This window comes from Schistosoma mansoni (assembly GCF_000237925.1).
Source record: "Schistosoma mansoni, WGS project CABG00000000 data, supercontig 0184, strain Puerto Rico, whole genome shotgun sequence".
NCBI classification, from domain to species: Eukaryota; Metazoa; Platyhelminthes; class Trematoda; order Strigeidida; family Schistosomatidae; genus Schistosoma; species Schistosoma mansoni.
Genome location: NW_017386068.1, coordinates 323,070 through 394,226, shown reverse-complemented (window position 1 = coordinate 394,226; position 71,157 = coordinate 323,070). Strand labels below are relative to the sequence as shown.

At 37.4% G+C, this 71,157-nt stretch overlaps 2 protein-coding genes and 1 non-coding gene across 3 annotated transcripts; 2 read left to right on the top strand and 1 right to left on the bottom strand.

Moving 5' to 3' along the window:
• Positions 1–8,111: 8,111 nt before the first annotated feature.
• Smp_097560 (protein phosphatase inhibitor, putative) lies at positions 8,112–12,194 on the bottom strand (the record flags this gene model as incomplete). Its single annotated transcript, XM_018794610.1, has 2 exons — positions 11,921–12,194; positions 8,112–8,510 (listed from the first exon to the last, which is right to left on the bottom strand). Exons 1-2 carry the CDS (start codon positions 11,993–11,995, stop codon positions 8,112–8,114), a joined length of 474 nt encoding a protein of 157 aa, XP_018647050.1. The 5' UTR covers positions 11,996–12,194.
• A 19,219-nt stretch (positions 12,195–31,413) lies between these two features.
• Smp_175780 (sex-determining protein fem-1, putative) lies at positions 31,414–67,862 on the top strand. Its single transcript, XM_018794599.1, has 13 exons — positions 31,414–31,462; positions 33,958–34,162; positions 34,204–34,259; positions 36,990–37,169; positions 38,070–38,223; positions 44,864–45,003; positions 46,245–47,538; positions 52,344–52,444; positions 54,222–54,457; positions 57,484–57,729; positions 60,098–60,488; positions 63,822–64,019; positions 66,983–67,862. Exons 2-13 carry the CDS (start codon positions 33,991–33,993, stop codon positions 67,229–67,231), a joined length of 3,417 nt encoding a protein of 1,138 aa, XP_018647049.1. The 5' UTR covers positions 31,414–31,462; positions 33,958–33,990; the 3' UTR covers positions 67,232–67,862.
• Positions 56,057–56,123, top strand: Smp_tRNA_01493_Gln_TTG.1.1. Its single transcript has one exon. It is a non-coding gene (tRNA).
• Positions 67,863–71,157: the final 3,295 nt, after the last annotated feature.

The window sequence follows — 71,157 nt, the reverse complement described above, 5'->3', positions numbered from 1 at the left end:
CGATGTAAGCTCCACGACCAAACCATCCAACTCAGAGAACAAAACTCCATCAAAATCATCCATCTGAGCTACAAAGCTTCTCCACTATACTGATTTACATTTGTCAAACATAATATTCAAAATTGTCCTGGTAACTTAATTCAGATATAAGTGATATCCCCTGGTAACATCATGAAAGTATCATCTATAAGTATACAGAAATTAATTTTTTTAAAAAATTATAGACCTAGTAATGAATCAAAGTTATTATTATATTATTATTATTATATGATAAAATGACAATATTCTCTCAGTTAATTATTAACTTAATTACTTACTTACTTACGCCGGTTACCCCTCGACCAGGAGCATAGGCGGCTCACAAACACTCTTCATCCAACTCTGTTCTGGACAATCCTTTCCAGTTGTTTACAGTTGTTATTCATCCTTTTCATATCTGCTTCTAGTTCCCGACGTAATGTCTTCTTTGACCTTCCTCGTTTCCGTTTCGTTTCACGATTCCAAGTTAGGGCTTGTCTCGTGATGTTCAATGCGTGTTCTATCCATCTTCAACGTCTTTTCCTAATTTCCTCCTCAGTTGGAAGATGGTTTGTCCTCTCTCACAGTAGTCTGTTGCCGATGTTATTCGATCAACGGATATTGAGTATCTTGCATAGACATCTGTTTAAAAAATACTTGTACCTTTTTGATGATTGTAGTAGTTCTTGAATTTTCAGCTCCATACAGTAGAACTGTGTTGACGTTCATATCGAAGATTGTGACTTTAATATTTGTTGAAAGACAGTTATGGTAAGTTCTATTTCTTCTTCAATTACAGGAATATAGCCCTTACTTTCTCAATCCTCGCCTTTACGTCTGCATCTGATCTTCCTTGTTCGTCAATGATACATCCCAGATACATGAAAGATTTCACATCTTCTAGAGTTTCTCCATCAAGTGTGATTCGGTTGGTGTTTTCCGTGTTGTATTTGAGAATCCTGCTTTTTCCTCTCCCACAGAAGGCTGTTGCCGGTAGTTTCCGATCAACGGATATTGAGTATCTTGTATAGACAATTGTACCTTCTTGATGATGGTTGTAGTAGTTCTTGAATTTTCAGCTCCATATAGTAGAACTATCTTTACATTCGTATTGAAGATTGTCACTTCCATATTGGTTGAAAAACAGTTGTTTAGAGTTCTATATATTCTTCAATTATAGGAATATAGCCCTTACTTTCTCAATCCTCGCCTTTACGTCTACGTCGGAACTTCCGTGTTCATCGATGCTACTTCCCAGGTACTTAACGAACAAATTTAGTTACCATGTTTACAATACATGATTCTATCTTCTGTTTATTCTAAAATCTAGGTGTTTTCATCAATGAATTGATTCAGTTAACTATCATATTTAATTGTATAATGATTATATGAAATGTATCATAATATTATTCTATTACATAAGTTTCTAAATTCTATATAAAGTTAACTTCTGTGCATTTTTGATGTTGACAGGAAAGAAAAAGTGAAAGGGTGAAATAAACTTGACAATCAGAAAACAAAAAACAAAAAAATTTTTTTCTTTTTAAATTTGATCACATGTACTTTGATCAATGGTAAAAAATTATTCTTATAATTGTGATTAATTTTTCCATTCTGTTGTTGCTATGGCAACTAATTACTTTATTTATATGACAAATGATTAATTAGTTAACTAGACAATTTGTTTTTTTTTTGTTTTTTGAAAACAATCAGGTTTCCTGATGGAATTAAACTAAATTAAAAAACTTGCTTATTTATAGAAATTTTCTAAAAGGAGATATTCAGTTTATGGTTGAATACATGAATCAATTTAAGCTAGACCATCATGGAAAAGTTGGATGCACTGGATGACCGTTTCGTCCTATTATGGGACTCCTTAGCAGTGCGCATCCATGGTCCCGACTCATGACATATCAGTTTCGTGAGCGAGCGCTTAACCTCTATACCACTGAGGCGGTATCCAACTGTGTTAATGTCTAACTTCAACTAATTCACGAAATTTAGCGATACATCCACCAATGTCTTCAGTGTGTTACTATCTCACAACAGACCTGGTTGAACTCGACTGGTCATTGCTTCTTACTAGAACTCCAGGAAATACCCCATTAGTGAACATATGATCATTATTAGAAGGGGGTTTTGTGGAGATTTCAGTAATTTTATATGGTTGAAATCATGAGTCAATTAAAGCTAGACCATTATGGAAAACTTGGATGCACTGGATGGCCGTTTTGTCCTATTGTGAGACTCCTTAGTAATATGCATCCACGATCCGGCCTCATGAGATTCGATCACATGACATATCAGTTTCGTGCGCGAGCACTTAACCTCTAGACCACTGAGCCGATATCCAATGGTGTTAATGTCTAACTTCAACTAATCCACGAAATTGTGTGACACATCCACCATTGTTTTCAGTGAGTTACTATCTCTGTTGTTAGACTGAAACGGCCATCCAATGCTTCCAGGTTTTCCATGGTAGTCCACCTTCAATTGACTAATGAATTCAACTGTGAAATTACTAAAATCTCCACAACCCCCCCCCTCTGAAGATATTCATTTTGTCAATATTAGTGATACTAGATGTTTTTACAAGCTGAAATCAGTGGCTAGTTTTGTTTTGTTCTTTTTATTTTTTGATAACACTTGGATATTGACTGATAAAGAATTGTAGAGTGAGATGAAACATTTTTTTCCATTTTTCTCTCTATGTTAATAGATCTCTATTAGGTTTAGGCTTATGATCGACATGATACTCTCTTAAGGAGGAAGTCAATTAGTCAAAGGGTTATGAATAACTATAATAATAAAGTCAGTGGGAATAGGGATGTTAATCAAAATAGGAATAGTTTAATGATGAGGGATAAAAAATAAGTCATCCTAGAGAAGTAGATAAGCGCTCCTTGTAAATGTCTAAATGAATACTTACTTTATAACTGATGATCTAAACAAGTTACTGTGGGAGACAACAAATCAGATTCCAGCAGAGGAAGAAATCAGGAAGAAACACTGGAAGTGGATTGGGCACAATTTGGGGAAATCACTCAATTGCGTCACAAGACAAGCCCTCACATGGAATCCTGAAGGCCAAAGGAGAAGAGGAAAACCAAAGAACACATTACGCCAAGAAATGGAGACAGACATGAGAAGAATGAACAAAAACTGGATAGAACTAGAAAAAAAGGCCGAGGACAGAGTGGGTTGGAGAATGTTGGTCGTCGGCCTTTGCTCCATTGGCAGTAACAGGCGTAAGTAAAAAAGTAAAGTAAACTGCTGATCTGAGCTACATCATTACGTGTAGACCTCTCGGTTGAAGTCTAAATGAAGGTTATAATTAATGGATAAATCCGGTGATTTTTGTAAAGTCAATCACAACGGTAGGGTTACATTGATTCGTTATCTTTGTCCAAAGCTTAACTTCCGGAAAATTCTGGAACGCTACTGAACATAGTAACAGTATAAGTAATCATCCAATCAAAAACTTGACATGTGACTTTTCACTTTCTAAATGTTTCTGACAAAACTTCTATTGAATGGTGATTGGATAAGATGTCTCTCAGCGTTTACAGAGCCTTTGTTGGTTTTTTTCGAGGAGTTTTCTGAATCTTTCCAACACATAGCACATAGTATAGTATATCTCCCATGCACAGCTTTTCGCTTTAGTTGATAATATCTTAATATCGAATTATGCTTTGTCACGTAATAAGAAAGATAATCTTATTTACTTACTTATGTGTATTTCACCTCTTGGAGCGTAGGCTGCCGACTAGGATTCTGCAATCCACGTTGTTTTAGATTCTCCTTTCAAGTTGGTTCCAAGTATTGTTAGTCTTTCAGATGTCTACTTCCGATTGCTGGAATAGTCTATTCCTTGGTCTGCTTCTTTCGCTTTTGCTTAAGAATTTTAAGTTAGAACTTGGTTTGTGATCCAATTTGATGATTTCTGCAATATGTGTCCTTTATACCTACAGAGTCTTAATTTCCTCTTCATTTGGGAGTTGATTTGTTCTCAATCACAATAGGTTGTTTATGATGGTATATTGCGTAAATTATTGTCTACAAATACCTGTACACCTTTCAGTCTAGTTTTAACAGTTCTTCAAGTCTCAGCTCCATACAATGGGACTGTCTTAACGTTTGTATTGAAAATCCTGACTTTGGTGTTGACTGATGGATAATGTTTTGAATTCCACATGTTCTTCACTTGTAAGAACTCTGCCCTTGCTTTCCCAATCCATGCCTTCACCTCTGCACCTGATTCCTCTTACTTATCAATGATAATGTCCAGGTACGTGAAAGTTTCCACCTCTTCCAAAGTTTCCCCATAAAATGTTATTTGATTGTTACTCACTATGTTGCATTTTAGAACCTTGCTTTTTCCCTTGTATATGTTGAGGCCTACTGCTGCAGTGGCTACTTCTATATTGGTTGTTTCTACCTGCACTTATTGCTGTATAATGGATAGAAGAGCTAGGTAATCTATGTAGTTCAAATCTTCTAGCTACATCCAATATGTTGATTTTTTATGTCAGTGACTGAAAATAACTTTAGAATCATTGAAATCTAGATGACAAGTGGAAACTTACTTCCTTATTGTTGATCAGGGCTTCCCAACACTGGACGCATATTATTGTGAGTTTTACGATGAGCGCAATGCAAATAAACCACTTAGACATAATACAAGTTTTCTTTCTTCATTTAAGATATTCCATGACTGAAGCCCATTGTATATAATATTATATATTGGAATGATTACTAATCAGTAACCCTGAAAGCTATAAACTGTTAGAAACAATACAAATTTCTTTATTATACTTCGATAGAATGTAATTACTCGAAGATCCGCACGAACGTAATTACATTCCACTATATAGTACACTACTTACTAATACAAAGTAGTTTAGAATATACTTTGTCATTTATGCCATTCCCAGAGACATTTTGTCTTTGAACTTACCCCTCATGGTATTTGTATACGTACAATCTTATTTCAGAAGTCTGGTTCATTTCTATCCTTCTTATGTTATTTAATGTTTTTTTCTATATGGGTATATTTGAAACCTCGTCTATATGGGAAATTCAGTGCTTTATCTGTTTCTGTTAACGTATGACATATCTTCACTAAGTCATCTGAGGTAAAGACGGGTATCAGGCAAGGTGGCTTACTCTCACCTTTTCTGTTTCTCCTGGTGATCGACTGGATCATGAAGACATTAACATCTGGAAGGAAGCATGAGATACAATGGACATCTAGGATGCAGCTGGACGATTTAGACTTCGCAGATGATCTGGCTCTTCTCTCACACACGCAACAACAAATACAACAGAAGACGGCCAGTGTAGCAGCAGTAGGTTTCAATATACACAAAGGGAGAAGCAAGATTCTCCGATACAATATAGCATGCACTAATTGAATTACATTTGACGGAGAAGCATTGGAGGATGTGAAACCCTTACATATCTGGGCAGCATCATCGATGAACACGGTGGATCTGATGCAGATGTGAGGGCGAGGATCGGCAGAGCTAGAGCAGCATATTTGCAACCGAAGAACATCTGGAACTCAAAACAACTGTCAAACAACACCAACATTAGAATTCTCAATACAAATGTCAAGACAGTTCTACTTTATGGGGCGGAAACTCGGAGGACTACGAAAGCCATCATCCAGGAGATACAAGTGTTTATTAACATTTGTCCACACAAAATATTTTGAATCCATTCGCCAGACAATATCAACAACAACCTACAGTGGGAGACAACAAATCAGATTCCAGCGGAGGAAATCAGTTAGAAGCGCTGGAAGTGGATAGGACACACATTGAGGAAAGCACCCAACTGTATCACAAGGCAAGCCCTCACATGGAATACTGAAGGTCAAAAGAGAAGAGGAAAACCAAAGAACACATTACGCTGAGAAATAGAGACAAACATGAGAAGAATGAACAAAAGTTGGATAGCACTAGGAAAGAAGGCCCAGGACAGAGTGGGTTGGAGAATGTTGGTCGTCGGCCTATGCTCCATTAGGTTAACAAGCGTAAGTAAGATGACATATCTTGCTTAACTCAGTCGTGTGTTATTCCCCTACATACAGTACATCACAACATCTTTTTAATAGTGTAGCTATAAAAATAACAGAATTTCCTTTCATTCTTGTTTTGATGGCTCAGTTATTGCATGATTTGAACGTTGATTATCAATGCCATATTTTTAGAAAAACCTTGTTAAACGTTTTTGGTCTCTTAACAATTTACTTGGATCTTAATGAGAGCGGAACCACGAAACTAAGCAATTCTTTGTGAACATGAATCTTACTGACGACCTTTAAAATGGCCTTGGGAAGAAAGCTGGTTCCATTCAGTTCGAATGGAGGCATAAAAACCCGAAAAGGTTAGTGTTGGGACTAAATATGTTTAGAATGGAAGGATGATTTCTAACCACATTTGTGAATACTTAACTACATAATTTCCTGGTTTCAAACCATAAGAACTTACAAATTATCTTTAATAATCCATAAATCGTGTAGAAGTATGCCGATACTTTTTCTATTATTTTTCACGACATATTAATCGTTTACTGAAGGCCAAAGGAGAAGAGGAAGACCAAAGAACACATTACGCCAAGAAATGGAGACAGACATGAGAATGAACAAAAATTGGATAGAACTAGAAGGAAAGGCCCAGGACAGAGTGGGTTGGAGAATGCTGGTCGGCGGCCTATGCTCCATTTGGAGTAACAGGCGTAAGTAAGTACGTAAGTCAGTAAGTAATCGTTTACTTAAGAGTTGCTGAAGTTGAACCCTTTTCTTGTCCTGCTCAAAATGAATATACACATCATCCTAGTAACTAGCGCCTTTTAAGTTACATTTATCCCTTACTTAACCCTTAATAATACACAAACTAATGGTTATTGAGTCCTGAATTTCACGCTAAATCTCTCAATTAATAAGAGTCAGACAGCTATAAAGTAGGATCAGGTACATGTACGAATCAGTTCAAGTTGTTAAACCTCATTAGCATAACAAGACAAACACAAAATTCATAGAAGTAGTCACTTCAATGGTAGTAATATACAATATAAAGATTGTGTATACGAAAGATGTAAAGTAATTTGGATCTCACGGTTTAACGTAAGATGAAGAGTGCATACACCTACGTCATTGTGATCGATTCTTAGCCATGTCACAGAGTCTCCGATCATTGGTTATGATAGTCACGCGGACTCTAGCCAAGTAGTTTGCATCTACCAACGTGGCTCAAACTAGAAGTCAGTGACTTCGAGCACTGATGCCACGTTTTGGTTTGGCCGCCCCCAACTTTCTTCCAACCGTCACCAACACTAGTCAGTATTACGCGTTGTGCTAATCGGTGTTCAGACATACGTAACACGTAATCCAACCATCTCAGTCGATGAAGATTTACAACCTCACCGACTGAATTACCATCATTCCCCAATACCCTATGTCTAACCTCACTATTACTTACCCGGTGATCTCAGCAGGTACAACCAATATTTCTAAGGCATCTGTGGTCAAATATTAGTAACATACGAGTATCTTCTACCCTTAATGGCCACGTTTCGCAGACGTAAAGTAGAACAGAAGAACCTGCTGTGCAGTATACTCGTCCCTTAATTGATAAACGGATATCTCGTCTTCGCCATAGGTGATATAAGTTGGCAAAAGCCAAGTGAACTTTTTGAGTCCATGCAGAGATTCCGTCAGACACCAACTCATTAAGGCTGATCAGACTTCCAAGATAAGTGAAGTAGTCGAACGCGTTCGACTACTTCACTCCCTATCCTTAGTTCATGTGTTGACGCAGGCCAGATAATTAATAAGAATCACACAATAGGTCTGTTTTAAGTTTATTTCAACTTTGATGTTTAAAAACAACTGAAATATACATCTGTAGGATAACAACAAATTGGAAATTATTCACATAACAGTAGTAGTAGTAGTAATAGTAATAAGAGGAAGAGATGTAAGAGTAAAATAAAGTATGGACAGATTGAATACAAACCAAACTAACAAGTATTTGAATCAAAGATATTCAACTATTCAGACAATCAGTATTAAAACAAGATTATTTAAATTATGAACATAAACCATTCGGATTGAAGTCAGATGATGATGGAGTTGGCTTTTCAAAGTTCTCAGAATTTGAATCTTTATTGTTTTTCTTCTTTCGAAAGCATCTCTTGGTATGTCCTCTACAATTTTCTGTACAATGTGTATGTTTATTTGTATTTTGTTTGTTTGTATCATCATTATCATCAGGAGAAGGATCAGAATCATCCGATGATGAACTAGATGATTCATTCCATTTTCTTGGTTTTTCATAAATACAACAACAACTTGACTTTTTTTTACCCATAAATTCATTATCTATTGTACCTTCAGCCCAATGGATTGCTGGACCATGACTAGAAGAAGGTAGAGTATTTTCATTATCAACTGTTTGAGCATGGCTAGTTCCCCGTATTAATAGAGGCTGTTAGAATTAAAATTAAATCAAAAAGGGTCAGTCAAGAATTAAATCAGTCACAATATTATTTAATCTTTTCTTAAAGGAACAGTTAACTTTAAAAATTACTGTTACATATGTGACATGTTATCGCCATAAGCTCTAAAGCAATAATTCGACATCGACTGAGTAATGTGACAATCTGCTTCAGTGAAAACAATTCGTTTTGCTGAAATCTGAGTGTTTCTGATCAAAGTTTTTATCTTGATGATGCCACAGTAATTCTTACTTGCCAAGAAAGTCTACTATTTCCATTTATTTTGAGCTTATTATCATACTTAAAAATTGTACGAACAAACGTTTTTATTATATTGCAAAGACTTCAGAGCCCTCAAATGCCCTGGTACGGCCGGAAGGTGGAGAGAGTCTGCCCTCCCCCTCCAAATGCTCTCACATGGCCACGCGCATACAGCCATTGTCAGGGAATTCCTACACACTGCCTTCTCGTGGTGAGTGTTGTTTACGAAATTGTGAGGAAGAAAAGCGAATGTCCCGTGCTTTAACCGAGTTGGTGGGTATAGAGAATCCGCCTAGGGGGGTTGGAAAACCCTCATTCCAAACCAATGGTGCACATGGGCTCCAGTATCCTGAAGGAACAAATGGCGTACTAACCAATCCTTGGTTACCGGCTACCATGGGACTGCGTCTCTTGACGTTTCTCCACTGCCTTGTTGATTAGACCTCTACGTCAAAAGCTCCGGGTGTGGCCTCCCAAGGAAACCATCTGCTTCGGTTTGGGCACCCGGGCAGTATCACAGCTCACACGCAAATCCAGTGACTTGTATGGTGCATATCTATTCAGTGACCCTTTGTGCCAATATTTATGCGTTCAAATAAATAAATAAAACGGACTTCATTACATGTGGAATTGATTTAACATTTATCAACAGAGCACTAGCCCAGTTGTAAGATATGAAAGTTAAATTGATTATCGTTGTTTCCGAAAATGTTAGCATTTATAAGAACTAATAGATTGTAGTTATCTTATCAGTATCAGCTAAGAGATACGCACACTCAACAAGTTTGGTCGGCAACAACCAATTCATACTTAGTGTACATTTTATGAGGCATTCCTTTATATTGGTAGTTATTCGAGATGGTTTAGTCTCGAAAAACCAATTATACGACTATTTATTTCATTATGTTGTTTTCCTAAATTTGAATTTTTCTTTTTTGAGCGCTGACTGTAGGGTTCTAGATTTTAGTCATTGCCAACAATTCTGCTATCCTCTTGATATGTTGATATTCGAACGTAATGACTCCTAATCAGTCAGTTACAACGTGAAACCTGGTACGTGTGTACAAGTTTCTATAACTAATACCACAGCAAGATGAAAATGATAGGCCTAATCAAGAGTAATAGAGGTGGTTACAGTATCACTGGTAATAGAAAAGACTAGGCATTTAAAATACAAACCAAGAAAACATAAGTTAGTGAATTGGGACATTTTTCATTTCAATAACTTTTTTGAGGGATTCATATGTTTAAGATTTTGGAGGAAGACAAAAAAAGTAGATGTACCTGCTCCATAACAAACGATCTTGGGCCATTTCATCCAAAGTTTCTAACCGCTGGTTATGATAATCGCACAGGCCCAAACCATGTAAGTCTACACCTATTAACATAGTTCAGTCCAACTGTCAGTGACTTTCATGGACTGATGCAATGTTTTGGTTTGGCCGCACCTAGCTTTCTTTCAGCCAACTTCAGCACCAGAAAACATCCGTCGAGGTAGGCGGAGGTTAGGGAGGTGTAACACATGTCCCAACCACCCCACTCAACAAAGACTCACTACCTTATCAATTGACTTACTAACTTTATCTAGTACTCTATCCCTAGCCTAAATAATGGTCCCAAAATATACGACCAATGCTTTGAAGACACCTATGATTGGATACTAGTAACCTACGGATATCCTCTGTTCTTGATGGACATGTTTCACATCCACAAAGTATAATGAGGCGTACAGTTGAATAGTGAACTTGTCCTTTGGTTGGCAGACGGATATCTTGCTTAAGCCACAAGTGGCGCAAGTTGATAGAGCCTTCTAAAACCGAACCGAGATTTCGTCAGACACTAGACTATCAGGACTAATGAGACTCTCAGGATAAGTAAAGAGATCAACAAGCTCAACTTCTTCACTCCCTATCATTAATTCAGACAATGATGCAAGCCAATTCTGAAGCAGTATTTTGGATTTAGAGGGAGAGAATCGCATCCCAAACATTCTTGCATTGTTGCCTAAGGTGGTCAAAAGACTATTTTGACAGAGTCCTCATCAAATAGAACAGTATCATGTGTGTGTTATAAGTCAAAATTTAGATCTGCTGGTGAAAGATCAATTGAAAAGTCAAAAGATTAGTGTTATTTCTAAAGGCATACTTATGACAAAGTTGAGAATGAGGAAAGTGGACAACCCTGATGAACACCACTTGAAGTAATCAATTCGGACGGCATTTCGCCACAAGCTCTACCTTGACCAGTAGTATTAGAGCAGAGAGCCTATACGAGGTTAATGTACGTCTTTGGTACGCCTTCCAATGAAAGGCACTAACACAGAACCCCACGATCAACAGAGATAAACAACGCCTTAAGGTCAAGGAATGCAACTATAGTCGGGTGTTGAAAAGTATGTCTATGTTACAGAACCTGCCGAGGAGTGAATATTTAGTCCATACATTCGCATCCAGATCTGAAACCAGCCTGGTTTTCTTGGGTTTACTACTATTATTACTATTCACTAGCTCCAGTTGTGCATCGAAGTATTATTGAGACCAATATTTTAAATATCATATTAGCTAAACTGATATCTCTGTGATTATCACAAGAAGGGGATTTTTTCCTTCTTATAGACTTTGTTGGTCAGAGGACGAGACCAGATCTCATATTCTAACAAAGATCTCTTGGCATTTCAATAGGATCGTATATGCATTTACACACAATGGCCATTCTTCCAGTTCAGTTTTCTTTCGACTGTTCAGTTTATATAGTGATAAAGTTAATGTAACCAGAAAACACTTTAAATGAAAGGATCGACTTGATCAATAACATCCATAGCTAATCAGTTAGACGATAATTAAAGGCAGTATATGCATGTCTGTACAAATTTGTTGAATCATTATTTAAAGATATCAATAAACACCTATTAACCTCGTTGAAATTGCTGATAACATTCGAAAAAGCAAGAAATATTTAGGTCCAACAAATAAATTTGTAGGGGCTTTCTGGTGAGCACAACATAACCCACACAAGTCCTACAGCCCATTTGTCGGATATTTTGGAATAAATATCATGTGAATATAGTTCTGGATTTTTTTTCTCATATTTCGAAATCACCAGGAGACTATTCAATAGAAAATTTGAAGTACTTTTTTACCTGATTGACATCAGCAACTGTAGCTGGTTGTTCCTCTCTTTCTGCTTTTACATTTGTTCTTAATTCCGTGGCCATGAAGCTAATTAAATATTCATCAAGTTGATGTGAAGGTACCAACTGCTTGTGTATGTCTGTAAGATAGAAAAATCAACATAGTTATGGCAGACCAAGAACGAACAAAACTTAATAATTGGAACGACCATTTGTTGAAATAGCACTTTTGGTTGTGGACAAGTGGGAGTGGAGATTTCGAAATCGTTATGTAGAGGAGTGGCATTTTAATTCGAGCCGTGACCTGGTGATGCTTGGCCGAGCGCTATCAACTAGTTATGTCTACTGAGACTGAGATCAACGTAAATAACGAGTTTTAAAAAAAACCAATACTGTAGAGTCATTTGCCACCACATATGCAAATACGACTTTCAAATTTACCAAATCTGAGTTTAACAACCGAGTAATTTTATTAGCTTTTATAATAAAGTATGACTTACGGTGAGTCTTACAAGATTGAACCTAGTTACTCAGTCGCACAGTTGCAATTGAAATCGTACGTGAACTGAATACAACGAACATCGTAGTCACACGAACATAGTGTCAAGCGGAAGAGCTCACAGTGATTCAATGACGTCTGGGATGAATAGTATTTTTACCGTTTAAGCAGCAACAACCTGCGTAGTTCAGCAGCTAAACCTAGCTTATGTACGACATTTTAGTGTGAATATCACTGCCCAAGTAACTAATAACTAATTCCGAAAACTAAACTGCGAATATTTACACAAACACAAGTCCACATGCATTTGGACACACACATCCAAAAGTCACAATTCGCACACTTCTGATAAACCATTTTACAAAACGCATGTGACTGAGGCGAAATCAACTTAAGAAAGTTCTGAACTTTACAATATGGATCTCGGATGACTGAATAAAACTAAGCAGTCACCTTCAGACAGAGTAACGCAACATCCAAAAGAGGTTGTGGAGATATGACCGACAAGCTTATTTTGTAAATAGTTTTTAATATTATTTGTATTTGTTTTGTCAATTTTTCACTGTATGTACATTCATCATTAAATGATTGTACATGTTGTTTTAGTCAATGACCCTGAAGACACTTTCCGTTGTGATCCCAACATAGCGTGACATCTTCTTTCTGGCTAACAAATACATTAATACTCACACATCCCTCGTTCTGTTTTCATTCGAGATTGAGTTAACTTAGTTCTAAAACAAATATTATTTACATTCATAGACTGAGAAAGTGAATACATCACATCTTACTTTGGATTACAATACTGGGGAGATCATCGATACGTTTTGAATTACTGAGCATCTATAATTGTGGATTTATTGTACCAGATCAAAGCCGAACACGCATCATTTTGGATGAACTTAAGTAAAGTCCCATTATTTATTGTATTTGTAACATTTAACTTGTATATATTAATATTACTATTGGTTGTTATTAACTTTGTTGATATCTTTTGCTTTTATATATTGTCTGGTCCACCACATTTATTTGGTGAACCTCGATTATTTTTTTTATAGACATTTACTATATGTATCTTCATAATTTATTATTATTAATGATTGGCACGACACCATTTTTTTGTTTTTTTGACATTATGGACTCCCCTAATAAACTTATCGATATTGATAGCCCATCAACCAACCCCTTTCATTCATCACAGCCAGAAGATAATGTTTTAAACTCAATCAACGCTATTTCTGAACTAAGATTACCGACATACGGTGTTAATAATCCCAGGATCTGGTTTGCACAGGTTGAGGCATTATTTTTGGCGAGGGGTATACGTTCACAGGCGACTAAATATGCCCACATCGTCGGTGCACTACCTATAGATGTAGCAACGGAAGTCGGTGACCTGATAGATAACGTACCAGAAACGGACCCCTATGACAAAATAAAAGCCGCAGTAATCCACCGTACTTCGCAGTCTGATGAAAAACGCTTACAGCAACTACTCACCCCATGCGAGTTAGGGGACAAAAGACCTTCACAGTTGCTTAGACATATGAGACAACTAGCAGGCTCATACAAGTTAGACGAAGCATTACTTAAGCAGATGTGGTTACAAAGGTTACCACATAACGTCAGACAAATCCTCAGCATATCAGGAGCCTCTGTCAGTCTTGATGATTTAGCAGACATGGCCGATAAGATGATAGAAATATATCCCGATAGTCGCGGCGTTAGCGCGATACAATCCTCAAGTAGAGAAAACATGAGCGACGCACCCAACATCCAACAACAAATAACACTGTTAACACAGCAGCTAACATCACTGCAGGCGACTGTTTCCACCATCCATTCTCGACCTCCCAGATCGACGTCCAGAAGGAGATCAGTATCCAGACATCGTCTTAGGTCACCTAAGCGGGCAGCCGGAATTTGTTGGTATCATTCGAATTATGGTGAGAAAGCACGTCGTTGCACAAAACCGTACAACTTTAAGACAAACAACCCAAACTATCAGGGAAACGAAGTGGCCAGACAGTAATGGCGGCAGCTGTTACTGGCCAACATGTTAGCCGCCTATTTCACGTCAGGGATCGCATTTCTGGCCCGGATTTTTTAGTCGATACTGGAGCAGAAATCAGCATCATCCCACTCCATCTCTCCCGCAGACAACAGACAACAAGCACTAAACTGTCCCTAATAGCGGCTAACGAATCAGTTATCAAGACTTACGGAGAGCAATCTCTTATATTAGACCTCGCGCTCCGCAGAAGATTCACATGGGTATTCATAGTTGCCCAAGTCGAACGACCCATCCTCGGGGCCGATTTTCTTAGTGCGTACAACCTGTTGTTAGATATGACCAACAAGAGATTAATCGACGTAAACACACGTTTACATGTAAATGGTACACTCTCCAACGACAACGAAATCCATGGTGTTCGAATAATGAAACCTGTGAACAACATCTTCAACGACATTCTAACAGAATACCAGTGCATTGCGAAATCAGATTACCAAAAGGAAGGTAACCCACAGTTGGTGCAACACCATATCACTACCACCGGACCGCCCATTCGCGCCAGGGCGAGAAGACTCCCTCCAAGCAAGTTGCAGTTCGCTAAGAGAGAATTCGAACACATGGTGCAACTTGGAATAATCAGACAATCTAACAGTCCTTGGGCCTCGCCGCTGCATATGGTTCCCAAGAAAGATCAAGACTGGCGCCCATGTGGAGATTATCGCCGATTGAATAACCAGACTATCCCAGACCGGTATCCGATCCCTCGTCTGCATGATTTTTCTTTAAATCTACATGGAAAACAGATTTTTTCAAAGTTAGATCTCGTCCGAGCATACCATCAAATACCGATGGCACCTGAGGATATCGAAAAAACAGCCGTAATCACACCTTTTGGCTTGTTTGAATTTTTGAAGATGCCTTTCGGACTAAAAAACGCCGCTCAAACCTTTCAGAGATTTATGGACGAAGTAACTAGAGGTTTAGATTTTGTGTTTGTCTATATCGACGATGTTTTGATCGCTAGTTCTTCCACTGAAGAACATGTTCAACACTTACACACGCTTTTTGAACGTTTCAAAAGTTATGGTGTTGTAATCAACCCTTCGAAGTGTATATTTGGCGCCTCATCTCTGGAATTCCTGGGACACCACATTGATTCTCAAGGAATTGGACCGCTTGAAGATAAAGTCAAAGCCATCACCAGCTATCCAGAACCGACCTCAGTAAAATCACTGCGTCGTTTCCATGGAACATGTAATTTTTATCGACGATTTCCACCAAATTGTGCCGATGTACTACAGCCATTGACAGATTTACTGAAAAACGATAAATCAGGTACCAAGAAAGAAAAGAACCAAATATTCAAGTTACCTTCCAATGCCAAAGTAGCATTTGAGAAAGCTAAATCCATGATTACTAGTGCTACCATGCTCCAACACCTGAATACTGACCCCACAACACTGTTGATCCTATGCACGGACGCTTCACAAAAAGCCGTCGGGGCAGTATTACAACAGCGGGTAAACAACACGATTACCCCCATTGCCTTTTTCTCCAAGAGATTATCGCCAGCACAAGAACGTTATAGTACTTTTGGACGCGAACTCTTAGCTATGTATTTAGCAGTAAAACATTTCAACTTTTTGCTACAGGGTCGTGATTTCATCATTATGACAGACCACAAACCCCTTTGCCATTCTTTTAGCACATCGTATGACAAACATTCCCCACGAGAAGCAAGACAACTTGATTATATCTCCCAATTTACCACAGACATCAGGTTTATCAAAGGTCACACGAACATTGTTGCAGATGCACTATCTAGGACGGGTATCAATACGATGGTACTCAATCATGACATCAGCCTTGAAACCTTGGCTAAGTTACAAGCAGACGATGCAGAATTAAAAGCCTGCAAAGAAAAGTCTAGCTTAGATCTCAAACCAGTACCAATTCCTCTTTCAGATGCATTTATCATGTGCGACACTTCAACAAGCAACAATCGTCCGTTTGTCCCACACGCTTGCAGACGAAAAATATTTCAGCACTTGCACGGTCTTTCACATCCAGGCATCAGAGCAACAGTAAAGCTCATTACCGAACGTTTTGTGTGGCCTAAAATCATCTCGGATGTTAAACGTTGGACACGTAACTGTCTCCAGTGCCAACGCAGTAAGACGCAAAAACACACCTACAGTCCAATTGGGAAGTTCCCTATCCCTGACAAACGCTTCCAGCACGTGCATTTAGATTTAGTTGGGCCTCTGCCACCATCAAACTCTTTCACACATATCCTCACCGCAATAGATAGGTTCACAAGATGGGCCATAGCATGCCCCATTAAAGACACATCAGCAGAAACAGTCGCTTCAGTCTTCCTCGATCGCTGGATAACTAACTATGGAGTACCATCAATAATCACAACGGATCGTGGTCCCCAATTTCAATCTGTCCTTTTCCAGGAGTTCATTAAACTTCTAGGGGTCAACCATATTAAAACCACAGCTTACCACCCAGCAGCTAATGGCATGGTTGAAAGATTCCATCGCCAATTGAAAAGCTCACTGATGGCGCAAGCTGACTCATCAAAGTGGAGCGATGCCTTACCGCTTGTACTCCTCGGTATTCGTTCAACCATAAAGGAAGACATTGGATGTACAGCCGCCGAGTTAGTATATGGTACAACTCTAACGTTACCCGACCAACTAATCAACTATGAACCTACAACGCACGGGGATTCTACTCACTTCGCAAGTCACCTATTACAAATGATGCAGAACATTAGAGCAATACCACCTCGAGAATACAACAACCCAGTCCATCTCGATAAACATTTAGAAACCTGCAAATTTGTTTTTGTACGAGTAGACGCGGTGAAAAAGCCACTGACACCACCATATGAAGGTCCTTATAAAGTAATAAAACGCACTCACAAATATTTCATTATCAACAAAAACGGGAACAATGAAACAATTTCCATAGACCGAATAAAACCAGCTTTCTACGAAGCCCCTCAAGCCACAGACGACAATACTGCGAACAAACAATCACTCCCATCAATTGCTAAGAAACAAGAGGAAGAGGAAAAACAGTACTACACCCTCTTGTTTAACACGATCTGGGAGACTTATAAAAAAACCAAAGCGTTATGTACATTTTGCCATATAAAAAAAACAACTAAAACAATCAAAGCAAACAATTATCGAGGACCTACACTATCAATCTCATCTACAAAAATTTTTCCTTTCTACAGTGTACATAATCACATTTGTCTACAATTATTCGTTTTGTCACATTTTTTTTCAAAAAAATTTGTTACAATAATAAACGAGTAAACTCTATTTAATTATTTATTCATTGTACACAAAGATAAACAGTTCAAATTTTTTTTTGTATGTGTGGGTGATTAACAGTTTTACACATTATTATCATTGTTAGCAAACCAAGATTTCAAATGACGGTATTCTCATTACTTTTGTTTTCATGCTATGCCACATCACCGCTATTTTCACGCAATAACACACTGTATATTATTAACATACATGTCATACGCATCTCCACATTGTTAATTGGTTATTACTGTAAATATTATTTCTTTTTGTATAAAATTTTTATTATTGTTATTGTAACCAGTGTTACCTCCGGACACTCTGGGGGGAGCTATGTGGAGATATGACCGACAAGCTTATTTTGTAAATAGTTTTTAATATTATTTGTATTTGTTTTGTCAATTTTTCACTGTATGTACATTCATCATTAAATGATTGTACATGTTGTTTTAGTCAATGACCCTGAAGACACTTTCCGTTGTGATCCCAACATAGCGTGACATCTTCTTTCTGGCTAACAAATACATTAATACTCACACATCCCTCGTTCTGTTTTCATTCGAGATTGAGTTAACTTAGTTCTAAAACAAATATTATTTACATTCATAGACTGAGAAAGTGAATACATCACATCTTACTTTGGATTACAATACTGGGGAGATCATCGATACGTTTTGAATTACTGAGCATCTATAATTGTGGGTTTATTGTACCAGATCAAAGCCGAACACGCATCATTTTGGATGAACTTAAGTAAAGTCCCATTATTTATTGTATTTGTAACATTTAACTTGTATATATTAATATTACTATTGGTTGTTATTAACTTTGTTGATATCTTTTGCTTTTATATATTGTCTGGTCCACCACAAGTGGACAATATGTATATTTAAATGCAAACGACTAGTATAAACAAACTAACATGTCTGTATCACGTACATAATAATAACTGAACTGTTACCAGTTTTCGGCTAAAATTGTGTGTATTTTTCCTTCGTAGTTGTAATAAGTGTATGGGAGCAATATTTAGTTTCTCCAGATGTATTTGGTCTTAAGTTTACGAAGTAATTTAAAATGATGTTTAGTTTCAGTCCAAACTGCCTTCCCACATAATTGCCGTGTAATCAACGTATTCCGAGGACAGATTTTAATTTTACAAGGTCCGTGATGTCAATTCAATTACCTCATAGTGAAATAAAGTACCCTGGTCTTATTTCGATGGTATTCACTGACCGTGAGTAACCTTTGGTGGCCGATTTTCTTATTCATATATTTGACGGTTCTTTACAGTTGATAGGTATACATCGCAAATGTTAACACCTAGATGAGGTAAGATTTCAGACGATTGCATAATAGGTAGATAAAGCCACATTAAAGTACTTACGACTTAATTAAAGTCGTACTTAGGAAGTACCGAAATGTTTTTAATAGGAAACTGACATCTACATTTTATCGTGAAGAGTTATAGATAAACACTGAAATGACCACCACAATTCGATCTGAGTCAGAAGCTAGACAATATTTGTACTTAATGTTAGGGAGTAATTCAAGAGCAACTCAAGAGATGGGTAAAACAACATGAAGAACCTTTGAATAGACCAGATCCACTGAATCCACTGGACATCGAAGTAGCACCTGCAGACCCTCCCACAGATGTCACTCTACCAACTATGGGAAAAATCATGATGGCCACCAGACAAGTCAAGATTGGGAAAGCAGATGGAACTGAAAATATACCAGCTAAAGCGCTGAAGTCAGACATAGAAGTAACTGCAAGCATGCTCCACGTTCTATTCAGGAAGATTTGGGAGGATAAGCAAATGCCGATGGACTGGGAAGGAGGATATCTCGTCACGATGCCAAAGAAAGAAGATCTGAGCAAATGTGAGAACTGCATAGGAATCACGCTACTGTCAGTACCAGAAAAAGTTTTCAGTTGAGGGTTGTGATACTACGGATCATCGTTAAGCAATCAACGGAATGAAACTCTTCATTTTAGATCAACTTCCTTGGCTATGAAAAAGCATTTAAAATGTGAATGAGAGTGAGTAACTAAGATCATATGGAATTCACATGACGGACTACAGTTCAGAGTGGTGTATGAATGGCAGCTGACAGATGCATTCAAAGTAAGGATCAGAGCTAGACTAGGCTTATTACTCTTCTCTCTTGCTCTTTCTTCTTGTGGTTGCCTGGATTATGAAGAACGCCACATCTGAGGAGAGCACGGAACAAAATAGACAGATTGTATGCAATTACATGATTCGGACTACACAGATGACCTATCTCTTTCATCCCTTACATACGAGCAAATGCAGATGAAGACGACTAGTGTAACAAGAGCTTCTGCAGCAGAAGGCCTCAACATACACAGCAACAAAAGCAAGATCCTCAAATACAACTAAGAAAACACCAATTCGTTCCCATTTGATAAATGATCTCTGGAATATATGGAAACTTTCACGTGCCTAGACAGCATCACCGATGAACAAGTAAGATCGAATTCAGATGTAAAGGCAGGGATTGGCAAAGTAAGGGAACCATTCCTACAATTAACGAACATATGGAACTCTAAACGACTGTCTTTCAACCAATATTAAAGTCACAATCTTCAATATGAATGTCAAGACAGTTCTACTATACGGAGCTGAAACTTCAAGAACTAGTACAACCATCATCAAAAAGGGACGAGTATTGTTTAAACAGTTGCTTGTGCAAGATACTCAATATCCGTTGACCGAATACCATCGGCAACAGCCTACTGTGAGAGAGGACAAACCAGCTTCTCGATGAAGAGGAAACTAGGGATAGAAATTGGAAGTCGATAGGACATATATTACAGAAATCACCAAACTGAGTCGAGACAAGCGCTAACTTGGAATCGCAAAAGGAAACGAAAACGATGAGGGCCGAAGAACGCACTGCGTCGAGAATTGTAGGCAGACATTAGAAGGATGAATAGCAACTGTAAACAGCCGGAAAGGATTGTCCAGGACAGAGTTGGATGAAGAATGCTAGTTGGTGGCTTATACTTCTCCACGAGGAGTGACAGTAGACTAAGCTAGATTTTAAATCTCCTTAACAAAATCTTGAGTAATTCTAAATGATTTTTAAAGCTACATGATTGTTGTTTGTGAACTGTGTTTGCCTGTATTGGGTTTTTTGTGCACCTCTAGTCTTTATGAAAGGTGATAAAGATATTGAAGAAAGCATCGGAGACTTTTCTCGCTCAGTTATCCATCGTTTCGACGAAAAACGATTTCAGACACAATAATCTAATTCATGTTAACTGATGGGTTTGTTACTTAACGTAAGTGTTTCCTTATATCCATTATCCAATATCTTTGTCACGAGCTTAAGTTAACCGATATATTTCACTGAGCTCGCTTCTTACAGTTTCGGCATGGTTCCAGGTCCTTAGTAATGTCCAGTGGATAATAGTCTATCCACTCGACCGCACTAATTCTAGTCAGTGTGATAGTTACCTGTGGTTTTGTATATCTTGTAATTTGAGTGAATGCGTTTGTCTTTTGGGAGTAGGGTTTTTGAGTACTAGCAGCTATCACATTAACACACAAGAGGTCGGTCGGTTGCAGTGCAAAAAATAATGTGGTAATTTGAGTGCTAAGAGAAGATAATTGTTATGAGAAATAATTAACAATTATGTAAGTTAGTTAATTAACTAGTAACGTAGCAGGCGTGCGAAGAGAGAAAGAGTAATCGTAAATAGTAAAAAGGAAGGTAATAAGTAGTTAGTGATGATGATAAAGTGGGTAAGTTATGAAACATGCGTAAAGCACAACCAGTGCACGTGAGACTCGTTGATCACAAAGTATTTATCAAGTCTTACTTTGAAGCTATGCACTGAAAGGGCTGTGGTCACTTCACCTGGGAAAGCATTCAAAACGAGGGCGTAGTGAGTCTTCGCCCTTTAATGTGCACTTTTTGAGGGGTTGCCTTGAAGAACGTGATGATGTTGTGATGGTAAGCTGATATCGGAATTATTTGGCTTACTGAATATGTTGTACGTCATCATTATATCACCTGCGATTCTCCTACAGGTAGGCTAGGATAAACTCAAGTATTGGAGTTCGTCTTCTTTTTGAAAGATAACTGAATAATTTTGGTCTGTATGGATTCCTAAATTCTTGGGTCGTCTGCCTAAAGTGGTATCGCCGAGATAATTTTATATATGACGTCGTTAAGAATGATCAGGGATAGGAGTAAACCTAAGTTTGTTTCTTGTGAAATTCCTGATACTGAGACCCTCTAATTCTCATGAACTATATCTACCTTGGTAAGAAACATCGTTCTCAGCTTTTCTAATCGCCAGCTATGTCCTCTGAGATTTCCCGCTCTAGTGGGAAGAAAAAGAGAGGAATATATTAGGTCCAGAATCATTTCCTAGTATTCTACACATCAAAATCAGATCACTTCCTAATCTGTGATAGGACAGAGCAAAAAGGTCTAGCTTTTAAAGCCTCTCTTTGCATGGTAAACCACGGAGCTCTGGAATGGCACGAATAGCTGCCCTATGTATGTTTTCCAGGATATTCGAGTCACCTTTTAACCAGCGTCTTGCAGCCTGAACGCAGTTTCCAAGCTTAGTTCTCACTAAGGTTGTTTATACTGTACTGAACTTGGTAGTATCTTAGTTGGTGAATGTCCGTCTTAGAGCACATTGGGTTTTAAACCTCTTAGTTGCAATCTCCCGGCAATGGGTCGTGGTCTTAAGATCATGACTCACTGTCACCCTAAGATTCTTGTGAGACTAAACCGCGTGTACAGGCACTTCCCCTATGTTGTACCAATCTACTTTTGTATTCCCAGAGTGCATGTAGACACACTTTGCCGCATTGATAGGCATCAGCCACTCTTAAGACCAGTTAATCACAACGTTTAAGTTAGCCAATTGTATTACTCCTTGAGATATGTCCATTCCTCTTCTACTGATGCCTCTGCATCCAATGTCCAGCTTTCTGCCGACGCTGCAGAGTTGATTGCCCCCATGTCTATCTTCCGTATGTTGGGACGGGTCGGCGCAACTATTTGTCAGGACATCTCAGGCATGAATTTGAATAAGATGGCTGTATGATCGCTTCTCCCTAGAGGCGGCAGGAAAGTCATTTGACCGACTTCGTAACCATGTGTGAAGACTAAGTTCAGGAGAGACAAAGAGCTTCGTAGGTCATATCTGGTGGGATCTCTTATGTGTTGGAATGAAGCTAGTGCAATTGAGGTTTCTATCAGTTTGCAATCAAACGACGTTATCGATGACCCTATTTCCAAGTTTCCCCAGTCTATATAAGGTGCATTAAAGTCGCCTACAACAAGGCCTTTACCATTATTTCACCATGAATTAAGTTGGATTGGGAGGAAGTTATCTACTATACATTCTGGACTGTAGTATATTACAACTAATTCAATATCTAGTCGTTTACATTTCAGCCTTCAATGCACCAGTCCACATGTCTCTGAATCATGTGCCACTGTCTCAACAGCTCGTATGGTTAAGGTACTGTTCGTGTACAAGATAACCCTGCCTCCTCTACGGTTTAGTCTATCAACCCTACTGGACATAAAACCAGTCAAATGAATTTCATTATCAAACACTTATGGCGTTAACCATGTTTCTGAAATAGCCATAACATCCTGTTTTTCTATATTTACATCGTCTTGAGATCTGCCATTTTATTAAGTAGGCTGCGAGTATTTATGTAGCACACCTTTAATTCCGTGGAGAACTTCCCCTCGTCACCCAGAGTGGTTTAGGGGTGGTTTGACTCCTAACATTGTGAAAACCCTTAAGGACAAGGTTTCTTTCACCGTTTCGGCGGCGCTCATTTATTCCTACTTCCGCGGTTTGTCTCTTAAAACGGTTGACCAGGCTGAGATCCTCTCGGAAGTTTATTCCGGATCCAACCAGTTTGTGTGGGTTTCCCAGTATCAGGTTTCATTCTTCAACCCTAGCAAAGGTCACCATTAAGAGGTGACTTTTCTGAGTAATGTCAACATCCACCTATTGTCCTATTATATAAAGCTTAGAGATGCTAACTCCTTAAACTGTTTCTGGAAGTCCCTTGCTTATTAAGGACCTAATGTGACTGATACCGTGCTCAAATCTAGCTTTTGGTTTCTTTTCGGAAGATTCTCTTAATTCATGAAAAATGACTGACCTATCAGAAAGGTCCGTTATAACGCGCTGTGGAATTTTAATTCCTGAAATTGTCTCTTCTCTGGAATCCGTTTCAGATTTGGCGTCAACCACAGAGGTAGAATTCTGTTTTCTGGGTGTGACTGTGAGTCACTGATTTGCCTTATTTTGTCTCTTGATCACATCCTCTACACTGCTGACGCTTGGCTCCCCCAAAGTTTGTTTTGCGTTGATATGTAAATCCGGAACTAAAACCGTAGGTTCACATACCTTAGTACTGTCTATAATTAGTTTCTTCTCCGCGCGCTTTTTCTTTTTCCTTGTGACTATGTGTTAGTGGGATATAGATTGGATTAAGCATGTTTTATGCATGATGGTGTTGCTGCGCGCTGATTGGTTAATTTTTAACCGATCAGCCCGGACATATTATTGCAGAAAAATCTATAAGCTTCTTATGCATATACTATAAATATATGAACGATATTTAAACTATTGATTGCTGATTGCTGATTGCGGATTGCTGTTCACATACCATTGTTATTTTGAATACAATTTCATTCCTGTTCAACGTGTTCTGATTTTGGGGTCTTGTCGAGTGTCATTGTATAAGAATACTAAGCAATAGGAATAGCTGGGTCGTTTATGTAGCAACAAAATCACAATTATAACAGTGGCGACGGGGAAAAAGGAAAATTCATTCAAAATGCCTATATCAGATGACCAGCTCAGCCGAATACTACAACAACAGCAAGCACAATTTGACGCACAAATGCGCCTGTTAGAAACTCTGACGCAACAGCTTAACATACACTACTCGAGTTCACATGCTACTACAAGTACTTCTTCTTGTGATGCAGTTGCCAGCAGCATCCCAGAATTCTATTATGACCCCGAATGTGGCAATATATTTCTCACGTGGTTCAAGCGTTGGGAAGACACATTTAGAATAGAGTTCTGTAATCAAGACGACGCATGGAAGACTCGACTGTTGATGCGCAAGTTGGGAAGTCATGACCATGCACGCTATGCTGATCATATATTACCAAAGTTACCTCGAGAGCTCAGTTTCGAGGAGACAGTATCTCAGCTGTCAGAAATATTCGGTGAATCTTCCTCATTGTTTAGTATGCGCTACCAGTGTCTTAATTTGGTGAAACGAGAAGCCGATGAATATGGTGTTCTAGCAGACATCGTCAACAGAGAATGTGAAAAGTTCAAGTTACGCTCGTTGACAGAAGATCAATTTAAATGCCTTATATTCATCAAAGCTCTCCAGTCACCACAAGATGCTGAGATTAGAACCAGACTTTAACTCGTTTGAATCAAGATCCTAACATCACACTCAGAACGTTAACATATGAGTGTAAGCGGCTACAGAACATCAGACACGACAATCAGTTGATTGAACAGGTAAATCCTAATTTAACCTGCAGTAGTGTCAATGCTATTACGAGGTTAAAAGTTCAGAAACCGAAAACAAGTGGTAGCAAACCAACGATTGCATGTTGGTTATGTGGTGATTGGCATTATGTACGATTCTGCCCATTCGAGAAACATAAATGTCAGATGTGTAACAAACGTGGGCATAAAGAAGGTCATTGTCCTCCAAATCGTACGTCCCAGCCTAAGCAGAAGCACAAACGTCCTCGACACATAAAGTCAACCGAATCTAAATCACTTTCTCTGGTAGCAGCCTTTCAAACAGACTATGACATTCGGAGAAAGTATGTTACGATCCAGATTAATGGTATAGCGGTTCGTCTTCGAATTGACACAGCATCCGATATTACTCTAGTGTCTAGAGAGACTTATAACTTGCTGGGAAAACCGCCAATGAAGCCATCCAAGAAAACGGCTAAAAACGCATCTGGAGGTGTACTGAAACTAGTTGGTGAATTACAGTGTGAATTTTCCTTCAATGGAAATAACTGTAAAGGGGTATGTTATCTAACAGAACGACCAAACCTTGATCTACTTGGTCTAGATATGTTAGAAAATCTTGGATTGGTGGATATACCCATCAACAGAGTGTGTAACGTATCGTGTCCATCATCAGACACCACTTCATATGCAAAAAAGACAGGTAAAAAGGTTCCAGAAATACGGAGTGTAGCAGCAGCGGCAATTCGAAACACTCCAGTGTCGTCAGATGAAGTCAGAAAAGACTTTTCAGAATTTTGTCAGCAGAACGCAATCAGGCACATCCGAACACCTCCATTCCATCCGCAATCGAATGGCCAGGTAGAACGTTTTGTTGGTACGTTCAAAAATGCTCTAAAAAAATCAAGAGGGGAGGGGGACACCGAAGAGATCTTAGAGAGATTCTTGTTTATACACCGTTCGACACCGAACCCTCAGACAACAAATGGAGTCTCCCCAGCGAAAGCGTTACTTGGCAGAAAAATACGTACACATTTTGAGAGCATTCGTCCGACTCCAGCTCTTAAGCCGCAACGAAACGTGATGATGGAGAAACAGTACAATAGTCATCATGGGGCACAAAAACGGTTGTTCACGGTGGGTCAAAAGGCACTTGCTATGGACTATCGAGGAAAACATCCTACATGGATAGCTGGTCGGATCGTGCAAAAGAAAGGAAATGTGGTTTACGAGGTGTCCGATGGTTCAGAAATCTGGGTGCGTCATGCTAACCAACTGAAATCAACCTCGATCTCCAACAACGAAACGCAGCATAGATTACCACTTGATGTTTTGCTAGACACCTTTGAGATCAAAACACCTGAAACAGACAGGACAGTCAAGGTGCAAACGAAGGATGATACAACGTCCTTATTACCTAGAAGATGGACTAACCGGAAGCGCAAACCAGTAAAGCGGTTGCAGTTGGACCCTAACACCAGATCCCACGAATCTGCTCAAGGGGGAGGTGTTAGTGGGATACAGATTGGATTAAGCATGTTTTATGCATGATGGTGTTGCTGCGCGCTGATTGGTTAATTTTTAACCGATCAGCCCGGACATATTATTGCAGAAAAATCTATAAGCTTCTTATGCATATACTATAAATATATGAACGATATTTAAACTATTGATTGCTGATTGCTGATTGCGGATTGCTGTTCACATACCATTGTTATTTTGAATACAATTTCATTCCTGTTCAACGTGTTCTGATTTTGGGGTCTTGTCGAGTGTCATTGTATAAGAATACTAAGCAATAGGAATAGCTGGGTCGTTTATGTAGCAACAAAATCACAATTATAACAGTGGCGACGGGGAAAAAGGAAAATTCATTCAAAATGCCTATATCAGATGACCAGCTCAGCCGAATACTACAACAACAGCAAGCACAATTTGACGCACAAATGCGCCTGTTAGAAACTCTGACGCAACAGCTTAACATACACTACTCGAGTTCACATGCTACTACAAGTACTTCTTCTTGTGATGCAGTTGCCAGCAGCATCCCAGAATTCTATTATGACCCCGAATGTGGCAATATATTTCTCACGTGGTTCAAGCGTTGGGAAGACACATTTAGAATAGAGTTCTGTAATCAAGACGACGCATGGAAGACTCGACTGTTGATGCGCAAGTTGGGAAGTCATGACCATGCACGCTATGCTGATCATATATTACCAAAGTTACCTCGAGAGCTCAGTTTCGAGGAGACAGTATCTCAGCTGTCAGAAATATTCGGTGAATCTTCCTCATTGTTTAGTATGCGCTACCAGTGTCTTAATTTGGTGAAACGAGAAGCCGATGAATATGGTGTTCTAGCAGACATCGTCAACAGAGAATGTGAAAAGTTCAAGTTACGCTCGTTGACAGAAGATCAATTTAAATGCCTTATATTCATCAAAGCTCTCCAGTCACCACAAGATGCTGAGATTAGAACCAGACTTTAACTCGTTTGAATCAAGATCCTAACATCACACTCAGAACGTTAACATATGAGTGTAAGCGGCTACAGAACATCAGACACGACAATCAGTTGATTGAACAGGTAAATCCTAATTTAACCTGCAGTAGTGTCAATGCTATTACGAGGTTAAAAGTTCAGAAACCGAAAACAAGTGGTAGCAAACCAACGATTGCATGTTGGTTATGTGGTGATTGGCATTATGTACGATTCTGCCCATTCAAGAAACATAAATGTCAGATGTGTAACAAACGTGGGCATAAAGAAGGTCATTGTCCTCCAAATCGTACGTCCCAGCCTAAGCAGAAGCACAAACGTCCTCGACACATAAAGTCAGCCGAATCTAAATCACTTTCTCTGGTAGCAGCCCTTCAAACAGACTATGACATTCGGAGAAAGTATGTTACGATCCAGATTAATGGTATAGCGGTTCGTCTTCAAATTGACACAGCATCCGATATTACTCTAGTGTCTAGAGAGACTTATAACTTGCTGGGAAAACCGCCAATGAAGCCATCCAAGAAAACGGCTAAAAACGTATCTGGAGGTGTACTGAAGCTAGTTGGTGAATTACAATGTGAATTTTCCTTCAATGGAAATAGCTGTAAAGGAGTATGCTATCTAACAGAACGACCAAACCTTGATCTACTTGGTCTAGATATGTTAGAAAAGCTTGGATTAATGGATATACCCATTAACAGCGTGTGTAACGTGTCGTGTCCATCATTAGACACCACCTCATATGCAAAAAAGACAGGTAAAAAGGTTCCAGAAATACGGAGTGTAGCAGCAGCGACAATTCGAAACACTCCAGTGTCGTCAGATGAAGTCAGAAAAGACTTTTCAGAATTTTGTCAGCAGAACGGAATCAGGCACATCCGAACACCTCCATTCCATCCTCAATCGAATGGTCAGGTAGAACGTTTTGTTGGTACGTTCAAAAGTGCTCTAAAAAAATCAAGAGGGGAGGGCGACACCGAAGAGATCTTAGAGAGGTTCTTGTTTATACACCGTTCGACACCGAACCCTCAGACAACAAATGGAGTCTCCCCAGCGGAAGCGTTACTTGGCAGAAAAAACGTACACATTTTGACAGCATTCGTCCGACTCCAGCTCTTAGGCCGCAACGAAACGTGATGATGGAGAAACAGTACAATAGTCATCTTGGGGCACAAAAACAATTGTTCAGTGTGGGTCAAAAGGTACTTGCTATGGACTATCGAGGAAAACATCCTACATGGATAGCTGGTCGGATCGTGCAAAAGAAAGGAAATGTGGTTTACGAGGTGTCCATTGGTTCAGAAATCTGGGTGCGTCATACTAACCAACTGAAATCAACCTCGATCTCCAACAACGAAACGCAGCATAGATTACCTCTTGATGTTCTGCTAGACACCTTTGAGTTCAAAACACCTGAAACAGACAGGACAGTCAAGGTGCAAACGAAGGATGATACAACGTCCTTATTACCTAGAAGATGGACTAACCGGAAGCGCAAACCAGTAAAGCGGTTGCAGTTGGACCCTAACACCAGATCCTACGAATCTGCTCAAGGGGGAGGTGTTAGTGGGATATAGATTGGATTAAGCATGTTTTATGCATGATGGTGTTGCTGCGCGCTGATTGGTTAATTTTTAACCGATCAGCCCGGGCATATTATTGCAGAAAAATCTATAAGCTTCCTATGCATATACTATAAATATATGAACGATATTTAAACTATTGATTGCTGATTGCTGATTGCGGATTGCTGTTCACATACCATTGTTATTTTGAATACAATTTCATTCCTGTTCAACGTGTTCTGATTTTGGGGTCTTGTCGAGTGTCATTGTATAAGAATACTAAGCAATAGGAATAGCTGGGTCGTTTATATAGCAACAAAACCACAATTATAACACTATGCCTACATTCATATGATTGTTATCTGCTTCCCTGATAGGGTCCACCTTTATGCTCTCATTTAAATCCAGAGCTAGGCTAATGGTAACGCTCTCTCTTTCCTAGAAAGCGGAGTACTGTTCATTTACTGCTGCCTGTTTATCTGAGGGCAGTTTTCTAGCTACGTTCAGCAGCCCAATCGCTTCTGGAATCAGTAGAGACTTTATAGAACAAAATACCATGCATAACCTGTGTGATAATGGCTGGCAGCACCTTTTATATGTAGCCCGTGTGAATCCGGTGCACATATTGTGATACCGCTTATTGCAGTTGTCACACTGCATGCCATCATCGACAGGGAAATAGCATGCAGGTCTGCCACAAGAATGTTTTACTTGCGCCATGAATTCGTTTTGTGGTCTCACGGAGAAAATTGATCTCTAGATTGAGTGTCTTTTAAAGCTTGATAGATGATAGACACAAACAAAAACAGAGGTTTGTATATATACTGTGCCAAACAACAATATAAAGGCCAAATGTCAGAATTCGATGGCTACAAAAAGACCTTCACACCGGTAGATACAAAAAATACTCAAAGATATACTCAACGAGGAAAAATAAATACCAGTGCCCGTAGTTTTTTTGTATTTGTACTCGAAAAGTACAGATGTTAAAACCTCTCTATAAAAAACGCAGTACTCTTGAGGATTACTTCAATAGAAATAAATTCACTTAAAGCGATAACAGTAGTCTTGATGAGTAATTAAACGATCAGTACTAAAAAATATATTCGGAAGGAAAATACGACAGTCCCTTTTAATTAGTGCGTCTACAAAGGAGTCAGGGATCTTATGAGTCTTGTAATGAACATTTATCGAGTTGTGGTTAAACATACCACTGTGTGCACAAACCTAATAAGATCCAGACCAGGCTCATACATCTTTGAGGAAGTATAAATAACGGCTATCGACATTATTCCGGAATTCTGAAGTTCATAATATACAGTGAAGTTTTCAAAGTTAGACCTCATTGGGCTATTTTATTGTGAAATGAGATTTAATAATGATATATAGGGTAATATGTGATGACCTCGGACCTGATATGCATTCTCTATTTCCGACGCCTAAGTCAGGTTAACTCGGAGGACATGTCGGACAAGTTTACAAGCCAAGAACGGATGAACTTCATTTGGTATGAAGGTTTCATCGCCGCGTAATTGGCCTAAAGATGCCACAAGTATCCGAGGTTTGACAAAGCCTCAACCAGCACCACCTTTTATAACAGAAATGTGCCAACCCAGTCAAACCAAAAGTCAGGAGAGGAGAGGTTCCAAGATATATTTGATAGGCTATCGATATATCGATACGTGATCAATCTAAGCTGGCTAGCGGTCGTACGAGATGTGAAGCACAACGTACCCACTCGTGATCTGGTGCAGATGCATGACCAAGCGCTTTCAGCTAGAGTGGTCTATTAAGAATAACGCGGTCAGTACCAAATGTCAAAGACTTACAGAGATATTGACTTCGGGGATCTATTAACCCCTATAGGCTGTTGGATCCTACAACGGAATGAAAGTGTCCAAAATTTGAACTGATTCACTCAAGAAAAAGCAAGAGACCCATGTAAGCTCCCTAGAAAAGGGTGGAAACTAACTCTCAGTCTTTCCACAATGAACAAACTTGAATCTGAATCTATTGATAATCGGAAAGTTTGAGCGCTCTGTTTGGGATCGTACGGTCAGGTGAGTAGGTTCATCCTACAAAGTATTTGTTTGAAGACGAAAATCTGGTAAATTTCTGAAATAAAATCACTACAAAGTTCCATTTTCAGTATGAAAGTCAATTTAGTCATTTAAATGGGCTTGTCAATCAGTCTTGGTGTATCCCAATGTTTCCTTCCTTGTATATGCCTATGAGTTATTGAGTAGATTTAGCTATTTCCGTTTTTAAATGACTCCTAAAACCCAAGTAATTTCTAAGGTCACCTATATGTTTAATGTTGAGATTTTACCTCCGAATTTCCCTAGATAGTGGAGATTAATAAAATTAACGGAGATAAGAATAATTTCTACTAACGAGTATAGTATCTACATAGGGTGTTAAATTCGACGTAATACAACCAACCATTTATACTTAACCGGTTTTTTTATCCTATTGGAGAACGACAACTCACCGATCATAATACTTTCAGATTTCGTAGTTTATAAAAGCACAAGTATACATTCTATGTATAACTGTTTTGGAAACTTCACTCAACGCTGTGCGACTGAACATAGTCTTATAGAACATCAATCGGCGAGACTATAATTTATTAACAGACCACTCAGATTTAGGATATTAGGTTTTGGATTCTGGCGCAAAATTCATCTACCCATTTGGCCAAATGATGTCTTGGCATTTTAACTGATGTCAGTTCGTGATAAAAGCCCTGAATGTAGTTCCTAACCATAACCATCAACTGTAGATAACAATCATAATTCCCCACACTGGTTTACAGCCCTCATTTATTCCTAGTTGGTAGACGAACATTCTAGAAGCGGCTCTAGCGTCGCTCAAAGGTTGTCCATAAATTATAGACTTACCCATCAATTCTAATACTCCGATCTGGATAGTGGGTAGTGAAGTTTGCCTGATTAATTATAAAAATTCATGATGTTACAATAGTTCGTGTTCATAAAAACTTGTCAAGAGAATTGATGTCTTGAGTCCACTGTAGATTACTCATTTTTACTTTCTGGTTAGTTAGTCTTTGAGACTTTAATGTCACCCATTTTGTCAGTATAATCACTTTTACTGAGGACAACTGAACCTTTGTCAGGTTTCTTAATCAATAACTTCCCATCCTTTAGGAGCACGTTGATAACGTATTTGTGCTTCTTTGTAAAAATGCATTAGTGATTAAATTTATTCTTCTTATGCTGGTAACAACAGTCTTTAATTTCAAACGTTGTAGTTGTTGGTCAGAATTCACGACTAAATCCCGTGTGACTATATAGATTGCCAAACTGTATATCTGTATCTGTGGTTAGAGTGATTCCGGGTATCACGGAATCTCATACTTAAGGGTAATCTAGTTTTTCCTTATCTAGTTCAACACTTGAGAAATTGTGGGCATTCCTTTTGGAATAGATTGGAAATTTGCTTTCAGCTATGTAATTCTCCAGACCTTTCACTAGCTGAATATGTTTCTTCCTTGCTCACTGTTCTATAACGTTCGTAACGTAGTCCATAAAGAGTATTCTCAAATCATTCATTAGGTTGTCTACACTATATTTTCTGCAAAAATCACTTATCTGTATCTTCAGTTAACTTGAATAAGCTTATACGTTTGGTGAAATTATGAGATTCACGATCGGAACAAATATGGGTCAGGACAGACTAACTTATTTATTTACATATGTCAAAAAAGAAACAAATCAGGACAGTTCTCCGACCGATCGTTTCTTGCTTACTTGATTCTGAGCAGAATCGTGCTACCGCCAAACTAAACTGTTCTTAAACCTGAAATAATAATTTAGAGCTGATGAGAATAGTTTATGACAGCACCATCAAACATCTGGTTCGAGAGAGCATATTCATTTTATTATTCATGTGTTAATCAAAACTGGGACTACTAGTTTTATTTTGCTATGAAAATAGTAAAGCAAGGGAAATGAAGCTTTGAGAGGGCTTCGATGACTGACTTCATCCTGATCCATACTATCTGCTACTACCTTAATTTCTGACTCAACGTTTAGAGTCAAATCGCTCTAAATCACTAGATTGTAGGTCTTAACCTGGACCCATTTTAAATGAATAGTTCTTATACGAGAATGTGACTTATAGCCGATTACTTAAACCACATATGATTTTCCGCCTTCAACTGTATCAGATTGTCTTTTGGGTGATTCATACTTCGGGTTTCCAATGCCCAAAAGTGCTTTCAACTAGCAAACTTTAATGACCAACGGATTTATAACCAATTAGTCATGGGTCTAAACCGCGCTCCAGTTTGGTTACCAGATGGTGCTAATGAAACTTAGAGGTTAGTACGTAGTCCTATACGTAGTAAATAAGTTAAATTTAAAAATTGAGACGAAATTCCACTTCGTCAACTGACAAGATTGTACCAAACCAATATTTCGTTAGCATACAAAGTTTTTCCATCTTTTCGTAGATTACAAAGTTGGTGTTTTACTTATATATTTCTGTCATTTGGCTTTTTGTTACCAGCAATCTTTTCTTAGACAAATTTGCCATCAGTCTATAAGTTTATCTTATGTTGTTTTTATTTCATATTAGCAGGTTCATAAGTAGATATTGACGTTGAACTATTTGATGGCTACTGCTTCTAAAACAGAAAGTAGACTTGTTACAGAGCAAAATATTTTCAATTATTGCATCTCTGGTGATTTGAAGTCATTAAAAGAATGTGCACGTTCTGTTGGTCAAGTAGTTCATAAAAATTCACTTGATGGTCAAACTTGTCTCATTGTAGCATGTAGAAATGGTAAATTTGCTTTTTTTCTCATTTTAAATCATGTCATATAGGACATTTAGATGTTGCTGAATACTTAATCGATTTTCATGGAGCAGATGTTGAACAAGTTAGTTTTTATATTGTATAGCTTCACTTTTTACAGAAATTGTTCCACTCGTAATTAGCGATTAAATTACTATTAGATTTCTCCGCTTTTTCAAAAATGACATTTTCTCCTATTTTGTCAGTATCCAATTAAGTTTAGTTATATTGGTTGCTTGGACTAGTCCCTGACAAGTCCCAAAACGGTCGAAACGAGCGCCATGGATTCTACTACAAGCCATCATCCATATCTACTTGAATTTAGATGGTTCTAAATTATTGCAATATTTAAATTGCATGTTCACTTTGTCCTTTCACAAATCTATTGAACAAGTGTTCACTGTATTTGATTTTTAAACTATACTATTAGAGCCACTGTATCTGCAACTCATTTTTAAATGCAATTCACTTAGAAAGTATGTATATATCAGTACACTCAGTTTTAAGCAATACTACATATATAAATACATATATGTCCGGCGCTTTAACCGGGTTGGTGGACACTGCGAGTCCACCCAGGGGAGTTGGAAAACCCTGATTCCAAACGAATGATGCACATGGGCTGGCTCCAGTATCCTAAGGGAACAAATGGCGTATGAATCAATCGTTGGTCACCGGCTACCATGGGACTGTATCTCCTTACGATGCTCCACTGCCTTGTGGACTAGACCTTCAGGTCAAAGGCTCCGGATGTGGCCCCCTAAGAAAACCACCTGTTTCGGTTTGGGCACCTGGGCAGTATCACAGACCTCACACAAATCAAATGAGATTTGTGCGGCGCATATGTATCTGATGCTTCCTTGTACCAATATTTGTGTTTAAATAATAATAATAATAATACATCTAATGATACTTCTTAGTTGCCGAAAGCATAATAGATGCAATGGTATTCGAAGATTTATCAATTGAAAATCAATTCCTTTAACCATAAAGCCACTTCTCTAATGTATCTGATGATTTTGAATTAACAATTTTGATATTCTAACAACCTTGTAAATTGTAAACATTATTTTCCAACACTGATAATAAAGCACTATATTTTCCCTTGGTCAATATTGTAATTCCTCAATTTTGATGAAGTAATCTTTTTTGTTACTCATAGGCTAGTACATCTCATTTTCTGTTTTCTTTTAAATAAATGTAGTGCACAATTAAAATGTTGAAATCAATTTTCAATAAATTTTTCATGTTACTTTTCACATTACTTTGTGCCGCTAATGAGTATAGTAAATAGTCAGTCAGTCAGCTACAACGTAGGACCAGGCACATTTATGCATCGGTCCAAGTTGCCATACCTCGTTAGCACAACAAGATGAACACCGGATTCATAGAAGTAATTAATTTAGTGGTGATAGTATATAAAAGATAGGTTGTATGTAAGGATATAGTATAGGAAGGAAGAAAGTTATGAAGCAATTTTAATCTTAAGGTTTAAGGGAAGATAAAGAGTGTATACACCTAAGCCATTGTGATCGAATCTGAGCCATGTCACCTAGAGTCTCCAACCATTGGTTACGATAGTCACGCGGACCCCAACCAGGTAGTCTGCATCTGCCAACATGGCTCATACTAGAAGTTAGTGACTTCAATAGTAAATAGGAGTGGACACAGTATCTGCAGATTGAGCCGGTACACATTTTTGTCTGACCATACATTAACCACGACTGACTTGGAATAACAATCATAAAAAGTAAAAATTTAGATTTTCTTCGTTTTACATCAAGGACTTCTTTATGTGGCATACACGTTTAGCAGTAATCTTTTTGTCACAATAACGTCTTGACCTTTCTAAACCCAATTATTCAAGAATTTTCGTAAATACAATGTGGGAGTGGGAGAATTAATTAAATACAATCCAGTAAGCAAGCGCATGTTCATGTGTTTAGTTTCAACCAATAAATTCCATGTAAAAAGGATAATGATAGTATCTGACAGTCCACACCAAAGTAAGTAAAGCCGGTCTCAAAACTACAACACAGACTTGCTCGAAACCGAATCCTTTAACCAATTGACCATCGCTGAGGAAAAGCTTAGGAGACAATACAACCACAAATGTAATTCAATTTGAAGTGGTTTTGATTATTTCTTTATTGATATTTTTGACTGAAATTTGATCAGTCTTGGTTGGCATATGGGCATACTGCATGGATTGCCTCGATATAGCCATTACGACACAATTTGATATGGAATAGATGAAACATGGCTAGCAGCGGGATTCAGAACTCCCGTTTCGTTCTATTCGGGACTCGTCAGCCGGATGTATCTGCATCCCAGAGTTTTTCACTCCGGGATTCATATGGCAATCAAGACTGGTCGGATTTCAGTCAGAAATAACAACAAGGGATAATCTAAACCATTTCAAATTTAATTAAACCTCATGCCTGCTGCACAATTGAGTGGCTACCTGGAATCGGTAGCCATGCAGATAACATGATGGTGTTTGAAGCAAACGGTACTATGTTCGAGCTCAAAAGTGAACATCAACTCTGGGATGCAAGTACACTCGCTTGACGAGTCAGAAATAGGACAAAACTTGCATTCTGGATTCCACTACTAGCCACATTCCATCTTTGCTATATCAGCAGTCATAAATGATCCTTATTGTGGTGACAGGAAAAATGGGCGTATAATATAATATTATATCATATTACTGGACATATGTTTTTGTTAAAAATGTATCTTACTTAAATTTGTGGTCATAGAATTTACATAATGAAGGGTAACTCATTCTTTTTTGCTCGTATATTCCCCTCAGGTTGGTGTTGTAGAATTTGAAGGTGAACAAGTAGAAGGTGTACCTCCATTATGGTGTGCTTCAGCAGCTGGACATTTGAAATTAGTTGAATTGTTAATTAGTCGTGGTGCAGACGTTAATCGAACAACAATTACTAATTCAACAGCTCTTCGTGCTGCTTGCTTTGATGGACATGAACAAGTATGTTTCTTTTTCAGCAACATATGATCACTTGATTTTTTTATGTTTACAAACTTTTCCACGTTAAAATTTGAGTGATATGCAGTCGCTTTTTTTGAACTGATCGATTTAAATCATCAATTTCTATACGTTATTTATTCTCAAACTTGATAAACCTTTTCTTTGTCTCTATAAAACAAAAGCATACTGTACACTTTGTGTTATTGTCAAGAAGCTTACCGAATGATGATGGGAAGATAAAATATGCGTAGGTTTCAAGTGTTTGAATAAGCGTTTTCGGAGCATAGTTTGTATCTGATGGGACTGAAGTGAGTAGATGAATTAGTGTATGGCAGTGGAATTTGGATTTGTGTCGATTCGTCGTGACTGGGACTCATCAGTTTCATATACTAGTATGCTAATGGTAATATTCACACAGATTTAAACCCATTCCCTTTCGTTTCAAATGCCCAATGCTTTATTTACTGAACTATCGAGTCCAGATAACCATTCGCTTGTGCATTGGGCATTTGAGACGAAAGGGAATGGGTTTAAATCTAGGTGTGAATATTAACATTATCATACTAGTATATGCAACTGGTGAGTGTCAGTCACGACAAAACGACACATCCAAATTCCACTGCTGGACACTAATCCATCTGCTTTGTGAAAAACTTACTACATAACATCTATATGGAGCCAGTCCTTACAGAATCCACATGTACCAAAACGGATTGCTCAAAACACCGTTAAGATGATTAACAGAGTGACAGCTCAAATTCTTTTCAATGGTGATACAGTGAGTAAAACCATGGTTGAGTGTATGGTAAGTGGTAACTTGGAATTAGTGCATCCTTGTACAAGATTCGTACTTTTTTTTAAAAAAAAGAGATAATTCTTTCTTTTTTTCATTCTACAAAGGTTGTTCGATATCTTGTTGAACATGGAGCAAATATTGAAAATCCAAATCGTCACGGTCATACTTGTCTCATGATTAGTTGTTATCGTCGTCATGATAGTATTGTAGAATATCTACTTAGTAAAAATGCTCGAGTTAATCGAAGAAGTGCTAAAGGTTAGTCTATAAATTTCCTTGTATATTTGTATGTCTATCTCTTAAGTAACTAACAATTTGATACAATCATACATGAATAAAATAATGATATTGTTGATGCTAATTACGATTTTTCTGTAAACGAACGAAGGTCAATGACACAGTGACACGATAGGCTAATATAATTTGAAGTCAGTTTTGGTTACAAACTAATATTGCCTGGAAAATTGTAGGAAACTGAGGAACACTTGACTACTCGAGATAGTTTGATATTATTCAGCAGTATACATCTACAATTCCATATAGGACCAAACATAAATTTCTCAGATTGCTAGTATTTCATGTCAAATAAGTTTTAAAGATTGTAGTCTCGTTTTTCGCACTCTTATTGGTGATTACAAGAACGTATAAAGACTTAGTGTGGAGCAATAGCCTAATAGTTAGGGGGTTTGACTTTCAACTATTAAATTCCAGGTTCGAAACCTGGTATACCTACTTCACTTTGGACATTGTGACTCATAAGAAAGTACCTGGCGAATAAGTTAATTTAGTTTATTTCAAACTTAATGTAATCAAGGTCAATCATGACAGATTCATCAATGGAATATCATAGTCTTCTTATCAAATTTCGATTTATTCGCGTCTACTGTACAAAAGAGAAAATCATACTTAGTTGAACGGATCACCGTAAACCAACTTAGCGTATGTAACACACAGCTCATTAGTTACAAATGAGTTATGAAATCCAGTATAAAACTAACAAGTTACTCAGAATGAATTATATCAATCAACATTGTAACTCGATGATATTTTGTTTTAAAAGCTAAACACTTAAGTCATTGTTATCTTCAATGACCACTCTCCGCAACTTTCAACAATCGTTTCTGACGATATTTTAAAATTATTTATGTTATATTAAAGGATAGTAAATGAATTCATGACTCCCTAGGTCGTGTATTCAGATTTCAATCATTGGACCACAGATTCAAGACTTATTTTACTTATTAGCAACATCTCTCATTCAAAATATGGTATGACTTGACATTGGACATACGAATATGTACGGTGTGGATTATTTAGTTGCAGTTTAAACCGATTAATGATACTAATTTCCGTCATATCGTACACTGCACTCTTAATATATTGATAATAATACCCACTTTACTTTTCTCATTGAAGCTTAAAATAATGGTTTGATGTTCTTATTTAGAGGTTAGGGCACTCGAATTTCTGAACATTAATGTTTCGAGTTCAAAACCCACTCGCTACACTTCAATTTGATCAACTGGATGGTAGTAGTTCATGATTTTCTCCAGGAACCGACATTAGTGAGATAATTACAGGGAACTGAACAACTGATTCATCCATGTATGGAACTCCTCAGCAATGTGGACCCACAATATCAGATGAATCGTCATTCGATTCGATATCCTATGGCTTAGGCGCTCTCTGAGAGACCTGAATGCCATAGTTCCAACCCCCGAACGGATAAAGGATAACCATGACTGAGAAGTTGTATACTGAGACGAAACAACTGTCTAGTTCCTCCTCTTGGTTTTTAATGGTTGCCTAATAAAGGTCAGTTTGTTAAACCATGTAAACCACATAATTCAGAATTTTCCATAAACTCATATTAAGGATATTAGCACAGCTGTGACCTAAACAAAAGCATATCTAGAATTCGATCATTAAAACTCGGTACCTGTGTACTACTACTAATTATATTTATTAATAACATTATTATTATTACTATTATTATTAAAATCCTCTAAGTAAAAGTTGATCACGCAATGTTCTCTTTTAGATGTCTCATGTAGATATAAGACTACTATCAAGCAAGAAATTTTGTAGTAGTAGATCTTGGATAACAGTAACACACATAATGGTAGAAAAATAACGATATCTCGTTTATTAGTTAAAGTTAGACTTGTACATCGTCGGATCGCTCTCTCAGTGGTGTCGAGGTTAAGCTTTCACGCGCGTAAGGTCGAAGTTCCTGGATTCAGTTCTCGGACGTTGGATCATGGATACGCACTTCTGAGTAATCTTATATTGGGGAGAAACAATCGTCTAGTACTTCCAGGTTTTCAGTGGTTAGTGGTTTAGCTATTATAAGTTCGTGATTTAACCTATGGAGATTCTACAATCTCTACAAATCCCACTATACTGATGTGATAAATTTCCTTGATCATTAATAGTGCAGGAGCAATAGTTTATTGGTTTAAAGCCCTTCGATTTTTAGCTGTTTAAAACGCATAATTTTAAGATCCGTTCCCTACTTCCTACAATAGTGGACAACTAATTAGTAGTAGAATTAACTGCCAGGCCAAATATATGGTTTGAAACTTATTTGTTCAAAGCACATAAATTCTGATGCTTTCGGGAACCAATATAGAAATGGGTCACTTAAATGAATCAATAGTGTTGTTATGAAATAAGTGGGAGAGGAGATGAATAACCAATACAGAAATGAAAAGAAGTGATATTTATTTATAGGTACAGTTTATTTGAAGTACGCAAAGAAAGGATTCTTTCAGTTAGAGAAGATCATCTTACTATTATAAAATTTGGTCGCAAATTACATCAGGATCGCGATTGAATTCTATTCTAAGAAACCCGATAATGCTCGAAGCCACTGAGTTGCTCCATCTTTAAGACTTCCACTAAGGAATTATGATGAACTGACAGTAGCAATCATATACAGCTGCCTTTTTTACCATCCCACTCTGTCATAAATTGGCCACATTTCCCTTCTTTCTACCCAGTCCCTGCGTCAGAAAATAGTATGCGATTCGGATAAAATTTGTAAGACATAATCAAGACACTAAAGTCACTGTTTTAAAATAATGCTATCAATTAAATCATTACCACTGTGCTTAAACATATTATACCGAACGTCGGTATTATTAACTTGATGTTACCACCGGATCATAGCACTCCTTTGGAGACATCGATGATGGAGCTAAAAGCCCATCAAACAACATCAGCGCGAGGGAGCCAAGTTTCACAAATCATGAGCAAAAACTGTTCTAGCTGATGTGCTGTAAACATAGCATTTTATAACCAGACTAATATTGTAATGATAACAGAGATGGCCCAGTGGTTTAATGGCCCAAGCATATATATATATATATACGGCCCCCAAATGCCCTGGTACGGCCGAGAGTGGGGAGAGTACGCTCTCCCTCTCCAAATGCTCTCACATGACCACGCGTATATAGCGTCTGTCAGGGAAGTCTTACTCACTGCTTCTCGTGGCCAGAAAGTTGTTTACGAAATTGAGAGGACGAAAAGCAAATGTCCGGCGCTTTAACCGAGCCGGTGGACACGGGGAGTCCACCTAGGGGAGTTGGAACACACTCATTCCAAACCAATGGTGCACATGGGCTCCAGTATCCTGAAGGAACGAATGGCGTATGAACCAGTTGTTGGTCACCGGCTACCATGGGACTGCATCTCCTCACGATGCTCCACTGCCTTGTGGATTAGACCTTTAGGTCGAAGGCTCCTGATGTGGCCCTTTGAGTAAACCACCTGCTTCGGTTTGAGCACCCGGGCAGTATTACAGCCCTCACACAAATCGAATGAGATTTGTGCGGTGCATATGTATCTGGTGCTTCCTTGTACCAATATTTATGTTTTTAAATAAATAAATAAGATACAAGTTATGTACTTAGTTACTGGCTTGTATTCAATTTGATTACTAGTGACATGTTAGATAACTACACACAAAAAAAATAAAATCACTTGATGTCATTTGCGTTTTTAGCTTTAATCAATTACATTTTCAGTTTAATCTTCTCAATTATGTATAAATCGATGAAGAGAACAAGAAAGAGAAAGAGAGAGAGAGAGCGAAAAAATCGATTTATAACGCATTAGTTTAATGAGCACAAAATTTTTCGCTTGACAATAATTTCATATCTACATGAGATATCCAAAAGAGAACATTACGTGATCAATTTTTACTTACACAATTTTAATAATAATAATACTAATAATAATTAGTAGTAGTACTGTGGTCTGTGCTACTAATGTTGACAGATATAAGTAGTATATATCATCAATCAAAAGTGAAATGTCTGGTGGTAGAAGGTTAAGAAGATCGAATGAAAGAGAACGAGAACAGATAGTGATTGGTATGGAGATGAAAGAACAATGAAGTCAGGGACGATTGATTGACATTTTGTAGAAGTAACAATCAAATTTGAGACATGTGATTAACATTTTGCAAATGAAGAATTTGCTGTATGCTTCTCAGTGTTTACTAAGAGATTCTATAATTTTGTGTTGAAATACATTCGGTTGTCCCCACTTGTGTTCTCATTCACTACATTTGGTGTCGCTATCAACCAGGAAAGGGGGAAAAGTGCTGTTCTGTGGACGCCGTTGGGGACCTGGAGCTGAAGTGCTAGTCGGGGCAGTCTGGTGCGGGAAGGTGACGTCGAGTGGAGTGTTCTGGTGGTGCGGTGTTCGCTGTAGCGCGTGCTGTTCACGGAGAGGAGCGATGGGACGTGCGGCTGCTAGGCGGACATTGGATGTAGATGGCTCAGCAGGTCTGTGGAGCGCAGGCGTTGGACGTTCTGGGTTCTGGGTGGACATGTGGTTGTCCCCACTTGTGTTCTCGTCCACTACATAACAGAAGTACCGATTCTTAATAATCGAATTCTAGATATGCTTTTGTTTAGGTCACAGCTGTGCTAATATCCTTAATATGAGTTTATGGAAAATTCTGAATTATGTGGTTTACATGGTTTAACAAACTGACCTTTATTAGGCAACCATTAAAAACCAAGAGGAGGAACTAGACAGTTGTTTCGTCTCAGTATACAACTTCTCAGTCATGGTTATCCTTTATCCGTTCGGGGGTTGGAACTATGGCATTCAGGTCTCTCAGAGAGCGCCTAAGCCATAGGATATCGAATCGAATGACGATTCATCTGATATTGTGGGTCCACATTGCTGAGGAGTTCCATACATGGATGAATCAGTTGTTCAGTTCCCTGTAATTATCTCACTAATGTCGGTTCCTGGAGAAAATCATGAACTACTACCATCCAGTTGATCAAATTGAAGTGTAGCGAGTGGGTTTTGAACTCGAAACACTAATGTTCAGAGATTCGGGTGCCCTAACCCACTAAGTAAGAACATTAAACCATTATTTCAAGCTTCAATGAGAAAAGTAAAGTGGGTATTATTATCAATATATTAAGAGTGCAGTGTACGACATGACGGAAATCGGAAATTCATAAGTAGTATTCAGTATAAATTTCTCAATGATTGAATATCTTTTTGCAAAATGTCAATCATTTATCACAAGAGAATCTAGGAGAATCGATGTTATTCAATGAAAAACATCACATTTTGTTTTATGGATACAATATTGTAAAAAGTAGCTATTTGCTTTTATGTTGTAGCTGATGGTGAAGAACGATTGTATATAAGGCGAAATTATTTCAAGAATCGATAATAATGGTTATTCACTTAGTATTGTTTGTTTGAATCTTCCCATTGATGCTTAGGACTGCAACTGGTCAGTCTCTTATTGGCATATGTGCATACTGTGCGTATTGCCTCTATATAGCCTTATTTCACGAACATTATAAGCAAAGACGGATAGCGGCTAGCAGTGCAATGCAGGACGCGCGTTTCGTCCTATTTGGGACTCTTCAGCTGGATGTATCTGCATCTCACAGTTGATGTTCACTCTGGGACTCGAACTCAATGTCTTTCGCTTCAAACGCCATCGCGTTACCCACAGTGTGCACATATGCCAATAGGAGATTGATTGAGTGCAGTCCTAAACATCAATGGGAAGATTCAAACAAACAATACTAAGTGAATTCAAACTTCACCCCATCGCACAAGCAAGTGGCTATCAGGACTCAGTGGCCGAGTGGATAACGCGATGGCGTTTGAAGCGAAAGGTACTGGGTTCGAGTCTCAGAGTGAACATCAACAAGTCTGAGATGCAGGTACATCCAGCTGACGAGTCCCAAATAGGACTAAGTAGCGCGCGTCCTGGATTCCACTGCTAGCCACTATCCATCTTTGCTAATAATGGTTATTGTTCATCAGAAGTGTACGTTAGAAGTATCCACTACGATTGATAAATTTTTTGATCATGTATATACACTGATCTTGATGAGAATATTGAACAATATTGAACAGTCTGATGCAAACAATGGACTTTTGAAATATGATCTGTTCACAAATGTCTTAATCACCTTACTGATAGTAGATAGGTTCCATTCTGTCGTAGAAATTAATTGAATTGGAATTGGGAACCATTGTTTCTAACCAATGATTCAAATATACTAAATTATTCTACAAAGGAAATTGGTGTGTAATAGGTAGGAGATTTTTTTATTGTCATTATTAACTCATTTACTATGTACATAATCGTGTACTTGGCTTCAAGCCATACTTTAATTATGAGAACTATTGATATACTATTACTCGGTTATCCTAACCATAGTAGATGGAGTGAGTCCGGACTTGCAGCTTATTGATTGAAAGTCAAACTCCTTAACCATTGAGCCACTGCTCCTTAACCTATTCGCTTCATAAAAGCAAGTGATTACCTGTAACATACTTCACTTCAATTCAGCTTTTATATTTTTAATTTATGTTTCGTTTTCTATTACTTTTCTTTTCAAAGGTAACACTGCATTACATGATTGCACAGAAAGTGGTAATTTGAAATGTTTACAATTATTATTAAATCATCGAGCTATTATGCGTAAAGATGAATATGGTCAATTACCAATTATGTCCGGTGCGAATGCAGCTTTCAAAAAAGTTAGTTTGTTGCATTGTTCACATTTGACAAGATACAATGAAATAGTATATCACTATCGAACTAAATGTCAGAGATTATAATCGGTGTTATGATTTTAAAAAGGCCGTCGCTGATTCGTTGTGGTTTTATGCGCGGCTTTTATCATATGATTTATCCACCAATCAAAATACGACTTATCCAATCTTAGCACTATGCCAAACCAATGACGTTCGACTGATATGAGTAGTCTAGCGTCCTTATTGGTTCTTTGTCCGCCTAGCCCTTCCACTTGAGTCCAGAACACCAATGACAGCTTCTGTTATGCGAATCTTTTATTTCAAGCATACTCGGTTTATATACCAGATAAACAGACGGCATCATACCATAAAATAGAAAATAATATTTGTACAAAATCTAGCCAAATGTGGCTGTGAACGTGGGAGACGATAATCAATAAATTGAATATAATTCAGGGACAGTCATTCGTATAATAATAATAATCCATAGATCAAGATGAAACTTATAATAAGATGAATATAGATACACATAATCTAATTACTCAATAGTTAAACAATAAGAATATGTATATATATATAGAATAATAGTCCATTAATAGGTCCTGGAAGTTACTCGTACTTATGTCTTCGCTAGGATATAACAATCGGAAGTGATATTATCAATTTATACTGGATATATTTCATTGGTTGTTTGTTAGGTTTTGTCATTGCTTGTGGCCTTCGGGTATATGTTATGTTGTTACCAGAATGATTCTTAGTACCTTGTCGAATTTGCGGTTTGTGTAGTTCGTTGTGTAAAAATGTCAGCGATAATGTGCATTATTCGTGTTTAGTTGGTTACTTTTTAAGGTCTTCTACATCTGTCTGTGAGTGAAGGACAGTTGTTTATGTATACATTTCCAGATGGTCTGTAAGTAGCGATTTTGAAGGAATACATCTAGAATACGGAGTCTTTAAAAGCGGTTATGATCCGATAGGAAAAGAAGTACTGACTCTTCCACTACCATTCATCCTACTGACGTATCATTAAACTTTATTAACAATCTTCGAGTTTATAACCCCCCCCTTCCGGATCCCTAATTCAATCGACTCCAGCATCAATAGCATGTTAATAATGACCTATGTTTAATAAATATATAATGACATTATTTATAACTTATATAGTTAATTAACAAACCCTAATGATACTCATCAAGGACATTCTTTTTCTTTTCTCCTGAATTTGAAAAATTCAACTCTGATAGATTGTAGATTATTTGGCTACTGTTGAAATTCCTGATTCAACACAAACAATTAGTATTAGTGAAAAAGCTGCCGCATATGATCTACTTGGTGCTAGTCTATTCGATCGACATTCATTAATTCAAGATGCTATAGCTGCTTGGTATCATGCAATCAATTTACGCCAAGAATTATCTACTTATAATAATAATAATGGTCATGATAATAATAGTGGTAATAATAAATTTATTCCATATCCAGTACCACAATGCTCTTGTATGAATGAATCAATGTCATGTGTTGAAGGGCAATCCACAACGACAACCGCTACTACCTCATCTACTAATTCATCGAATAATTGTTGGTCATTAATTTCATTAGCTGCACGTGAAGCAATTGGAATGGCTGAAACTAGTCGATTTGATGAACAACATTATTCGCTAACATCTAATTGGCAACGTCATAAAAGATCTACGCGAATTCAGGAGATTTTATCTAAAAGTTATAATTCTACAAAATTTCATCATCATCATGATGATCATCATAAGTCACTTCATCAATCCACTCGAAGACAAAAATCTACCACGAAATATTCACAAGATTTACATGAATTATTTCAAAGAAAATATAAAAAATTACAAGCTGATTTACAAAATGCATATCAATGTAAATTTGAACATTTAGGTCATTCATTATATCGTTCAAATTCATTAAAAGATAATACTTCTGATATACAATCACCATCATTTTGTTCAGTATTTCTACAAGGTTCTCATAATTCACGTTTAGGTTTACGTCGTAATGGTTCTAGTGAATATTTTGATCAATCTTCTCCTACTAGTTCAATATTATCACAAAGTGTTTATAGGTCATCACCATCACCAACGAATTCTTTGAATTTTGGTACATCTTCATCCTCCTCCTCTTCATCACCTCTATCAACAACAGGCCATCAGAATAGTAGTTGTGCTGGTGGTGGTGGTGTTTTTGTTCAATCTGTCATACCTGTGGATCCAATTCTAGGCTTTGAACCAAAATGTTGTCAAATTGCACGATATCGCCGATGGCTTCTAGAGCCTATTCATCATCAAAATTATCAAATCAGATCTTCGACAACACCTGGCCATAATAACATTAGTAACATATTGAATAATAATAGTACGGAGAGTTTCATTCCATCCAAAACTATAAATCAATGTCCTAATTGTAAACAAATACTCGTTTCAATGAATAATATTTATTTAAATGAAGAAAGTCTACTTTCAAATCAATCCATTTGTCCCATTTGTAAAACAACATTAATGCCAAATCATTCTTGTAAGTTACTTATAACTTTCTTCCTTTTACTATATCTCTTTCATTTAATTGGTAATCCTGCTTCATCAGTGTATATAAAACCATACATAGTTTTAAGCTTAAGTGTACAAAATCTAGTGATTCTATCTGGCTTGTCAAGCTAAAGTGATGAGGAATCCCCGACCGTTGCTGCTACCTTGACGTGGTGGTTGGGCTTGTCTATCGTGATGAACCAATCGAGCTATACTGGCTGCAACAATGGTTCCTCAAGGTCCTACCATGCCAGACAGGTCGGTTGAAGAGCGGTAAGACGAAAAGCAGCAAACCCAACGTCCGAAGGCGAAGTCTTACTGTTGACTGTATAGAGGTGTGACGGCAGTAAGGTGTTTCCTTCAGACAACCAGCATAACAGCGATGCTGCCTTAGAAAACGTCGACCCTAAAAATACACACCTCGCCTTATCCCACGGATATCCGTCTCCGGCGGTAAGGTCCTTTGAAGAGCGGAGCTAACACGTCAAAAATCCCCCACAAAAGGTTGTGTGTGACCGACCTCAATCAGTTGTCCCTTGGACACTGCGGTCACGCTCTCAGGTCATTAAGACCACTTCTAACCCAATTTCCTTTTCAGGTACCTCTAGAAGGAGCCCTTCCACGGTGTGGGCAACCGGGAAGTGATAACTGCCCTCATACCTTTAACAGCACTCAAGACCACTGACTGATGAGGAATCCGAATCGCTGATCCACCACTTTGTACATTTACCATCTAATATAATATCTTTTTCATAGAAAAGTATATTAAATTATAAATGTATATATCATGTACTAAATTAAGGCTTAGATATTTTTCGACACAATGCAATAATTAGTTAATAATATTGTGGAATGCTACAATGTGATCGAGTATAAACTACTCACGAGATTAGGTTATTGATGCACGCCCCAAATTAAACTGATATCAGAAGATAAGATAACATTTGCTCAATGGATTAGATTTTTCACTGTAATAGAAAACACTCTTATGAATAAAATATTAACAGAAAAATATAAATGTTATTAGATGCTACAAATGAGTGGACAATATCCGTCATGATAGAACATTGAGAGGACGGATTCGACTTGAAAGAGTATGATATATTTGCGTTATACATTCCGAACGATCTGATGACATATTTATTTATTTATTTAAACACATAAATATTGGTACAAAGGGGCACCAGATATATATGCGCCGCACAAATCTCATTTGATTTGTGTGAGGGCTGTGATACTGCCCGGGTGCCCAAATCGAAGCAGGGGGTTTTCTTAGGGGGTCACACCCGGAGCCTTTGACCTAAAGGTCTAATCCACAAGGCAGTGGAGCATCGTGAGGAGATGCAGTCCCATGGTAGCCGGTAACCGATGATTGATTCATACGCCATTTGTTCCCTCAGGAAACTGGAGTCAGCCTATGTGCACGATTGGTTTGGAATGAGTGTGTTCCAACTCCCCTAGATGAACTTTCCGTGTCTGCCAACAGTAATGCCACGAGAAGGCAGTGTATAGGACTCCCTGGTAGAAGCTATATACGCATGGCCGTGTGAGAGCATTTTGGGGGTGATGACATATATACTTGTCAATCTATTTATATCTAAAAAAAAAGATGGTCAATTCAATAAAAGGTCGAGTAAGCCTAAAGTGATAATTATAAACAAAGAAGAAAAGAAAACTAATATAATATATGAAGAATAGGAAATTGTCACATTACCTTAGGTTGTAAACTAGTTTAAAGATTGTCAGGGCAAATTCAAGGTTACTACATATTGTTTCTGTGTGCATAAAGGGGGGTTTGGATTTTCTAATAACCAAAGCTTTCATAAACCTGAAAATTTGTCCTTGACAATTCCTATACAATGTTTTAAAAACTATTGTTATCAATTCTATGCCCCGTTCCAATTACATGTTTTTATATCGATGGATGGGGTTTCCTACTTTCTACGTTTATCGGAGCATTTGACACTAACTGATTTTCAAGCCACTTAGGCACATGTTCCATAACCGTTGATTGGATTGTTCGATCATTCCTCCCTATGTATATATGTCCACACGAACATGTGAATTGGTCAATCTGTGGAATGTAACGAAAACGTTTGATGAATGTCTAGGCCTATGGGAGATAATAGGTTTGGTTTTTTCGACTACAATCGGTTTAAGAGTGTAGAATATTTTCTCGATGTTTTCTCTAGATCTCCATCTCAAAATCATGCTGTTTGATTCTCTTTTAAACATCCGTTTCGGTAGGCCACTCTCATATTCACTGAACTATAACCCTATCCATTGTGTTAGTCTAGTTCATTGTTTATCGTGTAGTGCCGCGATTCGTTAATCGTTTACTTCGATAACCGTTATAATTCTAAACTTAACGGTGCGTAAAAATCAGAAGACAAAGGATGGCAGCAACTACAGTTTATTGTCGAATAACTCAGGTTAGGAAGTTAACAACACCTGAGCGAATATCAACGAGCGAACGAGCGAGCGGCAAGCGAGAGAGCGAGTGAACAGGCGAACAAGCGAAGGAAACGAACAACGTGCAAGCGAGTAAATAGCAAGCAATTACATAGGCAATTTATAGTCAAATTTAATAAGGGCACAGCAAAGCAAAACAAAGGCTGATAATGATATTTGCGTGCGTACACTTATGGGGAGGAGTATGAGTCATCGAATGATATTTAAGCAGTCAACATTTCGGATAGAGTGTCATGTGCTCTAGTGGTATAGCAGTGCAAATAATATGCAAATTGTTACTATCCAAATGATGATGTCTGTTAAGTAAGTTATAAAAAGGGCTTAACCAAAATTGACTAGAATCGAAATTGATTGTAGGATGGTTGCTATAATCGATCTACTTTTTAACAAGGATTACATTGGTTCTTTTAAACATGAAAGCAACTAAACAGTATGATAATATTAGTAATTCACACGTTTATGACATTGTAGAAAGTCATATATATTTAGTAATAAACTTCATAATTAAATTAACCTGAAATTCTCCTTATAAGTCTGTAATTATTAGTAATTTATACGGAGTGCAAGTTACTGTAAACGTTGTATTTTGACATTGGTGGAAATGTGTAAATTGAAGGGAACTAAGAATAAAATCGGCTTTAGAGAAAGAGTTTGAATACCTCAGCGTTAATGTGATGGATGTTGAAACATTATTGTCATCTTGTAGACTTGGATCTTATCACTTAACGTTTCCAACCACAGATTACACTTATTTCGAGTCACTAACATGAAAGCCAACATATCTAAACACATATCCTGTTCAAAAATAGATTAGTTTGTCCTTTATGTTTAGTTTCCTTCTATCTCTTCTCCCATTAACTTCAATACTAGCTCTAACATAGGACTTCAGGGTTGAGAGTGACAAGGTATGATGTTAGAATTATTATTATTATTTAAACACAAATATTGGTACAAAGGGGCGCCAGATATATATGCGCCGCACAAATCTCATTTGATTTATGTGAGGGATATGATACTGCCTGGGTACCCAGACTGAATCGGGTGGTTTTCTTAGGGGGCTACACCCGGAGCCTTTGACCTAAAGGCGTAATCCACAAGGCAGCGGAGCATCGTGAGGAGATGCAGTCTCATTACAACCGGTGACCGACGCTTGGTTCATACGCCGTTTTTTCCCTTAGGATACTGGAGTCAGCCCATGTGCACTGTTGGTTTGGAATGAGTGTTTTCCAACTCCCCTAAGTGGACTTTCTGGTCCATCAACCCGGTTAAAGCTCCTACCGGACATTCGCTTTTCGTCCTCTCAATTTCGTAAACAACAGTAATGCCACGAGAATGCGGTGAGTCGGGCTTCCCTGGTAGAGACTATACACGCGTGGCCATGTGAGAGCATTTGGAGAGGTATAGCGGACCCTCCCCACTCTCGGCCGTACCAGGGCATTCGGGGGTGGTGTCAAAATTGCCCCAACTCTTTTATTCGATAAAAATTCATAGCGTCACCAATCGATTTTTCATTTTTATATCATACTTTCTACCTAATCTCATTATTATGCATTTGGTAAATAGCATAATAATTATTGAGTCCATGTTTAATGGACATAGCTGGATGTGTTGTTTATTTTTGAATTATGCAACATTATTATTATTGTTATTGCGATTAACGTTAACTTATGATGTCATTAGCATTGATCGTGTATTATATGAATATAAAATGAGTGTTTAGTTTAGCTATTTTTGTAATGAGTGACGTTTCTAGTTTGCTTGGCCCACAAATACCCTAGTATGACTAAGTCTATATTACCACTACTAGGGAAGTCCTACTCATTGCCTTCTCTCAACGGTAGTTGTTGTCTTATATAACACACGTGTTTATCTCACAAAACTACAATACATAAATCAATATACCTGATAAACAAATTTCATCACTTAAATTTCATAATAATTTAATTATATAATATAGAAAATGATATTTTTCAAAATAGGTTTCATATTTTACAAAATCTAATTGCCAAATATCTCTCTCTCCCTACCTACCTCAGTCAGTCAGTCAGCTACAACGTAGGATCAGGCACAAATATGCATCGGTCCGAGTTGCCATACCTCGTTAGCACAACAAGATGAGGTATGGTACCTACCTACCTACCTACCTACCTACCTACCTACCTACCTACCTACCTACCTACCTACATACATACATACATACATACATACATACATACATACATACATACATACATACATACGTACGTACGTACGTACGTGCACGCACAATTTCATCATTCTTTATATCATTGTTGTTTTGCTTTTCTCGTTTTTATATTTTAGCAAATTTTTCAAACGATAATAAAACAGTCCATTCAACAAATCAGTATTCTAAAGTATCTTATCCTTACGAGTCAAATAATAATATTAACAGTTATGATAATGTAAGTTTTGTTAATTGTTTTAAATAAATATATTCAGTAATAATGGTAATAACAATAATAACTCCACAAAAACCCCCTTCTGATAATGATCATATGCTCACTAGTGACTGGTTCCATGAGGTATTTCCTGGAGTTCTAGTGAGAAGCCGTAACCAGTGGAGTTCAACCAGGTCTGTTGGGAGACATTGGTGAATGGTTGCTCAGTAGTCGGTTAAGTGCTCGTGCACGAGACTGATAGGTTCTGGGTTCGAATCTCGCGGGGCGGGATCGTGGATGCGCACTGCTGAGGAGTCCCACAATAGGGCGAAACGGCCGTCCAGTGCTTCCAGGTTTTCCATGGTGGTTTAGCTTCAATTGACTCATGATTTCAACTATATAAAATTACTAAAATCTCCCTGAAACCCCCTACTAATAATAATAACAGTTAAACGGTGGTTTATTAATTTAAACAACATTTGACTGATAATTATTCAGATTACAAGTTCGAATCCCACTCTAATTAATTCAATTTTGGACAGTTTGATAACATCACCGTACCTCTTTGATACATATAAGTTCTGTTACTGTTAGGTATCAAAAAACGTATGTGCTGTGCAAACAGAAGCAACATGATAAGAGAATAAAAGAGAGGAAGGAAGTGTAATAAAATAATAAATGAATAAGATTAGTGTAAAATCGGTGGATGATTCGAATTGATGTGTCATGATGGATTGATAGTCTTCGATCATAACTTGAGAGTATAAAAATATTGTACGCACATGTCTGTACTTTGTTGCTGAATTATACAATCATTGAATTGCAGCCTCCTTTTTTATACAGCCCATCTAAGCGACTTCCATATTGGTTACTATTTGCTACTATTTAGACTAGTTAGATGATGAAAGATCATTAGTTCATCTGGGATAGGGTTTTGAAATGTTGAATAGGTGGGTTGGACTAGCATATTTTATTTTAAACCTCAATTAAACCATTGAATTAAAAATGAAAGTTTTTATTGAAGATAATTCAAGTAACCTAGTTGGTTACTACGGTCTCAGTTACTGAAATATTGTGAACGGGTAGAATTTACTACTGATGGTCAATTAGTGACTACCCCTATCCTTCAGGTTTAACTGTTGAACTTAGCCTCAAACGTATTTTATAAAACCCAACGGATTAGCAAAACGAAGATTTTATTTCTGCATTGGCTATTAACTAACAATAAACATGATTTGTAATGTATGTAAAGACGGTCAACTATCTTTTAGATCCAGTTAATGTGTTTGTTAACAGGTCGTCAGTCGACCCTGTTTAGTATCGATTTTTTTGCTAATTGGTACTTATTAACAAAGCATATCTTAAAAACGTTGTAAGAATATGTACTCATTGTACTGTATAGTGGTGTGACGAAAGTAAGGTATTTTTCAGACAACGAGAGTATGCAAAGATGCAGTCCTCATACAACTGATTGAGGGTATTAAAAAACGCCGACATTAAAAAAGCATACTTCACTTTGCCACATGTATTTTTATATCTGAGGTTAAACGTTTAGAATAAGGAGCTAACTCGTCTAGTAGTACTCGAAAAAAAAACCCGTGTATAACCAGTCTCAAAGAACCATCTCTTTGGCGTTACTATCACGCTATCAGACCATCAGGATCAATCCCTACACATTTCCTATTTTAGTTATCGCAATCAGAAGTATTTTCTCATGATTGTGGATAACGAGGAAGCGACAATCGCCTTTATTAATTTATTCATCATGTTTTCGTTCAATTAATTTTTTTTTTTTTAACAGAATGAAAATAATCTTAAATATATTTGTCCAATATGTCATTTTGCTACTGAAAATCATCCATTAATTCGTCGATTAAAACAATGTGGTGAAGAAGCTTTTGGACATGTTTGTGAATTTCAAACACGTGAAGATTTAGCTAGTTTAATGTCAAATACACATGTTCTACGTTTACAATCATTACTTATACGTTTACGTATATTAGGTCCAGATCATCCAGATACTATTTATTTTATCCGGTAATTAAAAAATGTTTTATTTTACATAAATTTGTTGTTTTTATCGCATAGATTAGTGCCAGAGAGTTAGTGAAAATCAACGGGCTGATATTTTGTCCTAGTTTTTTCGAGACTCTCTAAATGACGTGTACGACATCGAATACGTAAACGATCGAGTTTAGGATGTTTAAATCTCCTAGGAAGCGTGAAAAATTTTATCGCTTTCCGTTTGATATTAAATTATTGTAATACCAACGCAGATGACATAGTTCTATTTGATGAACATTCTGAAAAATTTCAGAATCCTCTAACCACCTTAAGCAACAACCATATTTAGAATGCGACTTTCTTCATCCAAATGAAAAATATTGCTTCGGGACTGGTCTGCATCAACGCCTAAATTAATGAACGAAAGTTAAGTAGTTGAGGATGTCAGACACTTGTTTTGGAGGTCTCATCAGTTCTATTCAGCTGATGACCGACGAAATTTATGCAGGAACTCAAACATGCCATTTGGTTCTTGACAACTTGTGGGGTGGGCGAGATATACGTTCGTCAACCGAAGGACGACTTTCTTGTACAGCAGTTCACTCCGTTTTTATTGCGAGGTGTGAAACATGTTCTTTGAATGTGGAGGATATTTTTAAGTTACTAGTATTCCATCATCTTCGAAGTATTACTCTTTAACTTTGAGATCACAGAGTAAGGAATGCTTGGGTTAAGAATGGCTCTCTAGGTAAAGATGGTAAATCGATTGAGGTGGCTAGGATATGTGATGCGTATGCTCAACCACCACCTACTTCTATGGGTGGTGTTATCTGATATGAGAGTACTCTGGGAGAGAGAGCTAGGGACGACTAAACCAAAACATGGTAGCATTCCACGAAGTCATTGAAAACTGAACTGAGCCATGTTAATAGGTTTAGACCACTTAGCTGGGGTTCTCGTGATTACCAAACCAGTGAGACTTTGAATGACACGAATCAAAATCGTTTATAACGACGTGAGTGCATACACTCTTTGTATTCCCTCAAATTCTTAGCTTCTCAATTATCCACAAGTCTTTTCATTCTTATTTCTCTAATTTATATTTCCTTCTCGAATTGTATCTTTGATGCATAACCGTTTCTGTTACTATTAATCTTGTTACTACTTCTACCACTCAATCATTTGCTCTGACTATTTGATCTCTCTGTGTTATGGCAACTCAAAGCGATGTAAACGTTTCTCAGGTTTTACGTAGCGTTCGACTGGACACCAAACGATTCAGTGTTTTATATACTTAATCTATACACATTATATATATGAGAGTTGGTGTGATACTAACTGACTACTCAAATTGAAATAGATTGTATAGAATTAAAACGAGAAGGGAGGTTTTGGCTGAATACTAAGTACTTTAAACCCCTTGATCGACCATGTCAATAAGTTGAACTTTCAAATCCCTTACCATCTACGTAAGGTTTGGACAATCAGTAGAAGTCATTGAATCTCATATCTACTTACTACATTGTAAAGAAAGCATAAATAAATGTTGAGACATCAATGAGAAGTTTCAAACAAACAATACTAAGTGAATTTAAACTTCACACCATTACACAAGCAAGTGGCTATCAGGACTCAGTGGCCGAGTGGATGACGCGATGGCGTTTGAAGCGAAAGGTACTGGGTTCGAGTCCCAGAGTGAACATCAACAAGTCTGAGATGCAGGTACATCCAGCTGACGAGTCCCAAATGAGACGAAACACGCGTCAGACTGGATTCCATTGCTAGCCACTATCCATCTTTGCTTACAATGCTTGTGAATTAAGGCTATATCGAGGCAGTCCGTACAGGATGCACATATGCCAACAAGAGACTGACCAGTTGCAGTCCTAAGCATCAGTGAGAAGATTCAAACAAATAATACTAAGTGAATAAATGTTATTGTTTTTAATGAATTAAGTATTGATGGAACAGTGTTTTCTTTGTCATGATTCATTTGTATTTTAATACATTATAGTAAGTTACAGGGTACTGTGACAATAAAGTTTCACATCAACAACTATCATTATTATCTATTTATTTAAACATATCAACATTGTATATTGGGGGGGGGCACCAAATACATATGTACCACACAATAATAACTGTTATTGATCAAGTCATGTGACATGAACGTTTTAGACTGTAGATGAGGATTGTTGTGGGGTTGCATACTAAGGTGAAACATCTCTATTCAGTACCTTTCTAGCTTTCGATAGTTGTCAAAATAAGTTAAGTCATCGATTTAACATTACAAACTTAATAATTAGTTGTTTTTTAAAGATTATTTCACATTTCTACACACATCCACAACTGCATAGAAACAAATATGTCTATAATAATACTTTCATAGTTGAGATTATGAGTCAATGGAAGCTAGACCACCATGGAAAACCTGGAAGCACTGGACGACCGTTTCGTCCTATTATGGCATTCCTCAACAGTGCGCATCCACGACCCAGTGCTTCCAGGTTTTCCATGGTGATCTAGCTTCAATTGACTCATGATTTTAACTATGAAAATACTGAAATCTCCACAAAACCCCTTCTGATCTATAATCATATGCTCAATAGTGACTGACTTCAAGGGATGTTTCCTTGAGTTCTAGTGAGAAGCAGTGACCAGTGGAGTTCAACCAAGTCTGTTGTAGAGATATCAACTCACTGAAGACAATTGGTGAAAGGTTGCTCAAACATCGTGGATTGGTTGAAGTTAGACATTAACACCGTTGGATGCCGGCTAGCTCAGTGGTCTATCGCTTAAGTGCTTGCGCGCGAGACTGATATGTCCTGGGTTCGGATCTCGCGAGTGCGGAATCGTGAGTGCGCACTTCTGAGGAGTCCCATAATAGGACGAGACGGCCATCCAGTGCTTCCAGGTTTTTCATGATAGACTAGCTTCAATTGATTCATGATTTCAACTATGAAAATACTGAAATCTCCACAAAACCCCTTCTGATCTATAATAATACTTCTGATTCTCTTATTCATTACTGTTTTGTATTTTTTTTTCCTTTTTTATAGTTATCGTGGAGCAATTTATGCAGATGCTGATAATTTTCATCAATGTTTAAGTTTATGGCGTTATGCATTAGAATTACAACGTACATTTGTTGAACCATTATGTCATGTATCACAAGCTGCATTTGTTAGTTTTGCTGAATTATTTCATTTTGTATTAACAAATAATTGTATTGGTTTACCAGCAAAAGATTTAGATCCAACATTAATTGTTGATTGTTTAGAATTAGCTGTAGATAATATTGAACGGTAGGTGATGATAACCTTTAATGATGATTATCATTTTATTTTCTATATGATCTCTTATGAATTGAATAATGATATTTATATATTTTTGGTAATATTTTGTTTGTAATGTAAAATACTTTTAGACGCTTGGACTATGTGACGATAGTGTTTTCTTACGTCACCTATGGCGAAGACGAGATATCCGTTTATCAATTAACGGACGTGTGTACTGCGCAGCAGTTCGTTCTGTTATACTTTACGGCTGAGAAACGTGGCCACTAAGAGTAGAAGATACTCGTAAGTTACTAGTATTTGACCACAGATGCCTTAGAAATATTACTCGCATCTGTTGGGATCACCAGGTAAGTAATAGTGAGGTTAGATGCAGGTAATTAGGGAAGGATGGTGATTCAGTTGATGAGGTTGTAAATCTTCATCGACTGACATGGTTGGGCCGCGTGTTACGTATGCCTGAACACCGATTACCACGACGCGCTATGCTGACTAGTATTGGGGATGGTTGGAAGAGAGTTAGGGGCGGCCAGACCATAACTTGGCACCAGTGCTCGAAGTCACTAATTTCTAGTCTGAGCCATGTTAGTAGATGCCGACTACTTGGTTGGAGTCCGCGTGACTATCGTAACCAATGGTTGGAGACAGTGGGTGACATGGCTCAGAATCGATCACAATGACGTAGGTGCATACACTCTTTTTGTTCCCTTAAACCTTAAGATTAAAATTGCTTCATAACGTTCTTTCTTCCTATACTATATTCTTACATATAACCTTTCTTTTATATACTACCACCACTAAATTAACTACTTCTATGAATTCGGTGTTCATTTTGTTGTGCTAATGAGGTATGGCAACTTGGACCAATGCATAAATGAGCCTGATCCTACGTTGTAGCTGACTGACTGTATGTTTTTTGTGGTGCGATTAATACTTATGTTCTTGTGAGTAGTTTATGTGTTAACGTTAATTGCTAAGATGGTCTATCTCCAACTTTTTCTGAAGATGGTGGTGACTTTCTGGTTAAGAAACTGTTTGAGTTGTTTACAAATGTCTGGCAATTAGAGTGTTCTAACATTATGGGATGAGTCGATAGTTATCCTTATCTTTAAAAAGGGTTCACGTCGCTCCTGTAACCACTATCGTGGGATAAGTCTACTTCCAGTCATGTCCAAACTATTGGGTTCTGTCATACTCCGTAGATTGTTCGAAACCCGAAAAAGATTGACTCGCTTGGAGCAGGCTGGTTCGACATCGTGTGTTCGGACACAGCGACGATAATTCAATTGGTGTCATCATCTTGAAACTCCGACTTTGGTGGCATGGATATGTTGTACGAATGTTGTCCCAGCAAACTCCACATCGTGCATTATTTGCTGACAAAGGGACTAGTTGGGAAAAGCGCAGAGGTGGTCAGTGTTTGACATGGTGTCGTGGTATGAAAGAAAGCTGTACAGGACTGGCTTCTGTTAGTCATTCATGACTCCTTAGTTGGGGTCCTAAAGATGATGCTACAGTGGCTAGAGACTTTATCAGATATAGCTCAGAATAGAAGCCAGTGACGATTCTGGTAAGCTTGATCAATGAAATTTTATAGTTCCACTTTACCTGAATTCTAATGTAACGTACGCTTTGTTACCTCAGAGAGGATAGACAAGGTGGGAAAAAGCATACTTATCGTCAGCTCTAAGTCTCTGTTTGTATTTTTCACTATTCAGCATGATAGTATGTTTTCTAAAATATATTTCAGCAAATAATACGAATCATATGCATTATTGATTAATTAATAGCAAATGGGAAATTTACAAAAACCCCTATATTCATGATATTGTTTGCCATGAATTCCTTCTTGAAAGATAACCACTGAATTCTTCCTTTTATCACGAGAGATATGGAAGTTTTCAAGCACTTCAATCACATGCAATGATACTGACCACCAATAAATAATGAGAATTCAACAGGGTTTGGTCTATGTGTTTCTTGCAAGCAATCCTGTAAGCATTCAAAATCACCAGTCTCCCTAATCACTAAACTTATCTCTTTGAGGTTTATTTTTATCTTCTAAATACAGATACACTATATGGGTGGGAAGCGGCGGCTTTGGCATGATTCGAAAATGAGAAATAACAGCAACGATAGGAAGGGTTTTTGGAGAATTTGGCTTCCCGCATGTTTTAAACAATAAAAACAGATGAAACAAGTATATGTATAACCGTAACTGGGACTTGGGGGGGCGTAATTAAAAGGAGATAATATATCTATCACTCCGGAAGTTTTTGTAGTTTTCTACTATCTTGATCTGTATATTTATTGAACAAAGTAGTATGTATGTACTGACATACATTTTCTTTTTTTTCCTTCTAACGACTAACAATAGTGGAATGGATTATTCATTTTATCATTGGCATCATCGACATCCATGGTCATATACAGCAGCTGATAAAGAAGCAATTAATTTAATGCGTCATGCATCGTTATGTTTACATTTTATAGCAATGATACTTATTCATTATATGCCAAATTGTAAAGCTTTGCCAACATTACGTTCTATTCGACGTCATTTACCTGATTTAACACAAGTAGTTGAAGAGAATTTTAATGAATCCTTACAAAACTCCACATTGAATTCATCAAATATGATGATGAATCGACAAGAGTTCATTGGTAATAGTAATAATATTGAAAATGAATCACAAACGGATAGTTTATCTACTAATGATATGAAAAAACGTATGCCAATTGAATTGAAACAACGATTTTTTCGTCAAGTAAGTTAGTTACTTCTTTATATAATGAAAATCTATAACTTTATATCTTTAAAGATGGTAAATTAGTTAATGGTACTATGAATATTTATTGAATGTGGCGCCATCCAAATGCCCTGGTACGGCTAAGAGTAGGGAGAGTCCGCTCTCCCTCTCCAAATGCTCTCACATGGCCATGCGTATATAGCCTCTACTAGGGAAGTCCTACTCACTGCCTTCTCGTGGCATTACTGTTGTTTACAAAATTGAGAGGACGAAAAGAGAATGTCCGGAGCTTTAACTGGGTTGGTGGACACGGCGAGTCCATTTAGGGGGGTTGGGAAACCCTCATTACAAACCAATGGTGTACATGAGCCCCAGTATCCTGAGGGAAGACATCGAGTATGAAGTCGTTGTTGATCACCGGCTATCATGGGAATGCATCTCCTTACAATGCTCCACTGCCTTGTGGATCAGATCTTTAGGTCAAAGGCTCCGGGTGTGGCCCCTCAAGAAAACCACCTGCTTCGGTTCGGGCACTTGAGCAGTATCACAGCTTTCACACAAATCGAATGAGACTTGTGTGGCGCATATGTATCTGGTGCTTTTTTGTACCGATATTCATGTGTTTAAATAAATAATAAATAAATATTGCATGTGGTGATAGTGTGGCATGATCTACTTATATCCATATAAGTAGTATTTGGTGAGGGTCAGACAGAATGTATTTTGTCAGAAGGTCGATAAGGAAAAAACTGAAATGAAGCGCAATTGTTAGGAAAATGCATAAACAACGGAATTAGAGAAGATGAACTGATATTTTCAGAAGAAACAGTTAAGATTGAGATAATTGATTGTTATTTTGCAAATTAACTGTTCCTTGTATGGTTATCAGAATTTAGTGAGATAGTCTGTAATATGTGCTTAAGTACATTCGATTGCCTCCACTAGTGTTCTTGTTCACTACAATAGAACTTGTCGTGTATGTCTAACTACCATTTACCTTGTCACACAATGTTAGCTGGTGTGGAAATAAGTGTGAAGAAATTTGGAAGGTGTCCAAACCAAAATGGAACATCAATCGATGAGGTGATTAATTGTTAGCCTTATTCATGATAGTATTCGTACACTACCTTTTTTGCAATCTGCTGTGATAATCCTGATCAATGATTGATTGATATGGCTCGAAGTTGGTCACTGTGATATAGATACATTCAGCATTTATCTTTCATTAGATTCGGAATTTTGATATCATTTCATGTTTCTTATTTCCTTTTTGAGCACAGATGGATAATAGTGGTTAATAGCTTCGGCGTTTAAAGAGAAAAAAACAGGGTTCAAGTCCCGGTGTGAACATCAATACTGGGACGTGGTAGGTACATTCATCTGACGAGTCTCGAACTGAAAAAAAGCCTTGGATTCCATTGTCAGCCACTTTATAAAATTGACTTAAAAACGCTTATGACTGATGTCTATATTGAGACTGGTCAATTGTAGATCTGAACACCAACAACGGAGAGATTCAAAAACTTACATTTGAAATATTTCTTATTATCTTATGTCGTCTGTTCTTTTCTATCCTTTATCCTTAATGCTTAGTTCGATTGTCAGTTTCAATGACACAGATGTAATCGCTCTTCTTTCACTTTGTACATTCTTAGCTTCAAAGTAATTTTATATCTTGAATTTTTTGATTTCATCCTTCTCGATTCATCTCTTTTTGTGCCTTATCTTTTTTTATTCCCACTAATCGTTAGGCTTTACATTGGCCTATTGACTGACTTCTTACTTTCAAATGATGTTCTTGTCGGGCACGTCAGTCTATAATTCTTTTCCGTTGATTAGATAAATGATTTCTACAGTTAATGAACCTACTGATAGTCATAATATGCTCATTGTCTACATAGTATTACAAGGTTAAAAATATACGGACCACAAGGGATGTCGTTAATTTATCACTTCATTGACTACTGAACTAAGCCGTAGTTAGGAATTGAGATTTTTCTGATTATGGTCAGTCAGTCAAACGCAACGTAGAACTTGGGACATGTTTACACCTCTTAAAGTTGCCATGACTCATTAGTACAGCAAGATCAACTTGTCAGTGTAAATCTTTGAGTAGTAGAAGTAGTAACGAGATTAATGGTAATAAAAACGATTACGCATCGAAGATATAATTCGAAAAGGAAATATAAATTAGAGAAATAAAAATGAAAAGACTTGTGGGTAATTGAGAAGCTAAGAATTTGAGGAAAGACAAAGAGTGTATGCATCCACGTCGTTATAAACGATTTTGATTCATATCATTCAAAGTCTTTGGACATTGTTTACGATGATGAAGTAGACCGCAACCAGATAGTCTTCACCTGCTTACATGACTTAGCTCAACATTCAATATCTTCATGGACTGATTTTATGTCTTTGTTTGTCCACCCATAGCTTTCCTCCAACCTACATGTACACCGGCTATCATTCGGTTTCTGGGTAGATAGTGGGTGAGGATATGTCGTATATATCCTAACCATCTCGGTAAATAGAGTTCCGCTACATCGCTAATTAGTTTGTCACCCTTACGTAGTACTCTTTATCTTACTTCAGAATCTCTAACTCAGTGGTACCAACATGTATGAGCACTCCTTCGAAGATTTATATGATGGAATACTAGTGACCTACTTATTATTATTATTATTATTATTATTTAAACACATAAATATTCGTACAAAGCGGCACCAGATATATATGCGCCACACAAATCACATTTGATTTGTGTGAGGGCTGTAATACTGCCCAGGTGTCCAAACTGAAACAGGTGGTTTTCTCACTGAGCCACGCACGGAGCCTTTGACCTAAAGGTCTGATCCACAAGGTAGTTCCATAGTAGGCGGTGATCAACGATTGATTGATACGCCATTTGTTCCCTCAAGATACTGGAGCCCATGTGAGCCATCGGTTTGGAATAAGGGTTTTCCCACTCCCCTAGATGGACTTTCCGTGTCTGCCAACCCGGTTAGAGCTCCTGCCGGACATTCACTTTTCGTTCTCTCAATTTCGTAAACAACAGTAACGTCACGAGAAGGTAGTGAGTATGACTTCCCTGACAGAGGCTATATAAGCGTGGCCATATGTAAGCATTTGGAGAGGGGGAGCAGATTCTCCCCACTCTCGGCCATATTTAGGGCATTTGGGGGCAATTTATTGTTTCTAAAATTAATATTTAAAAATATTGAAGCGATAGATTTGTATTGTATTGACTTTGCACAATGTAAGGTATGTGCAGTTAATCAATTTTGTTCGTCCAAAATAATATTATTCATACAATTTATTGACTCATGTTTCCTTTCTTTATTTATTATCTAGGTATATAGATTAGTCAAATTAGATCCAAGAGTACATCGTGGTCAAAGTTTAATACATTTAGCTTGTTCACCAGAAACTTCAACTGTTGGTCGTTTTGTTATTTGTACATTTCCAAATGTTAATGTATTATCATTGTTATTTGAATTAGGCGCTGATGCTAATTGTGCTGATGTTGATGGACAACGTCCTATTGGTCATGTTTTAGCACAACGTCGATTAAAAAGTTCTGAACATGTATGTATATATATATATATATATATATATATGCGTGTGTGTGATTGTGAACATTTTGTTGTTTTTGTTTCGTTTTCTACTTTTCAGGTAGGTAGTTGAATCCAAGAAGTGTATTTTCATTCATATTTTGTAGATCTACCATTTCAATATTCCATTGAAATACCTATGCACATAGTAGCCCATATAATATGGATTGAAACGGATTCATTTCATTAAATAAAGAGGAATCTTTGAATCCTCGTTCAAACACGATTGAAAAACACTTAATTACAGATGTCTAGAGTTTTTTCCATTGATAATTTTAACAGCTGCATTTATGAGTCGACCTAGGCTAAACGACGATTGAAAACCCGGAAGCACTGAAAGGCCGTTCCGTCTTAGTATGAGACTCTTCAGCAGTGTACATCCATGATATTTCACGGAGGACCTTTGGTCTCGTACACGAACGTTTAACCTCTAGACCACCGAGCCAGCATCCAACATTGGTAATGTCTAACTTCAATTGATTCATGTTCTTGCGCAACCCTTCATCCATTTTCTGAGGTGGATAATTGTCTCCACTAGTCACGGCTTTTCAGTAGAACTTCAGAAATTCCATCTTGAAGCTAGTCATTAGTGAGTGTGTGATTATCAGAATACGGATTTGTGAGTAGTTTTAACAGTTGAATTCATGAGCCGATCTACAATCTTCACAAATTCCCATTTTGATAAAGCAAAAATAACAAATTTAGCAGAATAAGATGAGTTCATTTCAATGTCATGGATTCGCATCAGCTGTTACTTATAACCTAGAGAAAATAACTTGCTTCTGTCTGGGCACCCGGTTAGTAACACATTCCACACACAAATCAAGTGACTTGTGTGGCGCATATGCATTCGGTCCCCTTTGTGCCAATACTTATGTGTTCAAATAATGTACGTAATTTATATCATCTGAAAATGAAAATTAGTCGAATAATGACAACAGTTATTAGAGGATTATCAAGTGATATGATAGAGTGAATGAATATTTACTATGAAAAGTCTAGTAGGAGGATATTACAACACATACAAACATGTTGATGTCGAAGTTACGTAACAATGACTGTAAAATGACAAAATGATAGGGTAAAATAAGTAGAGAGACTTGAAAAATCTTGTCTGACCTAAATTTCTACCTACTTTTTATAGTGCTATGAGTATCACAGGAACTGATATTACTCTTATCGAAAAAATTCGGGTAGCTCTCACACTGAGTGACATGAATATGACCGACAAATGTTATATTTCTGGGAACTGTCATGCTAACTTGTTTGGTATTGACTAGATCCGTAAGTTTCCGTTTATGGGACCCGCCTTTGTACACTGTTTGTTGTACGACTTGTTCGTCAAAATCTCAATCACTCACAAAAAGAGTCTCTCTAGAAATCATCATTTACCAGATCCTGTATCCACTTGCAGCGAAATGAGACTCGCCACATTGCCAATAAGACGGCTTAGACTTTATTCAGCACGAGATTCGCTAGAAGTGCATATTCTTATTTCCATTAAAAGAATTTCGCAAAGCACTATCTTCTGCATGTGCACTTTTTCGCTCTACCAGATTTGTATCATGCTTCGAATTCACTATCCTTTGTCATTCTTCTGATACTGACTGTAGGCTGGTATTGGGATCTACGTCGATCCCCGCTAAAATCCGTGTTCTGATGTCTGCATCTACCGCAGGTCGTAACCCACACACAAAAATAAGACATCTAAATTGGTCTGGCGACGTTTCCTGTATACGGAACCGATCAAGTTCACGATGTTGACATACGTCACTTAATCATCTTATATTCTTTTCACAAGCTGAAGACACTGGTATCTAGTGTGAAAAATTGATGATCGTTCCCCCAAATATATGTGTCAGGTATTTTACTGTTCCCAGGAAGGTTAGATCGGCAGGATTCTTCGGGAGAATAAAATTACAAAACTTTTCATGTTCAGAAACTCCGAGTTTTCACCGTAATAATCTCAGTTTTGAGCCTTTGTCCCACTCTTTACAATCATTAATGAACAGATCCTCATGGCGCTTGAACCACCCCTCAAAAGTAATTCTCTCCTTCTGAATCAAATATCGATTCGCTTGTTGAATTTGCGATGGTATCCGAAGTTATAATAGAATTAGGTACCTGGGTTTTAGAAGATATTGACATACTCTTAATCAACAATTCGATAAGAGCATTTTGCTGTCGTAATAATGATTTCAGACGATTCATTTAATTAATGTAAAATGCACTTTAACTGAATATATGAGTGTAGGTTCATTTTAACCACCGTCGCCACTGAAATGACTCTCAGTTTCCTCGTTTACATCAATGGGACAATAATTTACCTTAGATGAATATCTACACTAGATAATACACTTCCGGTGTCTATTATACAAGGCTTCAGCACAACTAAGATCAAGAACACGTGACTAGTCTGACTAGAACGTGAGTATATTTCAACGTCAACAATAATAACAAAAGGGTGTCGGAAAATAAATAACACACCTGATATCTATCAGACTATTTACTAGCCTAACTACGTAAACAACTAGTCGCTATTTTCGTCGCCTATGTATCATTTGTTAACTTATTTCCTTAGAGACATTACCTAATGTTTCTTGTTAGTGGACTATGTGACATGTGGACGATTGTTGTTTCGCGTGAAATTAAATTCTGTATCATAGTCAATTGTCACCAGATTGTGGATATACCCCAGCTAATGAGTCCCAACAACTAACATGAAAAAGGTTTCATATCTTTTTTTGGATCAATTCACTTATTGATCACTTTTTCAACTGAATCTGATCAATACCTGTGAATCCAACAACATTCAAAATTGAAGTAGTATTCAATAACTGACTCTCTCTTTAAATATATTTATTTTCTCATTCGTATGTTATCCATTTTTTTTGTTGGTAGGCCTCACTTGTTCATACTCTGGTTAAATGTGGCGCTCATTTAGATGCAACCAATCGAAATTCTTTAACTATCCTCTACAAACGTTTTCATCATGTCCTCTTGGAATCTCATGTACAAACTTTGGATCATGTAACTTTAGCTTGTCGTGCTGCTCGTGTAGCAAATCATTATGGATTAACTGCATCAAATCCATCAGTTCAAGCTTATTTACCAAATAATTTATTATTTTTCTTACAAATGCATCAGTAAATAAGGGCAGGGGTTAAACAGCTACATGGTTATAGGGCTTTTTTCTACTTTAAATTAAAACTAAAACCTTTGTTTACCCTAAATGGTTGGTTGTTCACCTCCCTCCCCTGTTCCCAGTTTTCTCAAAGCTTAGTTCGATCGTTAATAATATTAAATGAAGTATTCAAAATAGCACAATATCCATGTACACAACTACTTCCCCCTCCCGAATTATTATAGTTTTAATCTGTTTATATGAGTTGTTTGCCGCCACTCCCCCCTCTCTCTCCCAGTTTCTATCCATTCCTCCTACACATATTTAAACACAGAAACCTTTATACCCATTGCGCCAACATGTTGCTATGACATATAAATGCCGTTTGTTTTTTTGAGTGTTTGATTCAATTTGGTTAATTTATTAAAATATTTTTTTGATTTTTGATTGTGTGTGATATTTATTGTTGAAGCCCATTAGTTTACTGTGACTAGTATTAATACTACTATTACTATTACTATGATCTTTTTTTCTATTTTTCTTTGTTTCTATGGCTATGCACACACATACACACATTTCTTTCTGTACAGATTTATTTTTAAAATGGATGAATGAATACTTTGATATTGCATACAATAAGAGAATAGAGAGAATAGAAGCTTCTTTTTTTGTTTTATCGGCTAATGATTTGGAAGTGAAAAAGTAAATTAGATATGCTTAATGCTAATTACGTTTTTCTTGGTAAACGAACGAAGGTCAATGACACGGTGACACACGATAGGCTAATCTAATCCGTTGTCCCAGGCCCCGCTAACTAGAGAAAGAAGTTTAAGACGAAGTAGGGGAAAATATATTCCGTAAGCAGCCGAAATACAAGCAATCGCAATAGAAAGAAATCAAACGCATATATACAGTATAAAGTTGTCCTTGGGCATCATTACAAAATAGCACACTAAAAGATACAAGGGGCCAATAGCGTTTAAGATATTTTCCAAGTGGGAAATACGACTCGAAGGTGAAAGGAGCACTTTTGGCACGAAAACAAGCAAATTCAAAATAAAATTGCAAAAATAAGTCATTTACCAAGTATGTTCTGGGGGATTTAACATCCCCAACAATACACACACACATTTCTTTCTGTACATATTTCTTTTATGGATGAATGAATGCTTTGATACTGCAAACAATAAGATAGAGAGAATAGAAGCCGGGTTTTTTCTTGTTTTCTCGGCTATTGATTCGGAAGCATGTTTTGTTATTTTTAATAATGATTGAAATGTTAAGTATCATTGTTATATCTCGAACTTAGATTCTTAGTATGTCGCGTAATACTTGAGCACTCCAATGCCAGAACCCTCCTACCTCCATCACCAACCCCCAAATGCCATGGTACGGCCGAGTGGGGAGAGTCCGCTCTCTCTCTCGAAATGCTCTCATATGACCACGCGTATATAGCATCTGTCAGGGAAATCCTACTCACTACATTCTCGTGGCAGGGGTGTTTACGAAATTGAAAGGACGAAAAGCAAATGTCCGGAGCTTTAACCCGGTTGGTTGACATGGAAAGTTCACCTAGAGGAGTTGGAAAACCCTCATTGCAAACCAAACGTGCACATGGGCTGACTCCAGTATCCTGAGGGAACAAAACGGCTACCATGGGACTGCATCTCCTTACGATGCTCCACTGCCTTGTGGATCAGACCTTTAGGTCAAAGACTCCGGGCGTGGCTCTGTGAGAAAACCACCTGTTTCAATTTGGGTACCTGGACAGTATCACAGCCCTCACACAAATCAAATGAGATTTGTGTGGCGCATATATATCTGGTGCCCCCTTGTACCAATATTTATGTGTTCAAATAAATAAATAATACCCCAAGTCGCAAAATAAGACAGAAAACAAGTAGAAGGAATGTTATTCTAAACAGTGTCAATTATGGTATAAAACTATCAGGTATTTATAGTTTTTGGCTGAAAGTAAATCATTATTTCGGACAGCCAATAGACACATAGGGGCTCCTTCTTATTCATCCAATAGAGAAGCTACACGTCGACATATTCCTCCAGCGGTGATTGGATAGAATGTCTTCGGCTCTTTCTGGACTTCTTGAGGCTTCCTTGAGTTTGTCAACGAGCCATCCTTACAATTATGTATACTGAAAATCAGGAAACCGGGAATAAACTTTGGTGGAGTTGTGGGTACACACTGTTGAGGAGTTTCATGCTTGAACGAAACAAATGTCTTCTGGTTTTCAACAGTTGTCTATTTTAGATCAGTTCATGATCTCATTAACATTCAAGAGCTTCCACAAACTCCCATACTGAAAATAATAAGTAGTTATATAAATATAAGAGTACTCATTGTTTAGGTACGAGTGAATAATTTGTAAAAGGTGGAGTTTTGATAAATATTCTGTGATAGACTATTTTATTTGGTTTACTATATTTCATTTAAATCATTGACTCTTGAGTGGAAGTATAGTATATGTAGATAAGCTTTCATGATTTTTAAAATGACCATGCGGTTTCGACCCTAATTTTTCAGCTAATCATCAGAGATTTCGTATACATCAGGAGTAACAAATTCTATTTGATGGATTTATGAAGTTTATTGATTTTTAAAGGTTTATTAGAACCTTAACAACTTTAGTTTCATGATTATATAGTCACATATCATCATGAATCTAAATGTAAATTAATTTAAGCTAAAAGTTTCTTTCTGAATCTTTCTCATAAGCCTACATAGTTCTAAAGAAAATTGATCATTATCTACAAAGTCTTTATTATTAAGTTCATTGAACAGTTACAAAGATGAAATTATAGAGAAGCTATCATTGTTGCTATTTTGATATGAAGAATTCATTGTGACATACGCACCACATAAATCAATTAATTTGTGTGAGGGATGGGATACTGCCCCAGTGCCCGAACCGAAGCAAATGGTTTCCTTAGGGGGCCACTACCTGAGCCTTTGACCTAAAGGTCTGATCCACAAGGCAGTGGAGCAACGTAAGGAGATACAGTCTCATGTTAGTCGGTGACCAACAATTGGTTCATATGCCATTTGTTTCCTTAGGATCATGGGGCTCATGTGAACCATTGGTTTGGAATCAGGGTTTCCCAACTCCCCTAGGTAGAATTTCCATGTCTACCAATCCGGTTAAAGCGCCGGACATTCGCTTTTCGTCCTCTCAATTTAGTAAACAACAGTAATGCAACGAGAAGGCATTGAGTAGGACTTCACTAGTAATGATTGTATGTACGTGACCATGTGAAAGCATTTGGAGAGGGAGAGCGGACTCTCCCCACTCTCGGTCGTATCAGGTCATTTGGGGGCAAAGTAAACTACAAATAAAATGGTTTCACAAAGGTTTTCTGCTTTTGTTATTCTGTATTATTGCATACCTTGTATTGTTTATTATAGTAAATACCTAATGTCAATTTTTTTCTACATACATCTAGCATTACGTTAAATCAATTCATCAATCTATTTTTAGTTATTGTTAAATGAATAAATTTTAAACACATAGTTAATAATAGAAGGGATTTTGTGGAGATTTAGTATTTACTAAGTTTTTGAAAGCCTATACATGATAAATGACCAACATTATTTAGAAGAAAGTGAGTACCATGTAGGGCCTAAAGGCATCTAAGGGTGGGAGATTACAACATTTCTGTTATAAACACTGGTTGATAGATAGAGTAAAATTAATAGAGCTCAGATTAGAAGTCGAATGCGGATATGACTTCAGTATAACTGAATAGTTATTTTAAGATTCTAGAGAATTCAATCAAGAATTATCTTTGTTCTTTTTATGTATGCCTATTGGTATTCACAAGTAAACTGATAGACATAAGGTAATACGAGAGGGAATTCATTCACTGTTAACTGACACAGCGAGCAGTTTACTTGGTACACACAAACTAGGGCAACAACTGAATGTACACTTACTTC

What these genes read in the sequence shown, in the direction of transcription:
- Smp_175780 (XM_018794599.1), top strand. Translation starts at nt 33,991, where the DNA reads ATGGCTACTGCTTCTAAAACAGAAAGTAGACTTGTTACAGAGCAAAAT. An exon ending in ATATTAACAGTTATGATAAT is followed by an intron (nt 52,445 to 54,221) that starts GTAAGTTTTGTT and finishes TTTTTTTAACAG; the next exon opens with AATGAAAATAATCTTAAATA. An exon ending in GATACTATTTATTTTATCCG is followed by an intron (nt 54,458 to 57,483) that starts GTAATTAAAAAA and finishes CCTTTTTTATAG; the next exon opens with TTATCGTGGAGCAATTTATG.